This window comes from Arvicanthis niloticus, chromosome 24 (assembly GCF_011762505.2).
Source record: "Arvicanthis niloticus isolate mArvNil1 chromosome 24, mArvNil1.pat.X, whole genome shotgun sequence".
Classification (NCBI taxonomy): Eukaryota; Metazoa; Chordata; class Mammalia; order Rodentia; family Muridae; genus Arvicanthis; species Arvicanthis niloticus.
Window position 1 is genome coordinate 4,438,639 of NC_133432.1, and position 72,089 is coordinate 4,510,727.

The window sequence follows — 72,089 nt, forward strand, 5'->3', positions numbered from 1 at the left end:
GCCCGTCCCCTTCAGAACTGTCCAGGTCAAATGGTACAGTGACACATGCCTGTAATCCTAGGACTTAGATGGAGACGGAGAAGGTCAGCAGGTCATCCTCAGCTACAGTGGGTTCAAGGCCAGCCTGGAACACATGGGACCCTGACTCAAAAGCCAAACAGTGTCTAGTCCAGGTCATGAGGGTCGAAGCGAGTCTGAGGAATGTTCCAGATTGAAAGAGACTCAGGAGACAGTGCAGCTACATATAATGGTGATCCTGAACTTGCTCACTGGGACAAGTGGATTCTCTGGTGGGATCTAGGGTCTTAGTGGCCAGAACGCTTGGGGTTAGTGTCCTGAACCTAAATGTTGGATCGATGGTCTTGCACATGACTTTGGTGTAAGAATCAACTACTGTGCTACAGGTGACAGGGCATCATTAGCAGCTCCTCAGTTTCCTCAGGGGTGGGAGCAGGTGGTCACCGGAATTGAACTCTCAACTTTATTTGCTGTACTGGATACTGAACCTAGGGCCTTCCGAGTGCATGGCTGTGCCCTTCCTGACATGGTTCCCCTAAGGAGACTTCCCCTGGCTGACCCATCTTGCAGGCTTCTAAAGAACCCTTTCTACTGAGCCCAGGCCATGCCATAGGCTGGGAGGAAGGACTCAGTTCTATTTCTTGCCAGTCTGGGAACAGCTGATGCAATCTGTCTCCTACTGAGATGCAGAGCTGGGCCCTGGAGCAGGAGAACAGAGGACCTGCTGTGGGGCCAGCTGAGCGCCATGTGGCCAGGTCTGTCACAGCCAACATCACCAGCAGAAAGCCTTCGCTTCCCTTGTACCCTGAAAAATGAAGAGACCCATGTTGTGAGCATCGAGCAGATTCATTCTCTAATGTCAAACTGTGATCGTCCTTAAGGGGTAACTTCCAGCAACCCTTAGCCTGGGTGGTTCTCCAGTCACCTTTACATGGATCACCAAGCCTTGACCTTGAGCTCCCGGGCACAGCTGAATCTGACTTTTGCCCCTCCCCCACCCTCTTTCGCAGTAACGAACCAGCCTTGTCTGAGATATCCCAGATTCTGTTCGTCCACCAACACCTGCTCTCACACACCCCCATCTTGAACAGGCCAGGTCAGGTTAGGGTGCTCTAACAAACGGTCCTCCAATTCACACAGTGATTGGACCACCAAGGCTCACGATACATACATTCAACCCAGACGTCTGCTCCTAGTCCCCACTGGCAAGATTCCGCCTCCACCACCATGGACAACCGCTGTGGCCTCTGAGGGAAGGAATGTGTTCTACAGCATCCTTCAGCAGGGGTTCTGAGCCCCATCCCAGAACCAGATGCATGACCTGCCTGGGCTTTGGATACAGAGAGAAAAGTTACCCCAGGGATGGACCTGTGTTGCAGCCTGCTCAGCTCTGCCTGGCTTCAAACTGCCATTCCGGTCTTCGGGTCAGGGTCTAGAGGGAGAGAGAGTGAGGATGAGAAGAAAAGACGCAAGGAATGGAGACAAGACAAACGTTCTGATCAAGTCTCTGATCAAGTCTCTAGAGTCTTTTTATTTGAAGGGAAATCTAGGGTATTTATACACTTTTGCCACGCCCCTTGTAGGCGCGTGGATATGATGTAAGCTTTGGAGGCATGGCTAGCATGTGGATAGCTGCTTTCTGCTAAAGGTTGGCTCCCAACAGGTCCCCCTTTTTGATTATTTTTTCAAAAAGGAAGGCTGGGAAAACTTACGGAAACCGTAACTGTCATAGGTTGGAACAAAGGACACCAGCCTCCCTTTCCTGTCCTTGGATACTCAACAGACCTGCAGGGGTCTGGTTGGTAAGGGAACGGGGGTTGGGGGGAAGAAGCAGAGTTGACTTATTCGTGGCAACAAAACTGAGCAAAGCAAGGTGTCAGCATCCTTTCGTTCCCGTGACAGAACACATTAGAAAAACAGCTCAGAGGAGGGACGTTCATTTCTGCCCACAGACTGGGGGCCTATGCACTTGGTTTCATCACCGTAATGCCAAGAGCATCGAGCTGTCAAAAGGCAAAGAGCTGAGGAATGGATTAGGGACAAGATCTACCCATTAAGGCACACAAGTGCCTACTTCTGGATAGGTCAGCATCTCACCAACCAGTTAGCAACAAATCCAACCCGGGAGGGTTCTAACAGTGCGCTTGGTACACTCATGATCCAATTGCCTTTCAGCAGCGCCACCTACTGGTCAAGAAAACTCATCTGCTGAAGCGGCTGCCAGGGAGCCCAAAAGCAGGACCCAGCAGCTGCTCACCTAACCAGAGAGAGAGGCAGCCTCAGCAATGGACAGTTATGGCCTGAGGGCAAGCATCCTAGATCGGCCACCAGAGCACTGCAGAGTTTTCTCAGTGGCTCTCCAGAGCACTCTGTCACAAGATGTCACTGATGCCAACAAGTGCGTCGCATGGCCGAGTAGTGGACACTCCCACCAAAGACACACAGGTCAAAGTCCACGGGCTTACACAGGGCCACTCATTAACAGCCACCAAGAACCTTCTTTTTTTTTTTTTTTTTTTTTTTGGTTTTTTGAGACAGGGTTTCTCTGTGTAGCCCTGGCTGTCTTGGAACTCACTCTGTAGACCAGGCTGGCCTCGAACTCAGAAATCCGCCTGCCTCTGCCTCCCAAGTGCTGGGATTACAGGCGTGCGCCACCACCGCCCGGCTCACCAAGAACCTTTTAAGGACTTTTTTTAAGTTGAGTGTGTAGTGTGTGTGCACACGTGCATGGCACACGTACCACAACATACATGTCTGAGGACAATCTTTAGAGTTGGTTCTCTCCTCTCCCCTTTGTAACATGGGTCCTGGGGACCAAACTTAACCCCCCCCAGGCTTGTGTGGGGTCACTGAGCAATCTTGTGGGCCCAAGAATTTTAAAATAAGCCCATGCCTAGAATACAAGAGCTGACCGTCATTAAGGCATCCCTGAGAGCCACTGGAGGAACGCTGCCTGTACAAGGAGGAGCAGCTCCTTATGACAGAAAGGGGGCTGGGTGAGCGTGGGTTCCCCAGCCAGCCAGGGGAGCACCATGGCCCATTACAGAAGGCCAGGCCCACCTGGAAGAGCTTCAGAGTAAGATGAAGCCTGAGGCTGTGCCATGGCCACCCCAGACAGGATCCCAGAGGCCAATTGTCCTACATAAGAAAGCAGGGGGCTCACTTGCCATCAAGTCCGAAGATGTGGGTTTGATCCCTGGGACCTACAAGATGGCAGAAGAGAACAGACCCCTGCAGGCTGTGCTAAGCTCTACAAGCTTCCTCCCCTGTCACAGATAGATGTTTTCTTTAAAAAAATAAAACGCCAGTTATCACAGTGCCCAGACACTGGGAGAACTCAGGTAACACCGGCCGCCGCCATTTCTACAGTGTTAGGTGAACTGATAAAGACATTAAGGTCTCAGGAGACAGTGGACCCCGCTAGGCTGGTCACAAAAAAAGTTTCACCAAGAAGTCTCATCTTTGCTGAGGCCTGAAGGGTGTGGACAAGCTGGAGGTAAAAGCAGGCTGACCATTGGGAACTGTACAAAGGTCCTGGGGGTGTCACAGAGCTAGGGATCCCCAGCTGGAGGGGGGAAACGCATTTGCTTGCCGGCTCTCCGGTCTCCCTTCAGCTCCAGCCTGGCCGCTCTGGCCAATCAAACTCACTTTTTCAGCTTTGCTTCAATCTACCTTCATCCAACACGGTCTTTTCTGCTCCCTTTTAAGAACGTTTGTTGTTTAAGACAAAGCCAAGAAGGGTCTAGATACGATTCTTTTTTTTTTTTTTTTTTTTTTTTTTTGGTTTTTCGAGACAGGGTTTCTCTGTGTAGTCCTGGCTGTCCTGGAACTCACTCTGTAGACCAGGCTGGCCTTGAACTCAGAAATCTGCCTGCCTCTGCCTCCCAAGTGCTGGTAGATACGATTCTTAATTGCATCTGCAGATCCCCAGTTTCCAGATAAGGATGATGATATGGTTGTTTGGCTTGTTTTTGCTGTTCATTTGAGATGGGGTCTCAAGTAGTCCAGGCTAGTCCCAAACTCTGTAGCCAAAAGTGACCTTGAAGTCTTAAACCTCCTAGCTCTGCCTCCTGAACACTGGGATCACAAACAGGCGCCCCAGATATCTAACTAGGCATGGAAAGGAAGTGAGTGCTGGCAAGCTACCACACCATCTTGGGGTGTCTCCAGCCAGTCCGTCTCCCCTCCCTGGGCAGTGTGTTTTTTGTTTTTTTTTTTTTTTTTTTTTTTTGGTTTTTCGAGATAGGGTTTCTCTGTGTAGCCCTGGCTGTCCTGGAACTCAGGCTGTAGACCAGGCTGGCCTCGAACTCAGAAATCCGCCTGCCTCTGCCTCCCAAGTGCTGGGATTAAAGGTGTGTGCCACCACCGCCTGGCGGGCGGTTTCATATTTTTATTTGGCATGCCTACCCTCTCAGGAAGCAAGGGCAGGAACCAACCCTGTGCCTGTGCTGTGTCTAGAAACAGCCGCTGAAGGTGGCCTGAACAATGGTCTGGACTAGAATCTAAGTTCAGAGGGGCATTAGGCAGTGAAGTCACGGTGGCATCGCTCTCATGCATAAGACAAACGCCCTTAAAAGAGAGGATTGAAGCCAGGCAGTGGTGGCGCACGCCTTTAATCCCAGCACTCAGGAGGCAGAGGCAGGCAGATCTCTGAGTACAAGGCCAGCCTGGTCTACAGAGTGAGTTCTGTGACAGCCAGGACTACATGGGGAAATACTGTCTAGAAGAGAGAGAGAGAGAGAGAGAGAGAGAGAGAGAGAGAGAGAGAGAGAGAGAGAGAAAGGCAGAGACAGAGAATTTGATTCAGCTGAAAAATGAAGTCGTGAATTCTGCAGGTGAATGGATTATACTGTGTGAAGTAACCCAGACTCAGAAAGACAAACATCACATGTTCTCTCTCACAGGAGGCTCCTAGCTCAGATCTTCAGACGTGAGTACCGATCCTGGAGTAACTGTGGAAGCCAGGAAAGGGAGAGGGGGCTGGGGAGCAATAGAGAGAGAAGTTGCAGGATGCAGATGATCTGATCATCGGAGAACCGTGGACCTTGGGGGAGAACTTACAACCTCCACTTTACTAAACCAGCACAATCCCTAACTACCCTCTAAACATTCGCCTCCCGCCCACAGGTAACTGTGGTCCTCACCCCTCATCACAGAAATGTCTCTTTTCGACATATGGCAACTGTTGCAGAAAACTGTAACCAATCAAAATGCAGAGTCCTGGAGCCCAGTCCCAATGGAAACATCTATAATACAAGTCCTGCACCTAAGGCTCAGGGAACATTTCAGAAGAGGGGGCAGAAAGAACCTAAGAGCCGGAGGGTCTGGGAGCTTGCTGTGAGATTTCTCCTCAGAATGTCAGAAGCTATACACATGATGTCCCATCAACATGGCCGCCTAACAGAACCTGAATGAGAAAGACATCAGCAGACATGCTAAGGTAGACAGGAAGACTCACAGGGCTTCGACTCCGACCTTAATTGGAGAACTTGAGGCAACTAGCGAGTGCTGAGGACAGGAGAAACAGTGTAGGTATAAATATTTTGCTACCTACTTGGTTCGCCCTCTCCTCGAGCCCTCCACCCAGCAGAGGTAGTGGAAGAGAAAAGTTATCAGGACATGGGGGACGTGGACATGTTCAGCAATAGTTCTTTGGGGACAAGCTCCATCTTCTTTGACAGCAGTTCAGTCCCACCGCAAACACCAAATACGACTCAGCAGCTGCAGACCAGCCCTCTAGGCAGGCAGACAGCACACACGAACTAACAGCTGTAGTTCAATCCTGAAGGAACCACGAGGCTCAACAATGGGCCTGAGGTGAGGCCCCTTAAGCAACAAGCTGCCGCAGGAACCTCGAGAGCAGTTCTTGTGTGAGTTTCTCTCAGTGGTGGCGTCACCACGGGTTGAACTCAAGAACGCTATGTAAGGCGAACCAATACATGCGTGTAGTTAACAAAGAATAACGAGGTAGAGCAAATTAAACCAAGGCTCAGTGCTCCTCTCCCACTGTCTGTGGGGTCATATTTATACTCCTTCATCACGGGTCCTTTCATATGTTTTTTATATCCAAACATCACTTCACCTGTGTCCGCTTCAGGAAAACATTCTTTTCCCGTGTCTGCTTTAGCGAGACACCCTCTCACCTGTGTGCCCCAGCAAACCATCATCTGACATAACTGACTTTCCAAAAAAAAACTAGAAGTTTCCACTTCAAAACAGTCTTCCCCGAGAGGAGAGCACACCAACTGGCTACCCAAAACCAAACGGTCAGCCCTGAAAACATCCGTACAGGCAACACTGTACGGACTAAGCACATTGTATTTATGCATTTGGGAATATATAATAATTAAAGAAAAAGGCTACGATTTTGAAAGTAAGAGGTGGGCACTCGGGAGGGGTTGGAGGGAGGAAATAGAACGAGGAATGATGTAATGACATTATGATCTCAAACATATTTTTTAATCCTTTAAAGTTTTTTTTTTTAAGGTGAGGACTCTGAAGGTGGCAGGCAAGGTGGCTCAGCAGACATAAGCACTTTGCCAGAGAATAAGCTGACTGGGGGACCTCGGGAAAGCTGCCCACAGTCTTTGAGACAGGGTTGCTCACTTCTCTCTAATGTCTCGTCACAGTAGCATGACGCAAACAGATGTCTTCAGAATGGACACTGAAGGGGAAGAGAGCGTGGGAGAGCATGGGGTTGAATAGCTGAGGGCACAGGTCACCTCAGTCAGGTGTGCAGCCGGGAGCAGAAAGAGACCCACAGGGCACAGACAGATACCTCCATGACTCAGGAGAGAACCCAGGAAACAGCATTCACTCCTTCCCCGCTGTGAGAAAGGAGAGGAAATCGGTATCTTTAAGGTATAATAAGAGAGACGCCAACCCGGCTTTATATTACGAGAGGAACGGCTGGCTGAGAAGCACCAAATTATTTACAGTGTGTTTCCCAGAACTCAAAGAAACAGTGAATTTTTTTTTTTTTTTTTTGGCATAAGCCTGTAACCAAAGCATAATTTATAACGATACATCAAACTTAGCAGAACATAAATTCTCCCACCTTACAAAAACAGTGAGTGAGTCGAGGCCAGCCTGAGTTCACACGTCACCATGAATGGATTCCCATCACGGGGAAGGAAGCTGCTTCTACCGAAGGTGATTCCCACAATGGCAGAGGGACCAATTAACACACGACAAACAGAGATATCCCCGAGAAGTGGTCTGTGGAGGCCTGCCCAGATCTGCCTGTAGTGCACGGACCCGGAAACTAGTCTCCTCTTACTGAACTTCTGTCTCTCAAGATGCCTGATGGTACCAAGAGCAATGTTAGAAAAAAAAATCTAAGGGTAGGAATTATATCTAGGTGTATGCACTGCTGTATCTCAAGTACATAGTAACTGCTCAATAAATACTGTTTGTGAGGAGGAAAGAGACAGGAGGAACAGTAGAGAGGACGGAGGTACCTACAGGATACAAATGTATCAGCTACCCATTGCTACAATACTGCTGTGTAACAAGTGCCTGGAAAGTTCAGTGACTGGAACTATTCTTTTTATGGTTATCTTCCTTTGCCTGAAGTCTGGCTAGACTTCTTTTGGCCTCAGCTGGATTCACCCACACAATTTCCAGTAGTTCTGGTGGAAATTGGTATCTGGTGACCTCAGTTGGTACAGCCAGGCTCTCTCCATCCTCTCTCCCCATGCAAGTGTCTTTCCCATGTTCCCCTGGAAGGTTGCTCTGGGATGGTTTTCCAGCTGCCCTGGGCATGTTGCCATGGCTACCAAAAGGGCATGTTTCCGTGAGGACAGGATGGGTACCAAAAGAGCAAGGGCAAATGCACGGTGCCTCTGCTGACAGGATGCTCGCAAGCGTCATTGGACAAACCATGGCATACGTCATGCCAGACCCAGGAAGGGAGTGAATGGTAAAATACAGGACATGAGTGCAGCCAGCCTACCTCAGAGCAACACCCAACTCCCATGCTCTCAATCTCTAGTCTGTGCCACATCCCTCCCTAGCCACATAACCCAGGGAGGAAAAAAGAAACCAAGAAACCCCAACCTCTCATATGGGAAACGGATGGCCAAATGCTCTTCCGTTGAAGATACGTTTGTTTAAGAGGGCGGACACAAGACTTATTTATTCTTTGATGATTTCACAAATGTATACAATGTATGTTGATCAGACCAACCCCGCCCCCTCCGCCTCCTCCAGGCTTGCCTTTAACTGGAGGCATTCTCCCCACCACTCGGGGGCTGAAGTTATGGGTTATCTGTCTTTAGACCTGGCTAATGCTTAGAATCTTTAAAGTCCGTAAAAATTTGGGGGAAGGGGGAGAGAAAGGCAGTCGCACTGACCCACCATCTCCTGTCTTCCAAGGTTCTTCTGAGCTTCAGGACAGCACTTGCAAGCCTTCTGAGAAGATGGAGTTTCCTCCGACAGCTTCATCAGAGAGGCAGGATGCACGCGATACCCGTGCTCTCTGTTTGCTGGTCCTTATGGCCCAGACGAGAACGGCGGTTTCAGTGTGAGTCTGGGCAACCTGATGCTCCGAGCTGACTGGCTTTGAAGCTCGAACTGGCTGTGCAGCTAATGACTGGCCTTATCTGTCTGCTAGCTTGTCAGTTAAGGAAAGAAACCACCTCCCAGGAACAAGGCCTCATCTGGGAGAAACTGTGGGTCCATCCACGCAGCTCGAAAACACAACGCCTGCCAGCTTCTCCTCCCTCAGCTGCCCACTGTCTGGGTGGCCGGGGGTTCAGTCGGCCATGATGTCGCCTTTTCTTGGCTTGTCTGATACCATCGGGCTTCCATAGGATTTTCTCATTTCCTAAGACGACAGAATAGATACATTGTTTTTCTGTGCCCATAAAACGAGGACCAATAGCTTCCAAGAACTCACGAGCCTTCTCAGTGTTGCCAATTATAGGGGAATGGGAGGATGTTTGAAGGGGTGCTATGGTGGGCACTCCAGTCTCAGTCTTTGAAAGTGCCTTCTTCCATTCTAGGGGCACCTGCTGGAGCTGTCTGTCACAACTCCCATATCTTTGGGCCCAGTGGAAGGGATAAACCCAATCTCCTGAGCCAGGCTTGGTCTGGAGTAGTCATGTGACTTGACCAAGGCCAATCAAGAACTCTTCCTTGGTAATCTGCAGGCGGAGCGTTGCTCTTGGCTAGGCAAGGCTGACATCCAGGTCTGGGGTAATCTCATGCTACTCAGAAGCAACCTGGTTCTTCCTGCCAGGCGGTTTCGAGTCCAGGGTTCTAATGATGTCACCTCCTCAGGTCCATCTGGCCATGGTTACCAAGGTAACCTGCTATGAGTCCTTTGCAGATCCTCTTATTGACCCATTTGGCTTCTTGGCTGTTGCCACACTTGCATTGGTCTCTCTCTCTCTCTCTCTCTCTCTCTCTCTCTCTCTCTCTCGTCCACCCACCCACTCCTCCGACCCGGGCATCCTCTCTTGCACAAGAACAGCAAAACAGCAACCTTCTCAGATGCTCATTAAACCAACTTACCTTACTTTAACCCCAGTGGCTTCCCATCGGACTTAGGATAAGACCTAAGTTCTTCACTGCAGCCTACGGGGCTGCTGAAGCCCTGCCCGATCCGTTCCTCATCAACGCCTTTCTCCACACGGAGCATTCAAACCCCACCCTACGCCCGTCCCTCAATGTGGCAGGCTCTTCCCTCTTCTGAGTCTTTGCACGTGCCTCGCAGGATCTTCTTACTCTCAACCCTGCTTCCTCAACCCCTTTCCCCGCTATAAACACCAGTATAAATGTCCCTTCACCCAAAGCCTTCTACCCAGCTGCCGCCACCAGTCAGACATCCAGTAGAAAGCCCGTTGTCACTTTTGATTGTCTCGGTCCCCTCCTTCAGAATCGTCTCCTTCACGTATGGGATGTCAACCTTCCTAACTCACCGGCACCTCAGCGCAGACCTGTGCCACCCTTGTATGGTATGTCCAGTGCATATTCGTCAGGATTCCCTAAAGAAACGAAACAGAGAGACGGAGCCGGTCTAGAGGGGCTGCTGTGTGTTGGGATGGAGGAGGCGGTGCCGTGGTTCAGTTCTTGCAGAGCTGGGCAAACTGGGCACGGTGGCATCCATGTTCAACCCAGGGCTCCAGAAGTGGGAGTAGAAGAGTCAAAAGTTCAAAGCCACCCTCAGCTACACAGAATGAGTTTGTAAAAACATAAATCTGTTTTTTTTTTTTTTCTTCCCCAGCACCTGCTCCTGGAATGGTGACTCTGAGACTAATTAGTTATTATTAAATGTCTAGGCCATAAGCTTTGGCTCATCCCCTGATTAGCTCATAACTCCACATGGTTAGTTACCTCTTCAGTCCCAGCTGGCTTCTTCTTTAGCGTCTCAACTGAAGTTACTTCTATTCTCTCGCGATTTCCCAGAATCCTCTCTCCCATTTCCCGCCTCTGCTCATTGGCCATAGGCTTTTTTATTGACAGGTGATGGTTGTAAGAGATTCTCTCTACATGCCTTCAAGATTATCTGGGTACCCTTTCCCTATTCAAACTGACACCTAAAATTAACGTGATTCCCTCCATGCTGGAACTATAGATCTGTTATAGATCTGTCAGATGAAAAACTCAGTGGGGCCGGGTGGTGGTGGCGCACGCCTTTAATCCCAGCACTTGGGAGGCAGAGGCAGGCAGATTTCTGAGTTCGAGGCCAGCCTGGTCTACAGAGTGAGTTCCAGGACAGCCAGGGCTACACAGAGAAACCCTGTCTCGAAAAACCAAAAACCAAAAACCAAAAAAAAAAAAAAAAAAAAAAAAAAAACCTCAAAACCTCAGTGGGGTCATACAGTCTGGGGTCATCACTGGGGTCCTGTGATCCTGAGGCTGCCTTGGGTTGGCACACAAACCCAGTCTTCAGTCATCCATCACTGGGGTCCTGAGGCTCTCTTGGGTTCTCTAGAAACAGACCCTAAGCAAAGTTTGGTTGGTGTCTTACTAGGGTTCATTCAGAAATCAAGTAGGGCAGGAACCTGGAGGCAGGAGCTGATGCAGAGGCCATGGAGGGATGCTGCTTACTGGCTTGCTCCCCATGGTTTGCTCAGCCTGCTTTCTTATAGAATACAGGACCACCAGCCTGGGATGCTCCACCCACAATGAGATGGCTCCACCCACAATGGACCGGCCCCACCCACAATGGGCGGGGCCCTCTCCCATGTATCACCAATTAAGAAAATGCCTTACAGACTTGTCTTTACAGCCTGATCTTATAGAGGCATTTTCTGAATCAAAGCTCCCTCCTCTCGGATGACTGTACCTTGTGTCAAGTTGACAGAAAACCAGCCAGGACAGGGAGGAAGGACATGCGCCATGGCGTACATATGGATGACAGAGAACGTGCTTGGTCCTCGGCTTTCATCTTGTTTGAGGCAGAGTCTCTAGTTCTCTGCTGTGCACTTCAGTCGTGCTGGTCCTGAGCCTCCTGTCTCAATGCTGGTGTGCTGCGGTTGCAGATGTGTGGGGTGACATATGCTTGTGCCTCAGGTGCTTTACCCGTGGATCCCAGCCCAGAATTGTTAGTTTGAGGTGAACAGGTTGCCTAGGCACTCAACTTACATCTGGTTCCCCCTAAGAACCCCCAGATGCTGCCAACCTCTCTGATTAGGGCCGAGTTCATTTCCCAGTAATTAAAGAGCGTTTTTCTCAGCTCCTGAAATAAAGCCTTGGATGTCTGGCCAAAGCTGCCCCCCCTCCTCCCCAGGAAAATGCTCTCTAAAAGAGAGTCACACAGTACTGAAAGCTTGGCTTCCCTGGCCAGCAAGAGCCTGTGTTCATTTCCACGGCTCCTGTTACTATGACAACACAGCACTTCCACCCACAGAGCTTTTGGATATCCGGATGAATCAAAGGGTCAGGGAGGTATGAGGGCCCTCTGCCCTGCCGTGCCTTGAGCAGATGAAGCAGAGAGTCTGGAGAAGCTGGAGGTGATGGGGGTAGCTCCTCTGGGGCCCCACCACATCCTGATTTACTGTCCCCAAGCAGGAGGAGGAGAGAGTACTAGTCACGTCTTGGTGAAGCAGAGTGTACACTGAGTGCCTGAGGCAGTGTCCTCATCAACACTGCATACTTAGGCTTCTCTGGACTTGTACCTCGGGGCTGGAGAGATGGCTCAGTGGTTAAGAGCACTGGCTGCTCTTCAGGAGTTTCTGAGTTCAATTCCTTTTTTGGGGGGGGCGGGGGGGAGGGAGTTGTTGTTGTTGTTTTTTTCGAGACAAGGTTTCTCTGTGTACCCCTGGCTGTCCTGGAACTCACTCTATAGACCAGGCTAGCCTCGAACTCAGAAATCCGCCTGCCTCTGCCTCCCAAGTGCTGGGATTAAAGGTGTGCACCACCACGGCCCTGCCTGAGTTCAATTCCTAACAACCACATGGTGGCTCACAACCATCTATAATGGAATCTGATGCCCTCTTCTGGTGTGTGTCTGAACACAGTTACAGTGTACTCATATAAATAAAAATAAATACATCTTAAAAAAAAAAAAAAAAAAAAGAGTCCTTCATCTGGGGAAGGCTCACGCGAAGCTTGGGGAGACCATGACTAGGGAAGTTCCCTGTGCATTCAGATGAATGCCACCCACCCCCGCAGAAGCTCCCGGCCTGGATCAAGGAGACTGGACCACTGGGCAGAATCACTGCTGAAGACGGAAGGGACCAAGGTGGACAGTCAGAGGCTTCAAGATGGAAGATGGCCCTGATAGCTTTCCCCACGACAAGTCTCACAAGGAACACTCCTGCATCATACCAAGAGCATAGGTGACAGACAGCACATGGCTTCCAAAGATAAATCATAAAAGGCACTGACCAGGAAATACTTGGGAGGCAGAGACCAGGCTGCATCTGCCTCACCAGGGGTGGGATCAAAGGTATGTGCCACCACGCCACGCCTGGAGAGACACTGTACAGTGGACCCGATGACCAGAGTGCACGAGACTTTGCAAAGAGGTCTCCAAGCCACAGAGAAGCCTTCAGACACTGCAGGGCACAACAACACAGCCTCGCTAATCTTAAGAGATACCACCATCGCCAACGGTTCAGCTCAAGGTCTTTTTTTTTTTTTTTTTAAAAAAGATTTATTTATTTATTTTAAGTGACTACACTGTAGCTGTCTTTAGACACATGAGAAGAGGGCATCGGATCTCATTACAGATGGTTGTGAGCCACCATGTGGTTGCTGGGAATTGAACTCAGGACCTCTGTCTGGGAGAGCAGTCAGTGCTCTTAACCGCTGAGCCATCTCTCCACCCATCCACACACACACACACACACCCGCTTATTAAAAAGATGCATACAGCCTGCCTCAGCTGGGTCTGTCATTTGGATCCAAGACATCTACCTCAACTAGAAAAGCATGACAGACTTGCAGAGACACAAAGGCTCATGTTCGATTTGGGTTTTCATAATGGACATATTTTTCACATAGACATTTTCTAGATTCTTCGTCATGAGTCAAGGTGAGCGTTTTTGTTTTTGTTTTTAACTAAAAACCTCCTAATCCCGTGTTCCCCAAGGAAGCAATTCTACCTAATACAGAACGCTTAAGATGGAGAAAACCAACCTTTCAGGATCTCTTCAGGGACCATATTTTGCACATCTTCCACAGCTTCCCCTGAGGACTAGAGGAGAGCCATTTCAGAGGAGCTACCGCCCCCTGGTGGCCACACAGCCAGAACGCCCAGCGCTCTGATGCTCCCAGTCTCTTTCCCCTGCACGTTTTGTGGTTTGGGTTTTGTTGTTGTTACATTGTTACATTTTACATTTCCCATAGGATATATTTGGATCATACTCCCTCCCTCCCCTCAACCTCACCCTCCTCCCTGAGGCGTCCAAGATCAGCTTCTCTCAGATTACAACCTGGCCCACAGACATGCCTACTGTTAAAATTTCTGAAAATGTCACCCAACAACCCAGGCCTGATGAGTCTTTTGGGAACTCGGGGTGGGGGTCGGTCGGGGGAGTGGTCACCTGTCAAAGCAGAAGAGCTGGGGACTAGACCTCAGCACCTACAAAGGAAACCCTGTGCTCTCGGGTACCCCACCGTCCCCGCCCCTTCCCAGTGTCTCCCGTTTATCGGCAGGATTCTCAGAACTTCTGGACCTGCCCAAGTCCATTAGAGATTGTTTATGTCGGCCTCCCAGGAAGCCCTGGAGAGAGGAGGGCCCTACACGTGGCAATTTTATGTCTGAGTGCCAAAAACTTCAGAGGGTAAGTGACTTGCCCAGGGTGGTGGCCCTGTGTTTGAATGGCATCAGTCTGGCCTGAGAGCCCCCACGTTGCCCTCTCTGGGAAAAGCGTTTACAATGACATGATGACTTAGGGACAGAATGATATCTCAGAGGTTGCCCAGTGAACAAGGTTGAACAAGGCTTAAACACAAGAACCTCTGTGCAGGCCGGTATTTCGCCAGCCTGACAACATGCCAGAGCACTGGTTCTCAACCTTCCTCATACAGTCACTACAAGTAATGGCTACTCCTGGCTGTCAGCTTGACTAAATCTAGAATGAACTACAATCCAGAATTGGAGGGCTCACCTGTGATCCAGATCTTGAGGCTGGAAGACACAAGTTTCTGACCTGGATCTTGGCATGGAGATCTTGAGGCATAATGGCCATGAAAAGCTTAGGCCCAGGCAAGGTAGTACAGGCCTTTAATCCCAGGAGACTGAGGCAAGGAGATCTCTGAGTTCAAAGTCAGCCTGGAATAAAGCAAGTCCCAGATCCAGCTGTGGTGGTACACACCTTTAATCTGAGCCACACCTTCTGCTGGAGGCCTACATAAGGACACACTGGCAGAAGATTCAGTCTTCTTCGCCTGCTTGCACTCACTAGCCAGCACGTCTGTTGGAGCCTACCTCTACAGAAGACCAGCTGAAACAACCAGCCTGGTGAGACTGAGCAACGACTAGATTCTTGGACTTCCCATCCACAGCTGCCCATTGTTGGGTTAGTCGGACTGCAGACTGTAAGTATCACAATAAACTCCCTCAATATGGAGACATTTCATAAGGTCTATGACTCTAGAGAACCCTAACTAACATACTACATTATAACATTGTATTAACATCGTTTCTCATGCTGTGGTGACCCCCAGCCAAAAAAAATTATTTCATTGCTACTTCATGATTGTAAGCATGCTACTGTGATGAATCGTTATGTAAATTAGCTAATATGTGACCCCTGCGGGGCCCACAGGTTGAGAACTACTGCGCCAGCGTTATCAGGAGGGAAAGGAACTTGAATTGAGAAAAATGTTTCCATAAGCTCCAACTGTAGGGCATTTTCTTCATTAGTGATTGATGGGAGAGGGCCCCGCCCATTGTGGGTGGGGCCATCCCTGGGCTGGTTGTCCTGGGTTCTATAAGAAAGTAGGCTGAAACCCGGATTTAGTGGTGCATACCTCTAATCCCAGCACTCAGGAGACAGAGGCAGAGGCGGAGGCGGAGGCAGGAGGTTCGGGCTAGTCTGGGCTACACAGTGAGTTCCAGACCAATTTGAGCTACAGTGTCAAAATAAAATAAAAATGTAAAAAGGCTCCATCAGTACATTGCCCGCAGGTGACAGATCGGCAGACTAGACTGGCACCAAGTCAGCTCGACTCAGTCTGCAAGCGGCAGAGCTGGGATATGAACCCAGGGCTGTGTGGCTCCATGAAACAGTCCTAAAATCCAGAACCTGAGGGCTAACTAAGGCAGGTGGGAGCCACTAAGCTTGCTGAGCTGACTTCAACCCACAAACCCATATGGTAGGAGGAAGCCAACGTTCGCCAGCTGATCTCTGCGCATGTGCGCACGCACCAAAAACATAAAACTTTTTTTTTTTTTTAATTAAGAAAGGTGGGTTGTTGTCCCATTCTGCCTTTGGGAATACTGCAGAAGGGAGTAATATGCCCAAAGGTCACAAGAGGCTGAGGCAAAATTTAAATGTGGGTCGTCTGACTCCCGAGCGTGCCCACTAGCTCTCAGAGCAGGCCCTAGGAGCTTCAGTTCAGCGTCTGTGGGTTGAGATGGAGGCCTTCCCTCTGCACCAAGGAAAAACGATCTGGTAAACACAAAAAGCCATAGCCAGCCGCTCCAGAGAATGCAAACTAAAAAGGTCAGGGAGGACATGTTGACTTAAAAAGATCCCGGTGAATTCTAAGCCAGCTTGGGCTACATACAGTTAAGTTTCAGCCAACCTGGGCTACACCGTGAGAAGTCGTCTCAAAAAAATAAATACATAAATAAATAAATAATAATAATAGGTTAGAGAGAACAAGAAAATGGAAAGAAAGGCGACAAACGGCGAAACCGGGACTAAGAAGTGGAAAACTTTCGGTGTGTGGCTACTGCTGCCATTGCACACCAGAGAAACTGAGGCACACGGAGCCCCGGCCAAGGACAGAAAAGGTAGCAGTTGCTGGGATGGGGAGACAGGACAGGAGTGCTTTTACTGGCCGGTGGCCTCGACCCCGCCCCCTGACGCTTATTGGCTGCTGCCGGCACGAGACACAAAAGCGACAGCCAATGGGAGCGGCACACGGCGCGCCTTTCCCGGGGATGCCCTGGCGAACTCGAGAACCCGGAAGCGCGGCGGATGGACAAGTAGAGACAGCCAATCCGCCGCGGCAAAGGCGGCTGGCCGTCCAATGGCGAGGCGATTGGGGGCGGGACGACGCGATGGGGGCGGGGCCTGCTGCCGCGGCTGAGAGGAAGGGCCGCGCGGGCTTAGCTGGTGCGGCGGGCACGAGCCTTGGGCCGGTTCGCAGAGGGACCTTGCGGCAGCCTCAGTTTCCCCCTTCGGGAGTAAGCCGAGCAGGCTGGGCTCGAGCAGCTGCACAGGCCGCGCGAAGTGATGACGTGGCGGGTAAGGCCCTGGAGCTCCGGCGCCGCCTGTCAGAACCGCGTCATCCCTCATCTGTAAACCGGAGCTACAGGTAGCTTGCTCTTCGCAGGGGGCTGACAGCTTGCAAGGCTAGCCACCAGCGCAGTGCCCGGCACACCATAGTTGCCCAATAAATGCTTAATTGTTGGCAAGATGGCATTTGCATACCTGACCCCTCGCTTCCCCCAGCCCAAGCTTGTGTTCGCCTTCGCTCCGGTAGAGCATCACCCACTGTTGTTGCCCAGACCCTGGGCTCCCTGTCTATGATGGACAAGCCAGGATAGGAAGGCCAGAAGGGACACAACACTGTGGTCACCGAGGCGGTACTCGTGTGGTAACATCAGGTGACCGGACATTTGTTCTTATCATCCAAGAGTGTGGTGTGCTTCCACGGGCGTGTGCAGGAGTGACGGCCCAAACACTAGGTGTCCTGTGGCAACCGACTCTTGTAGTGGACTGGTGGACTAAGGGGCTGACAAGTCCCTGACTTCACTTTTCTGAGCTCTTACTGCATCTGGAGAGGGCGGTGTGGAAACGTCGCCTCCTGGGTTTGCAATCTGAGATTATGGAAAAGTTAATACATGTAGTAAGTGTTCTCTAAATGCATTAGATTCCTATCTCACTACCCAGGAGCAGCCAGGGGTTTGTTAGGATGAGTCTTTCCAGGCTAGCCCTCCACCATGAGACCCCTCACCTTTCCCCTTTCCGTGGTCCCTGCTTAATTAGAAAGTGTGATGATTCTCCGTGTGGGTCTCTCCATCTGAAATCACTGGGAAGCGGTCCACTCCCCTGCCTTATTCTTTACAATGTTTGGTTCCTCGCAGATTCTGCTTGTCCTCTTGCGCTCTGGGCCCAGCCCTCAGTCCAGATGATACTCATGCCGATGGCATCAGTGGTGGCGGTGGCGGAACCCAAATGGGTCTCGGTCTGGGGCCGTTTCCTGTGGATGACCCTGCTGAGCATGGCTCTGGGGTCACTGCTGGCCCTGCTGCTGCCACTAGGAGCTGTGGAAGAGCAGTGTCTGGCTGTACTCAGAGGCTTCCACCTGCTCAGGAGCAAACTGGACAGGACACAGCATGTGGTCACCAAGTGCACCAGCCCATCCACAGAGCTCAGTGTCACCTCCAGGGACACAGGGCTGCTGACGGCCAGGACTAAGGCGTCTCCAGGTGAGTGCACCGGCTAACTCACCCTTGTCCGGTTAAGGTAGATATTTATAGAATGCGTGCAAAGCCCCGTGTGTAAGCATGACGGTGTCCCAGTGAGCGAGGCAGTCCAGAACTCCAGTTTGACAAGTGACTGAGAATAGTGAGCTGCATCTCAGCTCTAAAGAGTGGTTCAAGGAAAAGCACCTGAGAATAACGCTCCAACCGGAAACCACTGGGGTTGGGACTGAACACTCCAGCGATTCGTGGAAGCTGAATGTGGGTGCTCACCCTCAAAGGAAGCAGCTGGGAAGAGGGCTTAGTCCAAAGTGAGGTCCTAGCATGCGCCTCACGCACAGTGGGTGTTGCAGCAGCCTGCCTCTGCTGACTGGGTGCCAGCAGCACACTGCCCCCAGTGGTGACAACCAGATATCACCACAAATTGGAATCACATCATTAGAAAGAAGCAGGGGCCTAGCTCTGATAGCACTTGTCTGGTATGCACCAGGGCCGGGGTCCTGTCCCCAGCACTGTCAGAAAACAGAAATAGTCCAGGCATGGGAAGGGCCAGGGATACCTGAGAGGAAGGTGTTGCCACCCCCAGGCCTGAAGGAGAGAGGCTCAAGCGATAAGAGCCACCTGTCCACGGGGAAGTTGGGCCACCCAGAGCAGCCACATTGTAGGGAGATCACAGGGATAGCAAATGCCCAGACTGTCTACACCCAGCAGAAGACAGTTGGCAGGGGAGCCCAGCTGGTGCTTCCCATTGTAGAGTGACACAGGACAGCAACCAGCATTCCACCTGACAGCTGTGGGGAACGGCAGTACCTAGGGCCTGTTTCACACACGTGGCATGACTGGTGTCCCTGCGAGGCCTGTACAGGGACAGCCCCTCCTCCTCATCAGGCCTCTCTGCCTCTCTTCCAGCAGGGAAGCTGGAAGCCAAGGCCGCACTAAACCAAGCCCTGGAGATGAAACGCCAAGGCAAGAGGGAGAAAGCCCACAAGCTCTTCCTGCACGCCCTCAAGATGGACCCTGGCTTCGTAGACGCTCTCAATGAGTTTGGCATCTTCTCCGAAGAGGACAAGGACATCGTCCAGGCGGATTACCTATTCACCAGGGCCCTAACCATTTCCCCCTTCCACGAGAAAGCGCTGGTCAACCGGGATCGGACGCTGCCCCTTGTGGAGGAGATCGACCAGAGGTACTTCAGCGTCATCGACAGCAAGGTGAAGAAGGTCATGTCCATCCCTAAGGGCAGCTCAGCGCTTCGCAGGGTCATGGAGGAGACCTACTACCATCACATCTACCACACGGTGGCCATCGAGGGCAACACCCTCACCCTGTCGGAGATCAGGCACATCCTGGAGACCCGCTACGCAGTGCCAGGGAAGAGCCTGGAGGAGCAAAACGAGGTGATCGGCATGCACGCGGCCATGAAGTACATCAACACCACCCTGGTGTCCCGCATCGGGTCTGTCACCATCGATGACATGCTGGAGATCCACAGGAGGGTACTGGGGTATGTGGACCCAGTGGAGGCGGGCAGGTTTCGGAGGACCCAGGTCCTGGTGGGACACCACATCCCACCCCACCCCCGCGATGTGGAGAAGCAGATGCAGGAGTTCACACAGTGGCTCAACTCAGAGGACGCCATGAACCTGCACCCGGTTGAGTTTGCGGCCTTAGCCCATTACAAACTGGTGTACATCCACCCTTTCATCGACGGCAACGGGAGGACCTCCCGCCTGCTGATGAACCTGATCCTGATGCAGGCGGGATACCCGCCCATCACCATCCGCAAGGAGCAGAGGTCCGAGTACTACCACGTGCTGGAAGTCGCCAACGAGGGTGACGTGCGGCCTTTCATCCGCTTCATCGCCAAGTGTACGGAAGTCACACTGGACACATTGCTTCTTGCCACCACGGAGTACTCTGTGGCGCTGCCCGAAGCCCAGCCCAACCATTCTGGGTTCAAGGAGACACTTCCTGTAAGGCCCTGACTGCGGCTGTCGCTTGGCATCCAGAGGCGGCCTTTCTAGAAACAGTTCTCCCCAGTAGCAAAAGGAGACGTTAAACATTCTTTACCTCCAGATGTTTGTCAGTTGAGGAAGAAAACTAAATTATTAAGCCTGTCTTTAGGGTAATTTATAGTTCAGTCAAGTTATTTATTTAATTTTTTTTTTTTACTTTTTTTGGTGAGCTAACAGCACCGAGTGGTGCTGTGACCACTACACCTGTGGTGATCCTGGCACCCAGTAGGGCAGCAGTGCTTTTCTAATGTCCTGGGCCTGGGTGTCTAGACAGAATTTGCACTAAAAGTGGAGACAGAGAGCCAGATGTGTGGGACGGAGCCCAGGGCCACAGGGATCACTCGGATGCCTTTGAGATCCTGTGACCTCAGGTTGACCTCTGCCAACTTGGGCAGAACCTACCCTGCGCTGAGGCAGGCTTTCATTCCTGAGTGGCTGTGGCAGCCACTTCTACTGGCAGCACAGCCCTTTGACACAGGAGGCGGATGTTGCCATCTCCAGTAGGAGACTGCAGATACCCAAAGACCCTCCGAGCTATGAGCTTGCTAACCTGAGTTCCAGGGGATGGCATTTTCCTACCCAGACTGTTCTGGTGAAGGGCGAGCAGCAGGGCTTTTCCTTGTCTTTGACCTGTACTTCACTTGCTATCAACTGAGGCTAAAAGTTCTCCAAGTTTGCCCACCTACCCCATCACTCCACAGAGGGGGTCTGCCTTCACCTCCCACTCAGTCTTCTGAGGACCTGGAGGTGAGGCTTGGCGATAGAATGTACCCAGCATGCACCACACACAAGGTACCTTCCCTAATATTACAAAAGAATGTATCTGAGATACCACATCAACCCCAAAATAAGCAGCTCTGATAAAAGATCTAAAATGAGCAAATACCTATGACCACAACCAGGCCTCTCCCCTTTTGTCTTGTAGTTTGAAACCCTCTTCCCCTCTGATGGCATTACAGAGTAGGGCGTCCCCACGGGTAGGTAGACTGCCTTGGAGTGGACTTGTTCTTCTAGTAACTTGATGGTGTCATGTCTGATAAGACACATGTCCAAGTTGTCGTCTTAGAAAAAATAAACTTTTTTCAATCATACTGATGGCTAAGTGCCAATTTGACTGCTGCTATTTAGAGTCTTAATGTCCACGTCACTGGATTTCGTTCTGAGACAGCCCACGGTGTCCCAGCCAGCCCACTGCACTTTCTTTGTTTGAATGGTAAACACATAATACCAGCCGCCAAGTGATGTATCCAGCGTTTAGAAAGATACTCCGGCAGTTTTCTGACGGACTGAGAAAAATAAGTTAAAACAAAAAAACAAAAAAACAAAAAAAAAAAAAAAACAGATGTGTGGGTGCAGCGTCACCAACAGCTCTGCAAGCACGCAGCTGCAGCTGTCACCTGGCACGGCACTGCATGCAAGTGCAGCCCCAAGTTCCTGGCTCTTCTCTACACACCAAATCTCACGGGAGGCTCGCTTTCTCCTGTAGTGAGAACCCGCACTTTAGCTACATGTGAAAAATATTATTTTAACAAATTCCTGGTTCTAATAAAGTATTTTATTACATATTGTGTTGTCTTATCCAGGTCTTCCACCTCCATATTCCAGAGCAGCTCAGAGACTGCCTTCCTGGCTTCACGGGTTTTCTTTACACGTGCTTATCGTGTGTAGCATATAAACAGACATCAGGCCAGCTTGGAGCAGTTGTCCCCTCCATCCGCCATGTGGGTCAGAGCTTTCCTAGTGGTAGGCTTCCAACAGACACCCGCCCCTGCTTCATCATTGTGCCTGCCCTGAGTTAAATTTACTAAGTTTTTACCCACATTTAAAATGATTCAGTGGGCCCTTGCTGGCGTGTGGAAAGACTCAGCTGTGTCATGATGCCCGTGGAGAGCATGAAGTCTTACCTGCCTGCGCACTGACCACCAGGAAGAGAATCAGGCAGTTTCTGAAACACAAGCAGGGAAGTCACATGAACCCCGTGGGATTAGCTCTGGGCCGGTCTTCCTAGTAAACCCACAGGCACACCCTCGAAGCTACCTCACAGACCAGGAGGAGCCACTGCCACAGGGAGGTCCCATCGATCCACAGCTATCTGTCATCTAATAGAAAAAGTCTTTGTTTTATAATAAAGATGGAGGAGACTCTGCATTGAAAATGATGACTCTGATAGGAAGCGTAAACTAAGCCAAGGTTTACCAGATGGGAGCTCAACTCAGGCTCGGTTCTCACGGCATTAAATGTGTGTGCTGTGTGTGAGACACAGCTGTGGTGGCTGGACTACACCGGTGTCTGGAAAGGAGCGGTGGGCAGACACCAAGAAAGGAGGGGCAGGAGCTGACTGTTGACGGCTCCCAGACACACACTTAAAAATGTTAAGGGGCTGGAAAGGTGGCTCAGCAGCTGGGAGCCCTGACTGCTCATTCAGGGGACCTAGGTTCTGTTCCCAACATTCAAATGGCAGCTCACAACCACCTGTAACTCCAGACCCACGCCATCCTTCTCTAAACTCCACAGAGGCCAGGCATGCAGGCTCTGCTCATAGGCACATGCAAGGAAAACCCATTTTTTTTAAAATGATACATTAAAAAGTGTTAATTAAAAAAAAAACAACAACACTTCAGGCTGGGCAGATGGCTTACCAGGTGACAGCCTTACACGAGGCAGCATGAGCCATCCTGGGGCCCCACAGTGGAGGAGCGTCAACTCCTCAAAGTAGTCTTCTGATGTCCACAAGCACAGCACAGCAGTCATGCACACATGAAGTCTTTAAAAACGTTTCTAGCCAGGCACTGGTGGCGCACGTCTTTCATCCCAGCACTTGGGAGGCAGAGGCAGGCGGATTTCTGAGCTCGAGGCCAGCCTGGTCTACAGAGTGAGTTCCAGGACAGCCAGGGCTAAAAAGAACTTGCTTTAAAAACACTTCTAACGTAGGACGGGCTAGAGACATGCTCAGTGGTTATGAGCACTCACTGCTCCTGCAGAGGACCGGGGTTCAGTCCCCAGCAGCTGCAGGGGATGCAGCAATGCACTCTTCTGGGTTCTACACACGGTACACATACAGACAAGTTTTTAAATGTAGGCTGAGAGCTACAGTGCAGAGAACGGGCCTAGCTTGCACGCAGCCTCGGTTCCATTGCTAACACCTAAATAAACACCAAGGAAAATGTGACTGACTCTTGGGCACACCACACACAGCTGGCATCCAGCACGCGTGCTCGGCTCCCTCACACTTCCCTCCAGAGTGCTTTTATACAGCGAGTCCTTTCCCCACTGTCCTCCCTGCTCTTGCTGAAGGGCTTTCAGGGCAGAAACTGCATGTTGCAAGGTGAGAGGGAAAATCTTCCCAGCAGTACCAGGCTGCCAGAAACTCCAGTCTGCCACTGCAGAATCATATAGCCAGCGACACGACTGACTTTGCACAAGCTGTTAACACAACTGAGGAAGAACAGGTTCAACATGTGACACCCACCCACCCAACTCACACCCACCCAGCCGCAATGCACACACGCGTGCACACCCACACCCACACATAATGAACACACACCCAGTTGCAATGCACAAGGCTTCTGTAAGAACTTCAGTTTAATAAACAAAACTAAGTGGGGAACTCAACTGTGCACTAGACATGGCATTTAGACATGAGTGTCTGACAGGGCTTAGGTCTCCAGTCATCAGGCCGAGGAAAGGGTCCAGAGTGGGCAGCGTCACACAAATGCTATGACACATGTCGCAGATGTTCCACTTTTAGGGAACATCAAACAGTCGAAGTGTCAATTACAAATACATAATAAAAAAAAACTCATAGCCTCTTTGGACAAAAACCCATCAAGCGTGTCTGTCTTCTGCGATATCCCGCACTTCACCGAACAGGCCATCCTGCTGAGTGCCGAGCTCTTCCACCCGGTCTTCCACACTGAAGAGTGATGGGCACACGTGCTGTGCAGGACCGGGAAAGGGGTTCGTAGAAAAAGGGCCCGAGGCGGTGAAAGTATCAGGACAAGTGGGCCTCGAAAGCCAAGTCTCTCCTTGTTAGGACACTAATGCACCTCGGGACAGCCCGTAGAGCGGTCGGTCAGCCTCCGCCCTCAATGTGAGGGAACACTCCTTACCACCATGCTCCACGCGGGCTCTCCCTTGCCATCTACACTGAGGAGTGGGAGTGGGCGGCCAGCCCGGCCAGCACGCAGGAGGTAAGGCATTTCCCATCTCAAAGTCCTGCTCACTTTCTCAGAAGCAACTTCGCAAAATCAGCATTGGACATCTTAGGAGCCTCGGTGGCCACTGAAGTGGTAACTGCCCGCCCTGGAGCTGGGCCATTCGCAGCCTGAGGAGCAGCACCCTGGCGCTGCAGAGCTCGAGGAAGAAGAGAGAGCTGGGTCCTTCCCTTCCCACGCCTAGAAAAGCAAACATAACGATCCCTTGGCAGCACAGACTCATGGCCCCAGCTGGACTGAGATGCTGGAATTATCAGGCCAAGTGAGAAGCCGGCACTGCGAGAACTGCTGCTGTCTCGGCACGCACAGCTGAGTTCTAACTGTGCACCAAGAAAAGAGCGCGGGAAGCACGGGGCACTCCGACCATCTAGGAAGTGAGGAGCACTTGAACAAGCCTCCTTCCCCACAGCTCCGATAATGAGCAGCCCCACGCCAAGTCACGGAAGTGACAAAAATGGCTGCCATTTCTCCAACCTCAGAGCCTGGAACTGTCAGTTCCTTCTACCAATGAGCAGAGCAGCACAGCCTTGTGGGGTGACAGCTGCCCTGCAGACTGCCAACCATGTCTTGGGACCAAGCAAGCTCCAGTTCTGGTTTAGGCATGGAAATCACCAAAACACACACTGCCTCGGGGCTTGCCAGACAGACGCCTGTGATCCCAGCTCTGGAGGAGGCTAAAACCCTGTTTCAAAATGTCAAAATCTAAAAGCGCAGCTGTGCTGGCTAGGTTTTTGTTAACTTGAAACATGCTAGAACCACCTGGGAAGAGGGAACCTCGATCAAGAAAATGCCTCCACCAGATTAAGCCTGTGTGCAAGTCAGTAGAGCACTTTAGGGATTGATGTAGGAGGTCCCAGTCCCTGAGGATGGGGCCTTCCCTGGGCAGGCGTGGTCCTGGGTTCTGTGAGGAAGCAGGCAGGGGCTAGAGCATCTGCCGCTCTTCCCGGACTGGAGTCTGATTCCCAGCACCCGACAGTGGCGGCTCATAACCACCTGTAATTACACAGGCACGCCTGCCCTCCCAGCGTGTGGAAAACACCCATATGCATACAAATAAAGCCAACAGTATTAAAGAAAAAGAAAGAAAGCAAGCAGGCAGGCAGGCAGACTGAGGGCTGGACAGATGGCTCAAGGGTTAAGGGCACTAGCTGCTCTTGCAAATGACCCAGGTTAGAGTCCCAGCATCCATAAGGTACTGACAACCATCTGTAACTCCAGTTCTAGAAAATATGATGCCCTCTTTTGGCCTCTGTGGACCCTGCACACATGTGGTACACAGACAAGATACTTGTAACATAAAATGTAAATAACAAAAGAAGTTTAAGCCAGCAAGCTGTGCTCCTCCACCGCCTGTGGCAGCTCCTGCCTCACCTTCCTGGTGATGGACTGACCATGTAGGCGGCACACCAAATAAACCTTGTCTTCCCCATGGTCTCTATATAGGGCCAGAGACCTAACACTTGCCTAGCACTCGCAAGGCCCTGGTGGACCGGTGGACACCACAGCTGCCAGGGCCGCATCCCTTTGGAGACTTGCTATGTATATCTTGGCCAGTGAAACCAAAGACCACACTCAGAGCAGCAGGTCCTGGCTTTTCTGACTGAACTCACCCACCCCTCCAGACAAGACTCTCTGTCCCTCAGCAATGGCTAGAACAAATGTGCACAGAACAGCAGCAGACACTTACGCTCCATACGTCTGCCGGGGGACCATGGAGGCCCCTGGTGCTGTCCTCCCTTCTGGCTTCTCTGGAACTTTCCGCTGAGGGGGATTGCTGATTGCCACCTTGATGACATTCTCTTTGATGGTCATCCCGTCCATCTTCATCACAGCCTGTGACGCCTGCGACTCATTTTCATACTCCACATACGCCAGACCCTAAGATACACAGCACCGAGCCGAGTCAGGAGAGAGCGGCCATCAGCAGTGAACTCCGTGCCGCTGTCCTGGCTACACACTTACCCCTCGACTACCTGTTTGTTGCTGTCACTGACTACAATCTGAAAAGCCTCTCATGCCTCACACACTGTGCTCGCCCCAAAGAAAGAACCTGTAAGCCCAGCAAACACAGCATGGGGTGGAGGAGGCGGGAGCAGACCCTGTGGGTCACTGTTCTTGGCCGCTTTCCATCGCTCTCCCACTCACCAATGTGACTCAGAGCTTGAAAGGTGGATTCAGCTCCAACGACAGGCCCAAGGTCTGCTTGTCCCCACTCACCTTTGGCTTGCCAGCCCTGTTAGTGACCAGCCTGAGGTCCTTCACGGTGCCATGGGCCTTACAAATGCCCTCGAGCTCCTCTTTGGTGCAGGAAAAGGGCAGGCCTGAGATGAAGAGCTTGTGTTTCTCCAGGGTGGTGCTGTATCTGAACACCTACAAAAAAGGCAAAGGCCACAGGTAGATGGAGCAGGCACACCTGAGCCATACCTGGTCCCAAGAGACTCACGTGACAAAATCACCTGGGCACACCACCTCTGTAAATGACCGTCCACTGGACACAAGTGAGGGTCACTCTCCCCACCCTCTTAAGCACCCAAAGGAAAGCTGCCATCTTTCCAAACACTAACTATGGCCATCACCAATCAAGAGGAGGCAGCCTGAGCTCCTCCCAAGCCTCGCTGTTACCAACAGTCCTTGTGGGCTCCAGGCGCTGAGCACTGACTACCTGGCAGCCCACCCTAAAGACATCCTTCTTCAAAAACATACCTTAAAATCGGGGTTTTTGCTCTTATCCACACAGGGGGACACAAACATCGGCCTTCCTTCCACACTCTTCCTGTCCAGCTCCAGGGCCTGCTGGGCAGACTTCTCCTCTTTAAACTCCACATAGCAGTAGCCCCGGAAGTCCCCACGGTTGCTGAAGATCGGCCTGATCTGGACCACCTCCCCACAGGCCTCAAAGAGTGGCCTGAGCTTCTCGTCTGGCTCTTCGATGCTGTAGGGCAGGTTGCTGACAAAGACGGTGACACTGTCCTTACTGCTGTCGTGAGCCACCTTGGGCATGTCCCGCTTCAGGGAGGCTGCCTTCTCCTTCTGCTTGGAAGGAGAAGCAACGTCTACTGTCAAGCACTTCCCAGCGAGTTCTGTTTCTTCTTCCATAGCTGCAGCCGTTGCAGCCGCCAGACTGTTCTCCATCCTCCTGCGTTTGGAAGGCTGCTCTGCAGGCATTCAGAGAGAAGCCAAGGCAGTCAGCCAGGCGCACCCCTTCAGCCATCGGGCGTGGCCCACCACAAACCAACTGCACCGTGGACACAGAACCACCACCACGCCCCACAGTGTGGGCCCAATTTACACTCCAGCAAAGGTTACGTCAGTGAAACCAAGAACATAAATGCCCACTGTCCCATCATCAGTGTACAGAGTCGGGAGTTCCACAGCTGTCAGCAGAATGCAGAGCCCCTCTCCCTCATTTCCAAGTCAGCCACAAAGAACAGGACCGGGAAGCCTACAGGTGACTGCCCCACACATGCACTTTCAGTACTGGCCAGAGCCCTTCTGTATCCTGCCAGAGGACATGGCTGGGCCTGGATGGCCTCCACCACCGACTCAAGGAGAAACGAGCGACTCAGAGCTCGTACACAGAACATTTAAATTTTCAACTGGGTCTTTAGCAGAGTCGCTGCTGAGAGAAATGGCAGCTGGTGACAGTGCTGAGGACTGGCTATGAATCCTGACCCAGCCGGGGTGGGGCTCAAGGTGAGGTCGGTAGCAAGTGCTCACCCCAAGGAAACCCAGCTACTCTTTGGGAGTTACGGAGGTTCTATGCAGTGCGCTGCAGCCCGCCTGAGTCTGACTTACCGTCCTCCTCGTCACCCCACTCTTTCTCATCGTCCTCGTCCGCCTTGCGCTTGTCTGCACCTCGTGGCTTTTTCTTCTTCTTCAGGGCTTTCTTCTCTGCCCGCACCTTCTTCCGCTGCTCAGCCTTTTCTTCCTCCTGCTGTACAAGAGCCGCTTCCTTCTCTGCGGCCTGGGAACGAGAGGGCAGGACACTCTGGTAGCTGTGTCGTGCTGGCTGGCTCGCTGGTAAGATGGGGTGGGAGCTCTCACACAATATGCGATCATAGGAACACAGCAAGAAAGAGACTCGGCTCATATACTTTCAATACACACCACAATCATTACAGCAAGAAAAAGAGCAGGCACTCCTAAAGCAAGCTGTCTGCCGCTGTGACAGAATGCTGACAAAAGACCCGGGGAGAACGGGCTAACCTGAGCTCACACTGCATATGTTTACAAGTCTATAGTGAGGCTGAGGATGGACCCTGAAGCAGCTAAAGCCATCCACAGACAAGAGAAGGAAGGGATGTCTGCGGTGCTCGGCCCATCCTTTTTATTTCATTTCAGAACCTAGCCGAGAACTGGCGCCGCCCACATTTAGGGTGGGTCATCCCACCTCAGTTAATCCAACTGCGAACCCACCCAGGAGGCAGGAGCAGCTAGAGATGCTGCGCCCCACTCAGGGCTATCTGATGCCTTAAAAACTCGTTTCCTGATCAAATCCCCCCCCCCCCCATCTCACATCTCCCTCAACTACACTGACTCTGTCCGTCTGTCTCTGTCTTTCTTCCCACTGAGTCCTACTGGTACCACGGGTGTGTCCAGAGTCCACCCAGTGGAGGGATAACCTACCCTAGGCTACACCCTGGAAAGAGACTGAAGGCCCCTCCCGGTAGCTGTCAGCTCCCAGGAGAGAGGCTCTGTGTGATCTACTGAGTCCAAAGCTTTCAGTGAATCCTCAAATGGCAAGGAGTGGTTTAAACACTGGCCCAATGCTGTTTAAGCAGTATCTTACGGAGGGCTGGGGATGGTCAGTGGTTACAAGCACCAGGTGCTCTTCAAAGGACCCAGGTTCAATTGCCAGCACCCATATGGCAGCTCACAACTGTCTGACACTCCAGTCCCAGAATCTGATGCTCGCTTCTGACCACTGTCCACACATGGTGTAGACATCCATGCAGACAAAAGACCCAAAGCAAACCACGGGGGCAGAGCAGTGCCGTTCCCAACCCTCAGGAAGCCCTGCTGTCACCTTCATCCTCTGCTCATTCACACGAGCCAAGCGCGTCTCCGTTTTTTGAATGGCCAGATCCCAATCTTCTAAGGTCCCTGGAGAGACAAAGCAGAGCTCTGACACGACCACTCCCAGGCTGCAGCAGTGTTCCCCGAGTCCACGCTCCAGAGCACACAGCTCCCTCTATGAGAACTACAGCGGCTCCTGCTTAAGACAATGCACGCCATCTGCCAAGTCTGCAACTCCAGGGTCTTTCTGGGTTGCTGCTATGTGTGCTTCTCCTTCCAAAGACAGACTTAAAAACAACTATCTGACTTTATAAGCTCTTGATAGTAAAGATTAAAAAACATTCCAATGCAAAGTACACATGAACTCAAGAGATGGGGAGCCACTCCAGTGTGCTGGCGACAGGTCCCAGGAGACAGAAATCCATGCTGCTTTCCAAAGCTCTATTGCTATGGCTTAGGACCAAAGGCCATGCAGAGCCCTGCCTCTCCAGTCTCCGAGTGCGTGTGTGGGGCAGACCCTGGCAGAGTGGCAGCACTCACTCCTGCTGGCCAAGGCGGTCTGTTACAAGTTCCATCTGGCTGTGGTGCTAACCAAGGAGGCTGGGAGTCTGAGTGTGACCTGAGGACATGGGACAAGCCTGTCTGAGAATGGCCTTCCTGTGCCTGCAGAATGAGGGTTGCAAGAGGGCTCCTCCCACAAGGCAAGCCACCCGACTCAGAGCAGGTGTCTACACTAGAGACCACTGGCGAAGGACTCCACTCCAAGCCAACTCGGGGTGAGCCTCCCACCTTCTGTCCTCTCCATGGTGAGCAACACTTCGCAGACGTGCTCAGGGTAGTCACTCGTGCACTGGACCGCTCGGTGCAGAGCCTTCCGACAGTGCTGTGTGTCACCGTGTGCCCTAGAGCAGAAAACAAACAGCTGCCACCATGGCTCACAGCAAAGACCACGGGCGGGCTGCCTGCTGAGGCAGAGGAGACTGCAGCTTTCAGAAGCAGCTGGCGTTTTCCTTCCTGCTTCGGGAGTCTGCAGTAGTCACAGGGGATACCCTTCCGTGCATGCTTTCTCTTGACTGCACACACAGGTCTATCAAGTCAAGGGGCAGGCAGGCAGGCAGGCAGGCAGGCAGGCAGGCAGGCAGGCAGACAGACAGACAGACAGACAGACAGACGCTACTATTGCAACCCATAAAAGCTCGAAGACACGGTTCCTGACACATTCCACCTGGCCCTGTTGAGTTCTGCTGTTGTGGAGGGAAAACAGCAAGCTCATCTGAACAGCTGTGAGGCTCCCCTCCCTACCCAGCTATCTACAGGCCAGCTTCTTTATGCCCTGCAATGAGAACTACAGCACTGCAGAGACAGACGCGAGAAGCCAGGTAGTTAGCGGTCTCTTACTACATGAATACATTTGTCAAAACATGAAACGGGTTTGGAGATGGCTCAGTGGTTAACAGCACCAGCTGCTCATGCAGAGGACACCAGTAAGAGCATATACCCACATGGAGGCTCACAATCTGTGACTCCAGTTCCAGGGCCTCTGTGGACACCAGGCACCCATGTGACACACAAATGAACGTTCACGCAAACACCCGCCCACAGAAAATAAAATTGTAGAAAAGGTATTAAGTTGTGATGGTGCCTTTGATACCAGTAGCTGGGAGAAAAGAGGCAGGCAGATTTCTATGGGTCTGAGGCCAGCCTGGCCTACACAGTAAGACCCTGTCTCTAAACAAATGAACAAACAAACAAACAAATAAATAAATAAATAAATAAATATTTTGTGGTTTTGTCTGTTAAATCCCAGACTGTGTCACAAAATTATCTTGGAAAGTATAAAAAGTTTCTTTTTCTTTTTTCTTAAAAAACTATACTTATGCTAAATGCATAACTTGTCATCTTTACAGTAACTTTTATTTGCATCCCCACACAAACACTAATGAAGTGTGAGAGTCTCTGGAGAAGCCCGACCAGCTTGGCAGGTGACAGGGTTATAAGAACTCTCTCTACCACACACCTTCAGATGTGTGTATTTTAACTATTTTAATTTGGGCACACATTTTTTTAAAATGGGAAAACAAACTTTTTTAAAAAGAAAAAAGTATTAGAAATATTGTAGATTTTCAATGTGTGCTGAATCAAACAGTTGCAGTATGAATCATGTCTGTCATCTTAAGATACATTTGGAAGGCTGAGCAGGTGAGTCCCCCATGAGCTAGCCTGGGCTACACAGAGTCTCAATCATGGGAGGGAGAAAAGGAGGAAGGGAAGGAGGGGAGGGAGGGAAGGAAAGGGAGAGAGGGAGGGAGAAAGAGGGAAGAAGAGAGGGAGCAAGAGGGAGGGAGGAAGGAGGGAGAGGGAGGACTGTAATAGTCTAGAGGGTCCCAGTTTGGACACCCCATGGTGAAGCCCACCCTAGACCCCAGTCTCCAAGCTGATCTGATACCTTTCTTTTCTCTCTTAGTGCTTTATGCTTCCTGTATATAATGTAATAAAAATAAACAGTAACCCAGTCTAATCAGGCATGTTCAATACTCAGAAACAGAAACTAAGAATTTCATGGCTATAAGAGCCCCCACCACCACCACACCCACACTCACACACACACCCACACCCCCACACACACAAAAACCACTGCTCTGGAGACTCGCTAGCCACAGGACCTGCTAAGGAAAGAGGAAGGAAGTGCCCTCCCAAGGAGCAGGCTCACGTCAGCTCAGCCAAGCTGGTAAGGACGCCCACCACTCACCCTGGGTCACTCACCTCTCCAGGTTATAATACTCCAGCCACATGTTGGCATACTTGGCATTTCCCCTGGTCATGATGCTGTCCCAGAGTTCTCGAGCTTTCTGCATGTTATTGCACAGGCGAGCCTAAAGGACATTAACAAGGTCAGCTAGGACGCCCCTGAACCCAGCTCCCAGCAATCCCACACGGGCATGCGTACAAACTCCTTGCCCTATGACTGTCCCATGACTCCCTGAAGGTCCCAGGCCTCCCTCTAGTGCTATCAGGCCTAAAGCCCAGCTGCCCCCTGTACAGCAAGCCTCCAAAGGTCTACACATGGGGTTGTAGCTCAGGGAGCGCCTGTAACACAGTGAGATCCTGGTTCCAAAGTGAGAGGTTTGCCAATAGCTCCCGCAAACATGGCCCAGGGCTCTTCAGCACACGGCAGTTCTGAGTAGCCATTCACTCTGCCTTCATGTCCAACAAACCTGACTGCAAATCCTCACCTGGGGAGTATCCCAGGGGAAAAGACTGACCCAGCAGCAGCTATCAGCTCAGTGCTTCAGAGGCGCGGGAGCTAAGTGCAGAACCTGCTTCCTTACCCTTCCAAACTCAGCATGGATGTAATCTAGGATTCACCAACAAACCTTCATTTCATTGACCCAACTCCCCTCATGGAACAGGAGTGGCACTTTCTAACTATCAGCTGAAGCCGGTGGCTCCATGGCTCCCTCGACAGTGTCCCTAGCTTAGGAATCCCATCGCCTGAGCCCGCTACTGCTCTAACAGTCCATCTTTTGACAAGGTTAGCGCCTGAGTACACAGAGACAGCTCGCTCACAGCAGCTCACAGCAGCCCTCAGGCAGCGGTGAGGGAAGGGTGAGGAGGTGAATGGTCACAAACAGCGTCCAGGCACTGGCTGCTACTCTGCTCTGCCTGGGAAAATCTTCACCAGGAAAACAAGTCAAGCACAGCACACAAAGGAAGCATAAATCCTTTGGGCTCTGGACCACAGCTCAGCTCCTGCCCCAGTCTTCATGGATGCTGACCAAACCCTCAGAGGAGGGTGGGACAGGTCTGTGAAAACGCTCACCTCAACCCGAGCCCAGGTCTGCATGATCAGGCAGCTTGGATCTCCACTCTCGCTGAAACCTTCCAGAACGGAATGGGACAATTAGGATGGCCATAAAGCACGCCCCCTGGCTGGGGAGAGTGGCTGGAAAGCAACCCCAGTCAAGGCAGCTGGGCGGACAGCGGGCTGGGCCACTTACGCTCCTCAACCTCCTGCTGCAGGTACTCCAGGGCACGTGTGAACATGGACCGCAGCTCTTCCAGCTCCTTGCTGGAGTCTGTTGGAAAAGGTGACAGGAACTCTGTAAAGCCACCAAAGCCACCAAGGCCGACATTTGTAAATCTCATACCAGAAGCATGGAGGCCTCCTATGGACACAGGAGACTAACACAACCTCCACAGTAATAAACATCAGGAGGGCACTGAGAAGCAGAGGCACTGGCCAGGAGAGACGGGCAGGTGACCCAGGACATGGGGTGGCATGGGGACTGTATGGGGCAGCGTGTGGCCCAGGGTTTCCCTAGCTGACCTTTGGTATGAAGCAGGGAGCCTGCTGATAAAGATCTAAAAGAACAGGCCAGTCTTGCTGGAAACAAGGTTTGGGATTCATGACAATGTCAACCCCACAGCATCTAGAAGCAGCAAGGAGACAGGCCCTGAGCATGCCTGTGAGGGGTGATCTCCATTATAATAATGGAGGTAGGGAGGCCTGCCCACTGTAGGTGGCGCCGTCCTGACTGGATCCTGGGATGTGTGAGGGACAGGGCACAAGCAGAGGCTCAGGCACCTGCTGTTCCCCACTTCTCACCACAACGCTTTGTAACAGCCGCTCTAAGCTCCATGCCACAATTCCCCAGTGTCTGGGCATGCCTTGAATGTGAGACTTTAAACCTCTGCTGGACCCTTTTGTCAGAGTATTTACCACACAACAGAAAAGACACTGAGACAGGGCTTATGGAAGGTCAGACACAGAAGATGAAGAGTGATGCCCCAGGGGCTGCTGGGAACAAGCCGAAGCACTAGGACCGCCATTGTTTTCACTCCACAATCTGACTTTAGTTGGAAATCACTGAAGTTTCTGAAGAAAAACATTACTAATGGTGGGTCACTCACCAACTCCTTCCCAATCACAGTGTGTGTGAACAACAGGGACATATCTCCACAGTGTTAAGAAAAAGTAGAGCAGTCACAAAGTGCTTGCATGCCAGCAAGGGACTGGATCCCAGCACCGAAGTGAAGAGCTAGTGAGGTGACACAAGCTTGAGTCCCACTGCTAGGGAGTTGGGGACGAGGGCATCCCTGGCTCACTGCCAGGCCAGCCAAGCGTAAGTAAGCTCAGGATCAGCCAATCAAAGACCCTGTCTCAAAATCAGTGACTGGCTCTTGAGGAACACCACCACCCAAGGCTGAACTCTGGCATGCACGTGCGCGCACACACCCAGGTGCAGGGGACGTGACAACAGAGCCCAGTCTGAGGAGGCCACACAACCATACCTTGTCTGAAGTCAACCCTTCTCCTCAGGTAGTCTAGGTACACCTGCCAGATCTCCACATAATCAGTGGCCTGGATGAATCCGGCACTCAGGGCATTCTCGAAGGTCGCTGCAATGCAGAAAGATGCAACATTCACTACTGACAATTCAAAAAGAAAGCCATCAAAACTCAACAAACTTGCGACTTCTGCACTTATAAGTTATGCATTTATAAAGACACAAGTCTACAGATTCCCATCCCCAGCACCACACACCAAGAAAGGAAAAAACCAGACCCAAGTGTTTAAAGGGGTGCTGTGGTCAACAACAGACCCTTCCACAGCAAGTGAGAGGCCCAGTGGAGCAAGGAAGATAGATTGTGACTTCTACAAAACTCATGAGAATCAGAAGCTAAGAGCACTAGGAAACCAGACAGACACAGTTCTAGGCCACAGGAGCCTCTGCTGCTACACGGCAGGCCTGAAGTGCTGGCTCAAGACTGCCACAGCTCTGCTCCTCAATGGAGACAAAAGGCTTAGAGCTGTCAGACATGGTGGCCCATGCCTGTCATCCCAGCAAGCCTGGGCTCCACTGAGCTACACAGGAAGAACATTCTGAAAAAGTAACTTAGAAATCTCCCACACAAATGTTCACACCAGAAATCATTTGATGGTCCAGGCCGTGCCGCTCCATGGCCAGGAGGTACCGACTCCACAGGGCGACTGTCCATGGGCAGTTCCTCACAGCACGGCTGTGTACAGATAAAACCAAATCCTTTACTTTCAGCTGCCGATCCTGTGACAAAGAGTCCAGAGTGAGGACAGACGGTCAGACCTCCTCAGTGTCAGAGCGTGAACAGAAGCTCCCCAATAGGTTCCTGGGTTCTAACACTCAGCACCAGCGACCAGCACTGTTCTGGGAAGTTCTGAAACTTTGGAAAGCAGGCCTCTGCTGAGCAGGTGGGCCAGGGAGAGAGGTGAGAGCCTTCAGAGTTCTAGCTCAACCCTAGCCCGCCCTGTACCTGTCTCTGGTCTCTGACTAAGACCATGCCATAAGCAGATACCTCTGCCAGAACCAATCACCACAACACCCCACCCCCGGGGCCACGCCCTCAGCCTCTTCCAAGTTGCTTCTTTTCAGGTTTTTGGCCATGAGAAAAGTGACTCATGATCATCAGTGAGACATGCCCAGCACAGCAGACTGGAAATGTCTCTCATCACAATGGCATGCACTGGTGTGCACCTGTCACCTCAGCACTCAGAAAGTTGAGGCAGGAGAGTCACACATTTGAGGCCAGCTTGAGCTACATATTAATACCTGTCTCAAAAGAAATGAAGACAAAAACATAAATAAAAGAAGGCTGTGGCCTAGCTTCCTCAACGGGCAGGACAGGGGAGCTAGGCATCGGACACGGCCCAGAGACACATCCCTGATGTGTGGACTTCACCGGGGCTCTTCCACACAGAAGGACCTTCATGTGCACACTGGGCCAGCAGGGAAGAACAGAGATGGAGACCCAGGGAAGGATACAGTGAAGCCAACAGGGAGCCCAGCCCCCACAGGCTGAGCGATGCTAAGGACAGTGCTATGGGGAGCAGAAGGCTCTACTTGAGCCAGCCCTTTCACATTTGCAATGTTTCCATACTGGAAAAGTAGCAGGCAACTGTCATCCACTAGACAAACTCCCTCTAGAGTGCCAATGCCAATCAGTTTAAAGTAGCATCAAATGCAACAAATTCCTAAGCAAATGACAAAGAGGACAGCAGGGACTTCAGGCAGGGAAAAGCAGAAAGGGCACCATGCAACCAGTGCCTGTCACCCCTGGCCATCCCTGGGTAAGACTCTACCTTGAAGGAAACAGAACTGGAGCAGTTATCTTACTAGGTACTGACTGTAGCGGATCCATAAGTCTGGAACCAGGCAGTTCTCCACCAGGGCACGCTCAAAGATCAACTGAATGCGAGCAGGATCCCCAATTTTCATCTCAAAATCGATGTAAGCTTGGTACTCCACCAGCCGTGGGGCCTCTGCTTGCAACTGCAGGACAGGAAAATCACACTGGTTAAATTTAAGGGCTTGACAGTTTTAGACAGCACTAAACATCTCCAAACAAATGAGCCTTGGCGTGAGCAGCTAACCCAGGCTGAGAGCCACCAAGTCTTCCTGCTCAGAACTGCCCACGACAGGATAGCTGTGACTGGGAGCCTCAGCCTGCAGCATCCAAAGCCTTTTCTACAACCTCCCGAGCACCACAGAGATGACTGGACAGCGGCCTGCCGACACCCACTGCTCCCCGTCCTCCGAGTGCCGTGGTGAAGGCCTCGCTCAGGTGTCAGGGTTAGAACACAGGCACAGGCTACGGTGGACAGGCCAGGCTGACATGCCACACAGCCCAGTAACTCTCACAGCCCCACTCTGCTGACGGACAGAGTGGGGCAAAAGCTCTGTACACGTGAGTGCACACACTGTTTACAGATCAGAGAGAGGAGCGACGGCTCCCGCACGCAGCAGGCTACTTTAGAGCCATGCTTCCCTATGGCGATGCGTTAGTTGGTCATCTAGACACTGTGCTACCACTAAAGGACAGGAGCTGTTCCAGTAACAGGCACAGACGGTGGGACCTAAGGAGGGCAACTCGGGGTAAAGCTTCTGCGGACATTTTTTTTATTTTTAGAGGGGGAGTCTGAGACAGGGCTTCTTCTCTGTGTAGCCCTGGCTGTCCTGGAACTCACGCTGCAGACCACACTGGCCTCGAACTCACAGATCTAGCAGCCTCTGCTTTCTGAGCACTGAGATTAAAGGCGCACACCGCCTTGTCGAGCTGATTCACAATCTGATCTTCAAAACGCGTGTTAGAAGCAGGTCTCCGGACTGTCCTCAGCTCACAGCCAGAGAAACCGCGCAGAGAGGCCCACATCTGCCCAGAATCAGCGCTAGTGAGTGAAGGAGCTGGGTGCAAACAGGCACAGCCCGACTCTCACAGTTTGGCCTCTTCCTCGCTGTGCTCAGAAAGATGTGGAAAACGGAGCCAAGATGCCCAAGGGAGCTCAAAGACGAGCACAGGGCTGCCTGCCCACCTGAGGTAAAGAGATTGCAGGACATCACAGCAGACCAACAGAGGTTCAGAGCAGACACGACTGATTCCCTTCCAAGAAGCAAGTCGGTGACAGACAACTGTCCATGACAATACACAAGACACACGTGTTGTTGTCAAGAACATCACATCAGTGCAACGCACAGCCTGAAAACAGCTGTCAACAGGAAAAAGCAAAGTCAGGGCCTGCGGGATACAAAACAGAAAATTTGCTGCCAGAGAATCCCGGGTGCTGAGGCAGCACACACTAACTTCACGCCGGCGGATTCCAGATACAGAGCTGAGATTCAGTGGAAGAGGCAGAACAAAGAAAGCAGCACTGACAGAAAGGCTGCCAACGTGGACCAGCCACAACTGTCTGAGGTGGTGCTGACAGCGATGCCTGGAGGCACAAACCAAAAAGCAAAATAATTCAAGAAAATAAGAGCACAATGAAGTGTGTGACAACCCCTGCCCACAAGCGTCACTGCCATCACCAGATGCCGAAGACTGACTGACACTCCTACGTGAGCAAGCTCATGGATGAGAAACCACCCAGGATGTGAAACGCCAACTGCGTTCTTGTAAATCAGCAGCACACGGAAAGTAAGTCTGTAAAAGACCCAGCTTACAAGTTCACCAAAGGCCACCGTCTGCTTAAAGCTTCCGTGACAGCGGACACTCCCGGGGTTACCACAGCCTCCCAGGTGAGACGGGCGCTCCCTCACAGTGAGCACAGACCCTTGCAGCAGCAATCACACTAACAGAACTGAGAAGCCGAGTGTAGGCCCAACAGAAACAAACTGAAGGACAGGGGCCCTTGGAAAGACTCAGGGAACAGCGGTCAACTGTAAGCACTACCACAGCACAAGCAGGGCAGCGGGCGGAGCCACTACACACACTCGGTCACTGCATGGCCGGTCCTACACTGCAACAAGGGACACACTTGCTATAATCAGGAGAACACTGGCTCTCTACACAGATTCAGATTGTTACTGCCTGCCTGTACCCGCAAGATGGAGGTCCAGACAGGAAATCCAGGCCAAGGTTTCAAGATGAACCATCACCAACAAAGACAGTAGTTCAAAAGCAAAAAGACACCATCAGAAGCCAGGACTCCCAGAAAAAAAAAAAAGGGGGGGGGGTGGGGGGGCAGCAGGGGCTTTACAACTTCTAAAGCTAAAAAAGCTTCATAGAACAAAAAACCCCAGTGGCCGAAGCACATGAGCAGACGACATAATTAGGAATCAAGGAAAATACAAAACTCCAACCCAACTTGGAAAACAAGCTAAACTCACTAACGTCAACGTAGGACTGATAGCTGAGGACCTGTCGCTGCTGGCAAGGGTGCAAGCACCCAGGGCCTTCTGCAGCATGACAGCAAGTTCCCTTTTCTAACACATGCTAGAGAGTCCTCTGTGTACAGACGACACTGTGCCCTGTGCACACACTGCTACACATACAACCCCACAGGGCAACACATGGGCTAACACGCACACAGACGCACACGAGAACACTCGAAGGCTGAGTCAGATGCAAAGGTCTCAGGGAGGGTCTAGCACTGCGCTAAGGGCCACCCCAGGAGCACAGCTAGCAAAGGGCAGGACTGTCACAAAGCCATCAAGTGACCACCTTGAGGGAAAGGAGGGAGAGGCAACAGAGAAGAGCAGAGGAGACTCCCAGGGCACTGCATGCGCTCTCCTAACCTGGGTGCTGGGAACATGCATGTTCCCATTGTTCTATACACTACACGCTACAGTGAGACAAACCTTAGAGAGGCTGCAAGCTGTGGGAGAGCGTTTGTCTGGGACGTCCCAGGGAGCAGGGCACTCACCAGCGCCTCCTCGAAAGGCTTGTACTTCTCCAGCTGGCCCAGCGCTTTCTGATAGCTCTGAAGGACAGACTCTGGTATGGGCTCTTCTGACCATTCTTCATACTCTGCAAAAGTGGCCTCCATCTCTACAGAAAGATGGATTCAGGCAGTGGGCTGTGCCATTGAGTTTATCAACGTAAGAAAGCCAGGGACCACAGCGCTGCCCACCCCTCCCACATCTGTGGTTGCCACAGTCCTCACTGTTCAGTTCCTAGCTCTGTGGAGCCCACACATCTTAGAACAATAGGCGGATAACCCTCCCCACTAATGGGTTGGTGAGGGCGTGAACAGGGCTTCCAGCACTGATCTCAGATACCACAGTCCTACACGTACTTGCACCCTTGACCTCCAGGGGCCACCACCTCTGCACCATGCATTCTGTGATCCTCAGAGTGAGGTGAGGTCAGAAGCTGAGACTAAAAGCAGGTCAGCCTGGCTGCCTCAAGCTACCACGTCAGATGGAATCTACAAACAGGCCAGTTCTGGCCTTTTCTGGACAACACCAACAATTCCACTAGACTGCACTTGCTAACATGAGATCTGTGACCCAAGAAGCCATGAACTAAGATCTCAGGGCTCTGCTAACACCCCACACATGAAAGGCCCTCCCGGCACTGCCCATGCCCAGTGCTGAAGCCATGACAAATGGGCTCCCTCACAGAGAGCCTAGGCAGAGGCCCTAAAATCAAGACCTGACTAACACCAACCTCTGAAGCGAGTCACTACAGGATGGCAGGATGGCCGTGACATGCAGACACACCAGCCTGGGACTCTTGGTCATGTGTCCCAGGAAATGAGACACTGTGATCATGTCCCCGCCCCAAGAGTGTCTTAACGTATAAAGAAAGGTCAACTGGGCTCCAGGAAACATGGCCTCTTGCCCTGCCTCTGAGCCTAGTAACTCTCAGCATTAACAATCAAAACAGACCTCTAACCGTGTCAAGAGCACCAACCCCACCTGCCCCGTGGGATGCTAGGAAGGCCATGAAGCGGGGCACTAGCAGCACCGAGGACTGGCTGCTGACCAGTCTGCTTCTCTTACCATACAGCGGGACCGCCAGCTGTCGCCGGAAGAGGCTGTGCACTTTCTCCAGCTGTGAATCAAAGGTTTGTTCCCGGTCAGAAGGGTTAAGCAAGGCAGCTAGGGGCTAAAGAGGCAAATTGGCAACAGAGGAAAGCATTGGTTCCTTCTACTTCACAAAAATCTCAACAAACTGTCAATTCAAACTAGGAAGAAGAAAAAAAAAAAGCTACGGCACCTCACACACGTCCACACTGTGGCCTCGAGGGCTTACAGCAAGAAGAGAAAAAGGAATACAAGAGACCCAGGGCCAGTGAGATGGCTGTGCAGGCAAAGAGGGCTTGCTTGTCCCTAGGTCCACAAGGTAGAAGGAGAAAATCAACTCCCACAAGGTGTCTCTGACCTCTACTTGCTGCTATGGCTCACACGTAACACTAACACACACACCAATGTAACAGAAAGAACAAACAAACAAAAAACAGTCTTTTTGAAAAGAAATAAATCTGGGATGAGGAGATGGCTCAGAGGTTAAGAATACTGGTTGTACAGCCCTTCTATACTCAGAGAAGGGAGGAGATGTCATGAGCAGCCCTGCTTATACACTGAAGGCCTAAAATCAGCCATAAGCCTAAAATCAGCAATAGGCCTGACATACCTGCCTGCTAACACAAAGTCTTGGGTCTCTGTGGAAAAACACTGAAACAGATGTCTATAAGCTATTGTGAACAGGCAGCTTTTGTGGAAATCTACCAGCTTGAGTAGTTATAGACCTTGTAAATAGGCAGCCTTGGCAGATAGTACCAACTTAGATAAGGACAAGTGAATCATAGGCAGAGTCATAGTGACCTGACCCCTGAACCTTCATCCAGCTGATACCCTGTTCTGAAAGATGCCTGTACTCCCCCTGAACACCTATGCTCCTGTGTCATCCCTTCCCCACATCCTGCATTTTTGTATTTATAACCCCTGTGTTAAAAAGTAAAAATTATGATTTGATAATAAAAAAGAAAAAGAAAAAAGAAATAACACACAGTGTCCCCCTGGCTCTGCTGACTTAGCTCCTGACAATCTATTTTCTTGTTCTCAGAAATACTTTGAATTGTAAAACGTTATTGTGGTTTTTGTTAGTATGCTGGATCAAATAATTTTTATTGATTTCATTTTAAACTTCAAAGTTTGTAATGAGTTAAAATGTCCCTCAACATAATTATAGGACAGGTGGCTATCATCCTTGCAGCCATCACACCCTGACAAGACACTTGTTTACAACAGCCTACAACAGCTGAGCACACTCTGATAACATCTTGTTTTAGATACCCAGGATCTTCCTTTAAGTGTGTGAGACTTAAAGGTGTGTGACTTAAGGGTGTGACTTAAGGGCGTGACTTAGAAGTGAGACATATAAAAGGCGAGAGGCAGACAGAAGGGGACAATTGGACCTGAGACTTGGAAAAAGTACTTGGAACTGGGAAAGAGACTAACAACTAAGAACTAGGAATTAGGACTTGAGACTTGGTACTAGGAACTAGGTACTTGGAACAAGGGACTTGGAGAGAAGAAGAGAAACTTAAGAATAAACTGGACTGAATCACATCCTGTCTGGTCTCCATTCTTCGCTTCCGCCCTCATTCTCTCTCTTGCTGAACCCTGACGCGCAGACTGGAGCAGCAGTACGAGCCCCCAAAGCTTGGGGCAGTGCGGGCTCTAACAATTTTGGCCACCAAAGTTTTTGGCAGTGCGGGTTCCAACATTTGGCAGAGCAGTCCCCAACACACATACACACATAGAGACAGACAGACACACACACACACAGAGAGCTTTATAACTAAATCAACAGTGTTTCAATCTATCAGGAAAACACTCATCAACTTCCAAGTCAGATAAGTCACTCACTCTGACAGAGACTACTGACTTTGCTGTTTACTTAACAGACTAGCAAAAGCAAGTTAGACTCTTGCATGTTTGTTTCAAAACAGCACCTCCTGCCAGCTTGGGTCAGAGACCTGGGCACTCACCCGAGCAGCTTCTACAATGGCACTTTCAAACTCTCGGTAAGCCTCCCAGATGGCCAGGCCTTTTGTCATGTGTAGGCCAACAGATGACAGGGCTCTTTCAAACACAGAGCGAACCTTCTCGAGGCCACCTTTCTGACCAATGCCCCCAACTGAGTACTGGCCATACTCTAGCCAAATGTCGGACCTAAAAAACAAGAAGCAATCTGTAAGTTCAGGTCATTAATATGCCCCATGTCACCTCATGAAGACAAATGCATGCCCACCAAATACATGTTGTTTTCTGAAGAAAGGAACACTGCCGACAAACACTCCAGCTTCCCACAATGCTGAACTCTCAGAGGAGCTGTCTGCATGTTCCTAAGCACAGAAAAGATCTGACAGCAAACAGCATGCCAGGGTGCACTCACTTACAATTCATTAAAACTGAAGGGTAGCCGGGCAGTGGTGGCACACACCTTTAATCCCAGCACTTGGGAGGCAGAGGCAGGAGGATTTCTGAGTTCGAGGCCAGCCTGGTCTACGGAGTGAGTTCCAGGACAGCCAGGACTACACAGAGAAACCCTGTCTCGAAAAATCTAAAAAAAAAAAAAAAAAAAAAAAAAAAAAAAAAAACCTGAAGGGTAGAGCACGGAGCCATGCAAGGCCCTGTGGATTTATCACAACAAAGCGACAGACAGACACAAAGGGGGTGGGGGCTTGATGGAACCCACTAACACACTAAGGACTCTAAGCACAAATCTGAGTCACCTGTCCACAGCATCCCAGTTCCTAGAGTGGTCAGTCTTGCAAGTCTTCTGGTGAGAAGGAAAAGATAACACAAGAGCACCCAGCCTGTGATTATGAATCCACTTGTTTTGATTCTGAGGCAAAGTCTTCCCGACAGCCCTGCCTGTCCTGAAACTCTGAGCCCTCACAAACACATGTGGCATTTCTGATACCAACATCTTCCCCCATTGAGTGGTACACCTGTGACAACCAATCAGCCTACCTTGATGGTATGGTGGTAACACCTGTACCCAGTACAAGAGAAGCAGAGGCAGGAGGATCACCAAAATATGAAGGCACATGCCACAGCCCCCTTGACACACTTACTCTATTTTTGGTCATCTTAGAGCTAGAACCCAAATGCTGCCCTCAGGGGTTGGGTTTTTAATTTGAGACAGGATTTCATGTGTCCCAGGAGAGCCTTCATCTCACTAGATACACTAGGCTGCCCTTGAATTCCTGCTCTACTCCTGAGTGCTGGGATTACAGGTGGGCACCTCCACTCAATTTCTCAGTGTTTTAATGTTCTTCTCAAAAACAGGTTGTCCAAGGGGGGAGATGGCTCAGCAGTTAAGAACACTGACTGCTCTTCCAGAGATCCCTTATTCCATTCCCAGCAACCACACGGTGGCTCACAACCATCTGTCATGGGATCTGATGCCCTCTTCTGGTGTGTCTGAAGACAGCGACAGTGTACTCATACACATAAATTCAAAAAACAAAAAAACAAAACAAAACAAAAACCAAGCCATATTGTCCAAGCTGCAGAAGGCCCTGTGCAAAGCCAATACTTCAAACCTCCTTTGTTTCTGAGATGAGGTCTGTGTACCCTACGCTGTCCTTGAACTCGATGTATAGCCTAGGCTGGATGGAACTCACGGTGACAGGGATAAATAAGTGTGAGGACACACACCTGTGTACATGTTAGGATGAGGCTGAAGCACAGCAGCCTGAGCTACAGGGTGAGACCTTGTCTAATGTGTTAGCAACAAAAAGGACAGGGACAGGCTGTCATGTCTTAGTGCTCAGGAGGCAGAAGGACACTCACAAACTGCAGCCTGGGGGAGTGAGGGGTGTGTGTGTGAGCTGCCGTTTCCATCAATAAATGGACACAAGCTAAACTTTAAGTGCCTGGAAATCCCGAGTAAGCCCTCCCTGTCAGACACAGGCTGAGTGAGGCACTTATTCTCTTCCCACAAGTATTTTCCTACTTTCATCTTAAGCCCAAACAATCTCTACTGAACAGTTAGATGTCACAAAGAACACAAGGCTCTAAGTTCAGGACTCCTGCCTCCTTTCCTGTCACTACCTCAGGACACAGTACAGTCAGGAGAGCCCAGGCACTCACAGATATAGTCCTTCACGGCTCTCTCGAACAGCTCGTAGACGTGCTCGCGGTCCAGGCCATCCGTGGCCATGCGGATCTCATCATGCAGCCACTCCAGCCAGAGCTCTAGAGACAACAGCACAGCTCAGCACAGCCCTCGCCTGCTCCCACGGCTTCTTACAGCGGGGCACGCCGAAGCCCTCCCCTCGTCAGACATTCACTGCCCTGCCTAGTACTTGGCATGTTCCCATGAAAGGGAGGTGGGGAGCTGTGAGGCTCAACAGTCTGTCAGCTGTAACTGAGCACAGGCCCAGCCTCAGAGCTGCTCACCGGCAGCGTGTCCCTCAGGAGCACACGTGTGGACACAGACAAGATGGACAACTACTGCCCCAAACACACATTTGCATGTGAGACTATTACATTTCCAGGCTGGAGGGATAACTCAGAGGTAAGGAGCTAGCTAGGGGAAACTTAAAAAAAAAAAAAAAAAAGAAAAAAGAAAAAGAAACCAGTATTCCACGCGTGAGTCTGTATCTGTATGATCAAACTACATTCTGCAACAGTCTGAGACAGTGAAGAAAGCAGTTACCTTCAGTCAAGGGGAAGATCTCACTCATCTTCTGGCGAGCCATCCTCACTTTGTTGAGCTCGCCCTCCAGTCGCAGCAGCCTGATGAGCTCCACGTGGCAGTTGTAATCATAGCCATTGATGGACAGCTAAGAGCAAAGGTACAGTCCTCAGGGCCAGCCTCCACGTGGCTTAGCACACCACAGAAAACACCAGAGGTGCCCCCGGCTCTCTAATGAAACAAGAGCGCCATCCTTAGCCAAGTGACCTGCGACTTCCTCAGCTTCTCAACTATGTGGGGACCCTGCTAGGCTCCACCCACAGAGCTCATGGGGTTTAAATGGCAGATGTGTCATGAGTTCCCTCATTTTACTGAACAGAGTAAGGACAGAGAGAGTGGTGTAGGCGCCACAACTGCACCGCCAACTCTGGCGCACATCCAAACCTATAAAACAACTCCTATGTGCCAAGACTGGTACCTGGACGTCACTCTAGACAGACACTGCCACGGTCACAGGTCTTTGATTGTTTTTTGTTTTTAATATTTTCTTTATTTATGCACATCTGAGGTAACTGACAGCAGCTGTTCTCAGAGTCTAGCTGAGGCTACAGGTGGTTCCCGGCCTGTGTGCGGAGAACTAAGCCTGGGTCCCCTGCCAGTGCTCCTCACACTGAGCTCTCTCCAGTCTCAGTGACTGGGTTTGAGAAGGTTTTTGTGCATTCTGGTTAGCCCTGGCCACCCTCCTCCTACTCTGAGACGAAGATCTTGTTGTCACTGGAGACCTGCATTAAGCTGCACTTGGTGTGGTGTGGTGTGGTGTGGTGTGGTGTGGTGTGGTGCTGGCTCCTCTGCCTCGGCAGCCAGATCTCACACGACAGTGGAGTTTCCCAAGTTCAGCAGCAACAGCTACAGAAAGGCTCACCTTACATTTGGAACTTTTCAAGGTAAAAACTGAGAATACTTACGTCTTCCACGTCAACACAAGTAGAATATAAGAGGATCAGCAGCAGCCCCACCCTGAGAGAACCAAAGTCCTACAACAGGACGAGTGACGCTGAGAAGGGACTGTGGAGCCCACAGAACAGATGAGCAGAGGGAGCCCTGGCTCCTAGGGGCTTTTCTAAGTCATATAAGGAAGAAACAACCAACTTAAGACCATCTGACCCCAGGACAGAGCGGACTGGGAAGGAAGAGGCACCATGCCCCTCAAGCTGCCACTCAAGCCTAAGTGCCTTCAGTGGAAGATGCCAACACACAGAGCAGCACCGTGCGTCAGGCATGGTGCAATCCTAGCCTGCCCGGACAGAGGTGGGAAGACTGAAGTCATAGCCTTAGCTACTTTGAGAAATCCTGTTTCAAGGAGAAAAACCAGATGGTGTGATAGCACATGTCTGTAATCCCAGCACTCAGGCAAAGGCAGGCAGATCTCTGTGAGTTGGGAGCTAGTCTGATGTACAGAGTGAGTTCCAGGTCATCCATGGCTACACAGAGATCCTGTCTCAAAAAACAGAAAGAAAAATGACAAAATCCTTTCCTGAGGACGTGTGGACAGCAAACAGGCAAACTGCGTGGGGGTCAGCACCCTTAGCCAGTGAGGACATGCACACGGAAGCCAGTGCCAGTCAATCCAGAGGCTGACAGACACCACTCCCACCTGCTACAGATGTTTCTCTTCAACCCAGCACCCAGCCTCCGCCCCGTGCCAGCTAGCACACTGGAGCTCAGGAAGCTCCCTTCCTAGCACCCAAACTGCAGACAGCCTTAGGGTGCAAGGCTAGGCCAGGGTGGAACACTCGAATTCTGCTACGATGCAAAGGGAAGGGATGCTCTTGAAATGGAAAGGTGGTTTGGAGTCAGAAAACAATTAGTGTCATTTTCCACTCAGCAGATAAAGGGGAGACAGTGACCTCAGGGCAGAAAGGGACAAAACCACCCATCCAGGACTTAAAACACAGAAATATTATAAAAATCTGTTTTCATTTTTATCCCAGGTGTGGGATACAGGGCTGCTTCAGATCACCCACAACAGCTGACTATGACTGGTTCCGCGCTCTAGGAGGGTGTGATTTTTGCCAGCTGCAGATCCTGTGACTATGTGACGTTTGGAATTCTGTGGACTTTCCAGAGGGTAAATGCTAGAGCCCAAGAGCTGGAGGCTGATTGGTGGTTGGATGCAGCTGACTGCAGTTTGTCAGGTAGTCACTGTGTGCAGAGACGAGAAGATCAGATATCCTGATGGCGAAGATCAAACTTGCCCCAGAGAACTCGGGAATGCCCCCAGTCAGCAGGGAATGCCCCCTTTTCTCCCTCCTTTTTCCTTTCTACCTAGTACTAATGGGTTGAATGGGTGGAAGAAAAAAGAACCCACAATATGCATGTGTGTGAGCCCAGCATCTGGAGGCTGAAGCAAGGGGTCATCACACTTCTGAAGCCCATCCCACGGTCTGTCTCCTCATGGCCAGAATTGGGGCAAGAGGGGTAATCCCTGCAGGCTCTGCCTGGGCAGGCTCTGCATGTGCTCTGTGCTGAGGAGCTGGGGAAAGGTGCACCTCACCTGGGTCGGTGCTTAAGATCCAGCGTCAACCTGACACAAGGTGAGAGCAACAGAGTGAGGTCAGCAGGGATGGATGCACTTCCTGTCCCCACAGGGAGAACCCATCACAACGCCTCAGTCCCGAGAGCCCGTCTGAATGTGCTCTGTGACCACGCCCTGGAGGTCCTTGCTGGATGACTACACGTCCTTCCCATGAACACAGTCTGACTGAGGAGGGAGTACACACTCTGCTCTACTCTAGGCCAGGCCATCAATAATGACATAAAAGGCTTTAAAGAAGAGGCTCAGCCAAAGGCTGGCCACACAGAGCACAGAGGACACCAGCCACACACGCACCTAGCATGTGCACAGGAAAGGCATGGCTGAAAGGACACCGTTGCCAATACTGAAGAAGTGGAATGGAAAAGGTCTCTACTTGACATCTATTATGCACCAAAACGGGCCAGACTCATGCATGTGTGCCATTACACAGCCTGAGGAGCGAGGAGAGCCAGTCTGCTCCCTGTATCCCAGAGTTTCTGCTGAGTCAATGGGCATGGTAGCTAAATGCCTATAAGTCTGCATGTGAGGGGCTGAGGCTGAGGCTGAGGCTGAGGCAGAAGTTTGAGCCAGCCTAGGCTAGAGAGGGAATTCCAGGTCAGCCTTGGAGCTGAAAGGCTGGCTCAGCACCTGCAAACAAGCCCACCCATGTAACTTGGATCCCTGAGAGAGCAATGCGGAAGGAGAGAAGGAGAGAACTGACCCCTTCAACCTGTCCTCTGGCAGGGCACAGGTGTGCCTGCTGTGAGCACCAAATAAACAAACATACATCTTTTAAAAAGATCTTGTCTCTCACAACAACAAAAAGGATTCAGAACACTTACTACCAGGAAGTAGGAATGATAACCAGCTGCTCCAAAAGACCACTAATAATCAGACACAATGACAAGTGGGGTTAGCTAGGTCATCATTTTGTAACTAGAAAAAAAATCGTGCCAGAAATCCAGGCAAGGTCAGCTGACTGGCCTGTGTTACTGACCTCACACCGCTGAGAGACTGCACATCCAGAGGGGTATTTGGACCAGAGATGACCGTAAGAGATCAAGCCCCACTTGTGTGAGTTCAGACCAGTCATCCTACCATCTGCTCTGAGCCTTGTTTCCTCAGACCAAAAGCCTCAACCTCCGCGCTTCTAGTACAGTCGCGATCGTTTTTCTATCTACACCACATTTGACCATTATTACTCTCCCTAAAGGGAAACAAATTGTCCTCCGGCCGTCAGACAGTTAAGCCATTTGGTTGAGAGTGACAGTCCTGGACTGGAGAGATGGTTTAGCCGGTAAAGTCGCTTGTGCCCACACCTGACGACCAGAGTTCAATCCCCGGAACACACATGCTAAGAGACAACCGTGCCCCCGCATGCACACAAACACAAGTTCAAAACACAAAAAGAGCAAGAGACTGAATCAGCTTGAAAAGATAACGGCTTTCAGTGAAGTGTCATCTTGTGCGGGCGGCCCCTCCAACAAGCCTCAGTTCCCCAGGGAAACCGGGTGAACACTACTTCCCCAGCCATGGCGAGAATTCAACGGGATGCTTTAGGAAAGCCCTGGGCACGCGCTGAGCCCCGGACGCGAGGGGGCGGGCCGGGCCTGCGGACCCGAGGGAAGGCAGCCCGCCTCCCACCCCGGCCCACCTGCTCCTCCAGCCGCTCGATCTCCAGCTGGTTCTTCTCCTCCTCGTCGTCGTACTCCCACTCGTCCTCCCCGGCGGAGCTCTCGGCAGAGGAGGCCATGGCGTCCTCCTCATCCCCGTCGCTCTCGCTCACGCCTTCCTGCTGCAGGTCCCAGCCCGGGTCCTTGGCCTCGGCCGCGGAGGCGGCCACAGCCTCCGACAGCACCTTCCTCCCTACACCGGCCGGCTTCGCCTCGTCCTCTTCTCCCTCGGCCTCAGGCCCGGCCTGGGGCTCGACCTCCGGTTCGGAAGCCGAGGATGCGGCCGCCGTCGCCATCTTGCGCAGCCCGCGACTCTCGGGTCTTCCCTCGCCCGCCGAAGCCGGGCGAACATCGGGCTGTCCATGGCGTTCGCCTGATCAAAACTCCGCTCGGCTCCCAGCGGAAGTGGCACGGAGGGCCTCAGGGCGCAGGAAAACGAAGAGAATCCACCGCCGATATTATCCTTAGGCTCCTCTAGACGCCATTGACAGAAAGAAAGGCTCAATAGCATAACCTGCGTCCCGCAACAACCTTGGACAGCTGTTGGGTCTTGGGACCGGAAGTGGTGGCCATAGCGGAAGTCGTGTGTGCGTGATGTCGGTAGTTAAGGTCGAGACGCCATCTTAGGAAGGTCAAAGTCTTTTTTGACTAAAGACCTTCTGTAAGGCTCAGCCCGCTACCGTGCTTTGTTGTTTCCCAGCAACCGGCCCTCAAGTGCGGGCAAAATTCCAGTCCCTCCGCGATCGAATGCACCATTCTTGAGAAAAATCTGTCGGAATAAAGCTCCCTCCCCTTTGTAACACCTAGCACCTAAAAGGTGCTAAGCACGTCTATTTTGTGATCTTATAGCCAATAATAATACATTACAGTAAGTATTGATTCGGAATGCCGTGCATTGTAAAACAAACATGTGTGTCGAAGCATGGTGTTTGCTTCTTTTATACTTCTCGCTCTTTTTTTTCTTTTTTTCAACACAGAGTTTCTCTGTGTAGCCCTGGCTGTCCTGGAACTCACTCTGTAGATCAGGCTGGCCTCGAACTCAGAAATCCACCTGCCTCTGCCTCCCAAGTGCTGGGATTAAAGGCATGCGCCACCACTGCCCGGCTTATACTTCTCATTCCTGATGTAAGAAAGCATTGCTGTCCTCTGCGCTGCCTTTCTCCTTCATCAGCAAGGTCAACGACACAGAAATTGCGTCCGTTTTGCTTTCTTCAAGACTCTTTTTTTTTTTTTTTTAGTGACACCTAGTGTGCACTTAATATGTTATTGGCTCCATAGATGAAACGGCTGCCATTGAATTAGTAAAAAGAGAAGAGACCCCACAGCCTGAACAAGAGCTAACAGGAACTTATGCAAGTTCGATCCCAAGCATGCCTGATTCTGAGCACCCTTGGGCAAGCCAGGCCCGGTTCCCCGCGCCAGAGCATTTCCTACACCCATCGCACGCAGCACCAGACAAACGTGCCCGCCGCTTCAGACCTTCCCGCTCTGCGCCCCGTCCACGCCCCTTCCGGGGGCGTGGTCAAGGAGACCAGGCCAAAAACGCCAGCACGCGCTTGGAACGGAGAGCGCAAGCGCAAAGCCGCGGTGGCGTCATCTGAGCGCGCCGTTCCTCCGGCGTCGCAGAGGTCGACGCGGGTGCAAGCCGGCGAGATGGCGGCGGCTGGAGCGGGCCGTCTGAGGCGGGCGGCGTCCGCGCTGCTGCTCCGGAGCCCGCGCCTGCCCGCCCGGGAGCTGTCGGCTCCAGCCAGGCTCTACCACAAGAAGGTATGGGCGGGCGAGGGGGTGCGCGAACCATCGAGGGGACCTGCAGCCGTTGCACAGATAACAGCCACCGAGGACCCCGCGGCGACCTCAGCCCCGCCGCGGCCGCCACTCCGAGTGTCCCAAGGCTGACAGCCCAGAAGGGAGGGTCCTGGTATGTCACGCCGGGGGTCAAGGGGCAGCGCGCACACACACATGCGTGAGCACACGCTACAGCACCAGCGTCCTCACCAGCTAGGCCATTGCCCCGGCCATTGGGCCTTGAGCGAGTCACTGGCCCTCGCCCAACCTTTCACATCCGACCGGGGTCCCCTGCGGACCCTGTGTGTGGAGCGATCGGTCCAACAGATGGAAACCGCATACGGCGATTTACTGTTTTAGGACCTGATGGCCTCGAGTTCAGCCAACATAAAACGTCGGCTCTCGGTTATTGATCTGTAGGGAGCAGAAAGCACAGAAGGGTAGTTTGCGCTCCCCCGCCACACACGCCTTCTAGGGACATTAAAGTCCCCTTGACGTGAGACTCACTCGGAAAAACAAGGCCACCGTCGCTGTACAAGACATCGGAAAAAAGTCCCGATTAGGTGATGCGTTGTGGCGCCTCAGGGCTTAGACTCCATCTGCAGATGAGGATGCCTCCTGGTAACTAGGGGTGGGGGGGAAACCCGGTTCTTAAATCTTGGTGTGACCCTGACTTTAATGGTTCCGTCCTAGCTTGGGTGCTTTTGCCCAAGGCCTTCAACCCCAAAGAGAAGGTTGTTTTGTTGCCATTAGCTACAGGACCTTGGTCGGCTTGGCAGCCTTAAGGCACCAGGGGGCGCTCCTGCCCCGGTGTGGCGCTGTGTTTATGTTTACAGCCACCAATGACTCATTCCCCAGCCTCGCCCTCATCTCTAACGGTCACCTTGAAACTTCTGAAGAAATCTTCCATTGGGGGCCGATTTTCTTCTTGGGATTTTTAAGTGCATAGTTTTCTTTGTGTATTGTCCGGTGCTTGAGCCCAGATCTGCTACACTGTGCGAGCCAAGTGATCGCCTCCGGTTGACAGCCCCCTTTGAAACGAAGATGTGCCTAAGGTTTCACCGATTTCTTGGACAGTATCTCCATAACAAAGGTGGTTGGGGAGGAGATAGGAGGGGTTTGGGTCACACATTGGTCTCCCACCTCTGTCACCACGTACAGATTGCTGACCTGAGGGAGATGGTAAAGCTGTAGTGATTTCTGTTGATCTGCCGTTTCAGGTTGTAGATCATTATGAAAACCCTAGGAACGTGGGGTCTCTTGACAAGACATCTAAAAATGTTGGAACCGGACTGGTGGGGGCTCCGGCATGTGGTGACGTCATGAAATTGCAGGTACTGACTGGATGAAAAGAATCACCACCTGCACCCTGACTAGACGCTTGCTCACAGAGCATTTTGTCTTGTCTGCCCATTCCTGTGAGGAGGGATGAGTGGCTGGCGTGGGTGGTGAGAGGTAGAGTGTTCTGAAACAGATGACCTCATTCCCACCACACCGAGGCATCAAGCGAAAGGCTGTGTGACTGTTCTGACCAAATGAAGGCCCCAAGGAGATGTTGCTCCCAGTGAGAAAAGGAATGTGTTACCCAAACCTCTCCAGGAAAAGGAAGCAAGGCGGAGGTGGTGGGTTGTGCCTCAGTCAGCCGTAGGTGTAGTGTAGCTCAGCCTCCTTCATGACAAGCAGGAAAGAGCCGCTAATTATTGTTGGTGTCCAAGAGAAAGGTATTGACGGAGATCTTGGTTGCAAGCTCTCTAAGCACTGAGGTGCCGATAGAGGCAGCAGCTGAAAACAGACCTCTGCATAACAGGAATTCACATACAACAGGCTAGGGTTGAAAACAACCAAGTGGGGTGAGGGCACCATTTCCCTGCCTCTCTGCAGGTCCGGCCTGTGTGGACCCCACGCTTCAGTCTCTGTCGCTGAGCTCTTTGAAACAAATCATAGTGACTGATGTCATAGCATCTGGAGTGGATAGCAAGCCAGGGCTCATGGGGAGCACCCACTGTGGACCTCCAGAAGGTCCAGGCTCTCGCATCGCAGGTGTCGAGCTGTGGCCTCTGAGTTCCTGTTTCTTTTCTAGATCCAGGTGGATGAGAAGGGGAAGATTGTGGATGCGAGATTTAAGACATTTGGCTGCGGCTCTGCCATTGCTTCCAGCTCCTTAGCCACGGAGTGGGTAAAGGGGAAGACGGTAAGGCTACTCACAATCTTTATAGAACTGTTTCATCCCAGAATTATTAAAGCCCAGCAGAGGCAGAAGGATCTCTGTTGAGTTCTAGGCCAGCATGGTATATATAACAAAACCTGTCTCAAAAAAATTATGGAATTAAATCAGAATTCCCTACAGGCTCTAGGAGAGTCTAGTCATGAGTCACAAAACAAGAAGCAGGAAGGTGAAGATGGTGAGCGCGAAGCCAGCCTGGGACACCCAGCAGCAACCTGCTCAAAAAAAGAAAAAGAAGCTAATTTTTAAGGTTTAATTTCTCTTCCTCCCCGAGCGCTGGTTACATTCCTCACGCTGGGAGTTAAGGACATCTTGTTGCTTGAGGTGCCATGTTAGTCGTGCTGTCACTGGTTGCTGGCTCAGTAAGATGAGGGTCACCACCAGGCCTCCCAGCAGCAGAACTGAAAGGCAGTCTTGGGCTTTCCCTGATGTCCCTAAGGTCACCAAGGTCCCCTGAGAGCTGATGTGCAGCATTTACCGTTTCTTTTGTCCCGTCTCCTGCTTCAAACAGGAGTCCAGAAAGGCAAAGACAGCTGTGTCGGAGGGAGGAGTTAGAAACCAAAATCTGTAAGGAATCTGTAAGAGCTGAACCTGCCGAGACCCAGCAGCTGTGGAGCCACCCGCGCTAGCCTGGGGTGGTGGCACAGGGCACACAAGCCGGGAGTCCCGGCTCATACGAGGCAGGGGCAAGAGGATTGGGGTGTGGAGATCTTCCTCAGCTATTTAGCAATTTAAAGATCACCCCAGACTGCTGAGACCCTGTCTTAAAGCAGTGTGGTGACCCTTTGCATCTTCATGGGGCCCAGTTCCGGAAGCTCAGACATGGATTGGCATGCTTACAATGTCGCTCTTTAACAGAGCCACTTTGTCAACAGGACTCAGGCATTCTAGCTGCTGAGCTGAGGTCCGGGAGACCCAGGCCTGCTTGTTCTGAGAGAAAATGGCTCAAAGGAAGTCAGTTAAGAACTAGCCTTGGAAAAGGGGGAAGTGAGACTGGGCACATGCTCCCCGGACCTGGCATTTTAGGGTTCTGAACTCTGATCAGACAGTAGGAAGGCCCGTTCTGTAACCTTGAGGTCTCCTGCCTGAGGGATACGGGCTTTCCTTAACGCATCAGCATGCCTCTCTGCCTCTCATCATCGCCCGAGTGTCAGAGCCAGGCATCCTCAGCAGTCTAGACAGTGCCTGCCCTCAGTGGGCAGTGGGTCTTGTTCTTGCTCACCGAGCCAGGCAGCACGGGTGTGTCCCTGACAGAGATCCCTTGGTGCACAGTGGCAGTCCTGCCCAGGAATTGTGTAGTACTACTTTGCAGGAGTTTCCTCAGACAGCCTATCCTGAGGTGTGTTCTGCCCGCCCACAGCAAGGTCAAGTTGACTAAACTTCTCTTCTCTCCCCTGCACTTGAGGTGGAGGAGGCCCTGACCATCAAAAACACAGATATCGCCAAGGAACTCTGCCTGCCACCTGTGAAACTGCACTGCTCCAGTGAGTGTGCCCGCATGCCGGGCAGCTTCCATCTGTTCAGGCTGCTGTTCCCCAGGGTGGCAGGGCAGCTGAGGCAGGCAGCTCTTCCACCACCCTGTGCTCTACACTCCCCAGTCTGCCTTTGCTGTCTCTGAGTGTGTCTGCAATGCCTGAGGCCGCGGTGCCCTGCCCTGTACTGCCTATGAGAAGCCTTGCGCCTTGGAGCCTGCAGTCAAATCTGATGCCTTCCCATCCTCTTAAGCCTGCCCCAGAAAGCAGGAGTGAGACGTCACCCTAACAGGCTCTGCTTTCTGCCACCTTCCAGCTCTCAGCTTCTGCTTTCCCCGTAGCCTCACCCTCAGTCCCCCTCAGTACAAACCTTCCAGTGGGGCTGCGGGGGGAGGTGGACAGACCGACTGCCAGCAGCAGTTCTTCTTGGCTTAAGACTGAGCTCAGCCAGCCCCTGTGACCACCAGCCTGCACTCTCTGGGACCTGATCCCTGTTGTGTCCCAGCCAGGAAGGCACAACCGTGCTAGTCAGTGTGCCAGTAGGACACTTGTCAAGTGAATCCTGGCTCCAGTACCCTCCAGCTTTAAAAGGTTCTTCCTTAAGACACCTCTCAGGCCAGGGAGATAACCCAAATAAAGGCTTGCCACCAGGCCTAAGTTAGAACCTCTAAACCCACTCCCCAAAGTCGTCCTGTGACCACCACACATGCCATCACATGCCAGACACATTCACCACTCACAAGCACATGCATATGCATTCTAAACAGATCCGTATTTATAACGACATACAAATACACAGTGATGGATAGGTATGAGGTGTGATAAAGACCGACCCTCCATTGTCGAGAAGTTGAAACTGTCTCCCCTTCCATGCCTTCCAGTGCTGGCGGAAGACGCCATCAAGGCCGCCCTGGCTGATTACAAACTGAAACAAGAGTCTAAGAAGGAAGAACCGGAGAAGCAGTGAGCCCTGGAGACTCCAGCCGGTCACAGCAGCTGCTTCCTGCCGCCGCGCACATCACAGAAGCTACGCAAAACGCACACCATTCACCTTTTGCACTGTGGCTCTGATGCAAGCAAAACGTGCCGTTGATTACGCCTAATCCTGAGTTCCTTTCAGCTCACGTGTGTCCTTAGTGCAGTTAATGTCTCGATTTAGTTTGTGGCCTGAGACTGAAATCAGCACCGAAGTCTTAAGCTCTGTAGAGTTCTGGGGAGTTGTACCTGACCTGAGGTGGATTGCCTGCCGGCAGAGTGCCTTGTGCTGGCTGGCTGATAGCATCTATTACTGAGTATTTAGCAGATCTGCATATGTGTTATGATAAAAGAATGTAAGATGATGGTTTTCTCTACTGAACTTGATTCTCAACTCCCCTCACCCACCCTAGTGCGGCCCAGAGCACCTCGGGGTTCCCAAAGGCCAGACTGCGCTGGGTGACAGCACCCCAGATGCAGCAGCCACTTAGCTGCCTTCGAAAGACTGGAAGAGGTGCTGACGCTCTTCCCTCTGGGGAGTGTGCGCAGTCCACAAGGACTTGGAGGGTCCCTGCAGCAATCCACTGGTCAGTGAAAGAGAGTAACCAGTAACAACAGAGACTGGCCGAGGTGCCTAACCCTGTGGGCCAAGCAGGCAAAGCCTCAGCTCAGGAGACTGGACTCCAGGCCAGGGCTCCAGCCTCGTTCTGACAGAGGGTTCTGGCCTCCAGAGGCCTCCCAGGCTTGTGTGGTGGACAGTGAACCGAGGCCAACTAAAGCCCATCCATTCCCTGCCGGTACCAGTGTATTTCTCAGCTGAACTGTTCAGCTGAACTGAACTGTGTTCAGCTGAACTGCAGTCGCCCTCGGTTGGTTCCAAATACAGGCGGCATGGGGAACAGCCACCTCTGCCCTGAGCCGCCCAGCTTGTAGCTCAGGGCAGGGCCCTGATTTCCAGTCTTGGCATTGGAAGATACAGCAAACTTCAAAAGCTGTTTTTCTGATGGTGGCTTTGTGTCCCGGCATACGCAGGCTGCCTCTTAAATCATTCTTTCTTTTAAAATATTCTGGGTTCTGGCGAAGGGCTCAGAACTTCAAAGGCCACTTCCTCTGTACTCGGGAGGAGACCACAGGCCAGAGTCCATCAGAATCTCAAATTAGCCCCTGGGTGGAGCCATGTCAAATTGTCCTGAAGGGCGTGTTGTGGCTGTGTCCCTTCCCCGTGGCAATGCCACAGTTCCCCACCCCTACTTGGGATTTTAAAATGAGACACTTCTGAATTCCACACATCAAGTTGCTGGCACGGCCCAACCCTGAGAATGCGGGGTGCAGCCCACAAACAGGTCCAATTTCTGTAACTTTCTATAAATTTTCTCTGCAGGCAGGTCAATTTGGACCCCATGTATTCCTCACTGAACTAAGTAAAGGGGTCTGTCACAGTCTCCATGTGTCACAGTCTCGGGAGCCTCAGCCCCCTGAGTGTGTACTACTACGGGTAGATCACAATATCAGTTTTAAAAGATGAGTCTCTAAGATCCCTCGAATTTTTCTCCTTTGCTGGCAGTCTCTGAGGGAGCTGCACCTTTAAACACATCAGCTAGCCCAGGCTACCCTTGTGCCCTCTCCTTCCTGGCAGATCACTGTGGCTCTGAGAGCATCAGACATCACCTTGAACCCTACACAAAGATGCATTAGGCCTCACTTGTCATGACTGTCACCCGGGGAATCACCATCGTATGGCTGACACTTCAGTCTGTTACACACCAGGCACTGTAGCTAGATGCTCAGTAGAGAGAGATCTGAGTGCTAGGAATTTAACAAAGATAAAGGTGACCCGTGGGCTCCAAGGTCACGACCCCTCCGGTCAGGAGTCAGCACGGCCAGGACCTTGGCTGTTACTGTAGCTGCCATGGACACTGGCATTGTCCACTCTGCTGCTGCTCACAGCGACCCACGTTACCATGACAACCATTGGTTGTCTTTTATAAGACTATGATCTCAAGGTTTCCAGCCTCTGATGTTGTTAGCCTGGAACTACATAGTACTGCACAGTACTACGGTACTACACAGTACGACACAGTACTGCACGGTACTGCACAGTATGACACAGTACGACACAGTACTGCACGGTACTGCACAGTATGACACAGTACGACACAGTACGACACAGTACCACACAGTACTACGGTACTACACAGTACGACACAGTACTGCACGGTACTGCACAGTATGACACAGTACGACACAGTACTGCACGGTACGACACAGTACTACACGGTACGACACAGTACTACATAGTACCACACAGTATTACACAGTACTGCACAGTATGACACAGTACTGCACAGTACTGCACAGTATGACACAGTACTGCACAGTACGACACAGTACGACACAGTACTACACAGTATGACACAGTACGACACAGTACTACACAGTACGACACAGTACTGCACAGTACGACACAGTACTGCACAGTATGACACAGTACTACACAGTACTGCACAGTATGACACAGTACTACACAGTACTGCACAGTACGACACAGTACTGCACAGTATGACACAGTACTACACAGTACTGCACAGTATGACACAGTACTGCACAGTACGACACAGTACTGCACAGTACGACACAGTACTGCACAGTACGACACAGTACGACACAGTACGACACAGTACGACACAGTACGACACAGTACGACACAGTACGACACAGTACTACACAGTACGACACAGTACTGCACAGTACTACACATTACTACACAGTACGACACAGTACGACACAGTACGACACAGTACGACACAGTACGACACAGTACGACACAGTACGACACAGTACGACACAGTACTACACAGTACGACACAGTACGACACAGTACGACACAGTACTACACAGTACTGCACAGTACGACACAGTACGACACAGTACTACACAGTACTGCACAGTACGACACAGTACGACACAGTACGACACAGTACGACACAGTACTACACAGTACTGCACAGTACGACACAGTACGACACAGTACGACACAGTACGACACAGTACGACACAGTACTGCACAGTACTGCACAGTACGACACAGTACGACACAGTACGACACAGTACGACACAGTACTACACAGTACGACACAGTACTACACAGTACGACACAGTACGACACAGTACGACACAGTACTACACAGTACTGCACAGTACGACACAGTACGACACAGTACTACACAGTACGACACAGTACTACACAGTACTGCACAGTATGACACAGTACTACACAGTACGACACAGTACTACACAGTACTGCACAGTACGACACAGTACGACACAGTACGACACAGTACGACACAGTACTACACAGTATGACACAGTACTACACAGTACGACACAGTACGACACAGTACGACACAGTACGACACAGTACGACACAGTACTGCACAGTACGACACAGTACGACACAGTACTACACAGTACGACACAGTACTACACAGTACGACACAGTACGACACAGTACGACACAGTACGACACAGTACGACACAGTACTGCACAGTACTACACAGTACGACACAGTACGACACAGTACGACACAGTACGACACAGTATGACACAGTACTACACAGTACGACACAGTACTACACAGTACGACACAGTACTACACAGTACGACACAGTACGACACAGTACGACACAGTACGACACAGTACGACACAGTACGACACAGTACTACACAGTACTACACAGTACGACACAGTACGACACAGTACGACACAGTACTACACAGTACGACACAGTACGACACAGTACTACACAGTACGACACAGTACTGCACAGTACTACACAGTACTACACAGTACGACACAGTACGACACAGTACGACACAGTATGACACAGTACTACACAGTACGACACAGTACTACACAGTACTACACAGTATGACACAGTACTACACAGTACGACACAGTACTACACAGTACGACACAGTACGACACAGTACTACACAGTACTACACAGTACTGCACAGTACTACACAGTACGACACAGTACTACACAGTACTACACAGTATGACACAGTACTACACAGTACGACACAGTACGACACAGTACGACACAGTACTACACAGTACGACACAGTACGACACAGTACTACACAGTACGACACAGTACGACACAGTACTACACAGTACGACACAGTACTACACAGTACGACACAGTACGACACAGTACGACACAGTATGACACAGTACTACACAGTACGACACAGTACTACACAGTACTACACAGTACTACACAGTACGACACAGTACGACACAGTACTACACAGTACGACACAGTACTACACAGTACGACACAGTACTACACAGTACGACACAGTACGACACAGTACTACACAGTACGACACAGTACGACACAGTACTGCACAGTACTACACAGTACTGCACAGTACTACACAGTATGACACAGTACGACACAGTACTACACAGTACTACACAGTACTACACAGTACGACACAGTACGACACAGTATGACACAGTACTACACAGTACGACACAGTACTACACAGTACTACACAGTATGACACAGTACTACACAGTACTGACACAGTACTACACAGTACTACACAGTACGACACAGTACTACACAGTACTGACACAGTACGACACAGTACTACACAGTACGACACAGTACTACACAGTACTACACAGTACGACACAGTACTACACAGTACTGACACAGTACGACACAGTACTGCACAGTACGACACAGTACTACACAGTACTGACACAGTACGACACAGTACTACACAGTACGACACAGTACGACACAGTACTACACAGTACGACACAGTACGACACAGTACGACACAGTACTACACAGTACGACACAGTACGACACAGTACGACACAGTACGACACGTACTACACAGTACGACACAGTACGACACAGTACGACACAGTACGACACAGTACGACACAGTACTACACAGTCCTGCGCCAGTACGACACAGTACGACACAGTACGACACAGTACGACACAGTACTGACACAGTACGACACAGTACGACACAGTACGACACAGTACGACCAGTACGACACAGTACTACACAGTATCGACACAGTACGAACAGTACGACACAGTACGACAACAGTACATAAACAGTACGACACAGTACTGCACAGTACGACACAGTACTGACACGTACGAACACAGTACGACACAGTACGACACAGTATGACACAGTACCACAGTACGACACAGTACGACACAGTACTGACACAGTACGACACAGTACTGCACAGTACGACACAGTACTACACAGTACGACACAGTACGACACAGTACGACACAGTACGACACAGTACTGACACAGTACGACACAGTACTACACAGTACTACACAGTACGACACAGTACGACACAGTACGACACAGTACGACACAGTACTACACAGTACGACACAGTACGACACAGTACTACACAGTACGACACAGTACGACACAGTACTACACAGTACGACACAGTACTACACAGTACGACACAGTACTGCACAGTACTACACAGTACGACACAGTACGACACAGTACTACACAGTACGACACAGTACGACACAGTACTACACAGTACGACACAGTACTACACAGTACGACACAGTACGACACAGTACTACACAGTACGACACAGTACGACACAGTACGACACAGTACTACACAGTACTGCACAGTACTGCACAGTACTACACAGTATGACACAGTACTACACAGTACTGCACAGTACTACACAGTATGACACAGTACTACACAGTACTGCACAGTACTACACAGTATGACACAGTACTACACAGTACTGCCACAGTACGACACAGTACTGACACAGTACGACACAGTACGACACAGTACTACACAGTACGACACAGTACGACACAGTACGACACAGTACGACACAGTACGACACAGTTACTAGCACAGTACGACACAGTACGACACAGTACGACACAGTACGACCAGTACAGTACGACACAGTACTACACAGTACGACACAGTACGACACAGTACTACACAGTACGACACAGTACGACACAGTAAGACACAGTACTGCACAGTACTACACAGTACGACCACGTACGACACAGTAAGCACAGTACGACACAGTACGACACAGTACGACACAGTACTGACACAGTACTACACAGTACGACACAGTACTGACACAGTACGACACAGTACTTACACAGTACTACACGTACGACACAGTACGACACAGTACGACACAGTACGCACAGTACTACACAGTACGACACAGTACGACACAGTACTACACAGTACGACACAGTACTGACACAGTACGACACAGTACTGACACAGTACGACACAGTCGACAAAGTACTACACAGTACGACACAGTACTGCACAGTACTACACAGTACGACACAGTACTGACACAGTACGACACAGTACGACACAGTACGACACAGTACGACACAGTACTACACAGTACTGCACAGTACGACACAGTACGACACAGTACGACACAGTACGACACAGTACGACACAGTACGACACAGTACGACACAGTACGACACAGTACGACACAGTACGACACAGTACGACACAGTACGACACAGTACTACACAGTACTACACAGTACGACACAGTACTACACAGTACGACACAGTACGACACAGTACGACACAGTACGACACAGTACTACACAGTACGACACAGTACGACACAGTACGACACAGTACTACACAGTACTGCACAGTACGACACAGTACGACACAGTACGACACAGTACGACACAGTACTGCACAGTACGACACAGTACGACACAGTACGACACAGTACTGCACAGTACTACACAGTACGACACAGTACGCACAGTACTGCACAGTACTACACAGTACGACACAGTACTACACAGTATGACACAGTACTGCACAGTACGACACAGTACGACACAGTACGACACAGTACGACACAGTACGACACAGTACTACACAGTACGACACAGTACGACACAGTACGACACAGTACTGACACAGTACGACACAGTACTGACACAGTACGACACAGTACTACACAGTACGACACAGTACGACACAGTACGACACAGTACGACACAGTACGACACAGTACGACACAGTACTACACAGTACGACACAGTACTACACAGTACGACACAGTACGACACAGTACTACACAGTACTACACAGTACGACACAGTACTACACAGTACGACACAGTACGACACAGTACTGCACAGTACTACACAGTACGACACAGTACGACACAGTACTACACAGTACTACACAGTACTACACAGTACTACACAGTACGACACAGTACGACACAGTACGACACAGTACTGACACAGTACTACACAGTACGACACAGTACGACACAGTACTACACAGTACTACACAGTACGACACAGTACTACACAGTACGACACAGTACGACACAGTACTACACAGTACGACACAGTACTACACAGTACTACACAGTACTGACACAGTACTACACAGTACGACACAGTACGACACAGTACGACACAGTACTGACACAGTACTGACACAGTACGACACAGTACGACACAGTACGACACAGTACGACACAGTACGACACAGTACGACACAGTACTACACAGTACGACACAGTACGACACAGTACGACACAGTACGACACAGTACTGCACAGTACGACACAGTACTACACAGTACGACACAGTACGACACAGTACTGACACAGTACGACACAGTATAACACAGTACGACACAGTACGACACAGTACGACACAGTACACACAGTACTGCACAGTACGACACAGTACGACACAGTACGACACAGTACGACACAGTACTACACAGTACGACACAGTACTACACAGTACGAACACAGTACGACACAGTACTACACAGTACGGACACAGTACTACACCAGTACTGCACAGTACTACACAGTACGACACAGTACTACACAGTACGACACAGTACGACACAGTACTGACACAGTACTGACACAGTACTACACAGTACGACACAGTACTACACAGTACTGACACAGTACTACACAGTACGACACAGTACGACACAGTACGACACAGTACTACACAGTACTACACAGTACGACACAGTACTACACAGTACTGACACAGTACTACACAGTACGACACAGTACGACACAGTACTGACACAGTACGACACAGTACTACACAGTACGACACAGTACTACACAGTACGACCACAGTACGACACAGTACGACACAGTACGACACAGTACTACACAGTACTGACACAGTACGACACAGTACTACACAGTACGACACAGTACGACACAGTACTACACAGTACGACACAGTACTACACAGTACGACACAGTACGACACAGTACTGACACAGTACTACACAGTACGGACACAGTACTACACAGTACGACACAGTACGACACAGTACTACACAGTACGACACAGTACTACACAGTACTGACACAGTACGACACAGTACGACACAGTACGACACAGTACTACACAGTACGCACAGTACTACACAGTACGACACAGTACTGACACAGTACGACACAGTACGACACAGTATGACACAGTACTACACAGTACGGACACAGTACGACACAGTACGACACAGTACTACACAGTACGACACAGTACTGACACAGTACGACACAGTACTACACAGTACTACACAGTACGACACAGTACTACACAGTACTACACAGTACGACACAGTACGACACAGTACGACACAGTACTACACAGTACGACACAGTACTGACACAGTACTACACAGTACGACACAGTACGACACAGTACTACACAGTACGACACAGTACGACACAGTACTACACAGTACGACACAGTACGACACAGTACTACACAGTACGACACAGTACTACACAGTAACGACACAGTACGACACAGTACGACACAGTACTACACAGTACGACACAGTACGACACAGTACGACACAGTACTGCACAGTACTACACAGTACTACACAGTACGACACAGTACGACACAGTACGACACAGTACGACACAGTACGACACAGTACTGCACAGTACTACACAGTACGACACAGTACTGCACAGTACACAGTACGACACAGTACGACCAGTACGACACAGTACTGCACAGTACTACACAGTACGACACAGTACCGACACAGTACTGCACAGTACTACACATACGACACAGTACTACACAGTACGACACAGTAACTACACAGTACGACACAGTACGACACAGTACTACACAGTACTACACAGTACTACACGAGTACTACACAGTACTATCACAGTACGACACAGTACTGCACAGTACGACACAGTACGACACAGTACGACACAGGTACGACACAGTACGACCCAGTACGACACAGTACGACACAGTACTACACAGTACGACAGCAGTACGACACAGTACTACACAGTACTTACACAGTACGACACAGTACGACACAGTACGACACAGTACTACACAGTACGACACAGTACGACACAGTACTACACAGTACGACACAGTACGACACAGTACTACACAGTACGACACAGTACTACACAGTACGACACAGTACGACACAGTACTACACAGTACTACACAGTACGACACAGTACGACACAGTACTACACAGTACGACACAGTACTGCACAGTACTACACAGTACGACACAGTACTACACAGTACTGACACAGTACTACACAGTACGACACAGTACTACACAGTACTGCACAGTACTGACACAGTACTGACACAGTACTACACAGTACTGCACAGTACGACACAGTACGACACAGTACGACACAGTACGACACAGTACTACACAGTACGACACAGTACGACACAGTACTACACAGTACGACACAGTACGACACAGTACGACACAGTACTGACACAGTACGACACAGTACGACACAGTACGACACAGTACGACACAGTACTACACAGTACGACACAGTACGACACAGTACGACACAGTACGACACAGTACTGACACAGTACGACACAGTACTGACACAGTACGACACAGTACGACACAGTACGACACAGTACTACACAGTACGACACAGTACTACACAGTACGACACAGTACGACACAGTACGACACAGTACGACACAGTACGACACAGTACGACACAGTACTACACAGTACGACACAGTACGACACAGTACTACACAGTACGACACAGTACGACACAGTACTACACAGTACGACACAGTACGACACAGTACTACACAGTACGACACAGTACGACACAGTACGACACAGTACTACACAGTACGACACAGTACGACACAGTACGACACAGTACGACACAGTACGACACAGTACGACACAGTACGACACAGTACTACACAGTACGACACAGTACGACACAGTACGACACAGTACTGCACAGTACGACACAGTACTGCACAGTACTACACAGTACGACACAGTACGACACAGTACTACACAGTACGACACAGTACTGCACAGTACTACACAGTACGACACAGTACTACACAGTACTGCACAGTACTACACAGTATGACACAGTACTACACAGTACTGCACAGTACGACACAGTACGACACAGTACGACACAGTACGACACAGTACTGCACAGTACGACACAGTACGACACAGTACGACACAGTACTGCACAGTACTACACAGTACGACACAGTACGACACAGTACGACACAGTACGACACAGTACTACACAGTACGACACAGTACGACACAGTACTGCACAGTACTACACAGTACGACACAGTACGACACAGTACGACACAGTACGACACAGTACTGCACAGTACTACACAGTACGACACAGTACTACACAGTACTGCACAGTACTACACAGTATGACACAGTACTACACAGTACTGCACAGTACGACACAGTACGACACAGTACGACACAGTACTGCACAGTACTACACAGTACTACACAGTACGACACAGTACGACACAGTACTACACAGTATGACACAGTACGACACAGTACGACACAGTACGACACAGTACTACACAGTACGACACAGTACGACACAGTACTACACAGTACGACACAGTACGACACAGTACTGCACAGTACTACACAGTACGACACAGTACGACACAGTACGACACAGTACTGCACAGTACGACACAGTACGACACAGTACGACACAGTACGACACAGTACTGCACAGTACTACACAGTACGACACAGTACGACACAGTACGACACAGTACTGCACAGTATGACACAGTACTACACAGTACGACACAGTACGACACAGTACGACACAGTACGACACAGTACGACACAGTACGACACAGTACGACACAGTACTACACAGTACGACACAGTACGACACAGTACTACACAGTATGACACAGTACTACACAGTACGACACAGTACTGCACAGTACTACACAGTACGACACAGTACGACACAGTACGACACAGTACGACACAGTACTGCACAGTACTACACAGTACGACACAGTACTACACAGTACTGCACAGTACTACACAGTATGACACAGTACTACACAGTACTGCACAGTACGACACAGTACGACACAGTACGACACAGTACGACACAGTACTGCACAGTACGACACAGTACGACACAGTACGACACAGTACTGCACAGTACTACACAGTACGACACAGTACGACACAGTACGACACAGTACGACACAGTACTACACAGTACGACACAGTACGACACAGTACTGCACAGTACTACACAGTACGACACAGTACGACACAGTACGACACAGTACGACACAGTACTGCACAGTACTACACAGTACGACACAGTACTACACAGTACTGCCACAGTACTACACAGTATGACACAGTACTACACAGTACTTCACAGTACGACACAGTACGACACAGTACGACACAGTACTGCACAGTACTACACAGTACTACACAGTACGACACAGTACGACACAGTACTACACAGTATGACACAGTACGACACAGTACGACACAGTACGACACAGTACTACACAGTACGACACAGTACGACACAGTACTACACAGTACGACACAGTACGACACAGTACTGCACAGTACTACACAGTACGACACAGTACGACACAGTACGCACAGTACTGCACAGTACGACACAGTACGACACAGTACGACACAGTACGACACAGTACTGCACAGTACTACACAGTACGACACAGTAGCGACACAGTACTGCACATACGACACAGTACGACACAGTATACGACAACATTACGAAGGGTAGGCACAGTACGACACAGTACTACACAGTACGACACAGTACTGCACAGTACTACACAGTACTGCACAGTACGACACAGTACTACACAGTACTAAACCGAGTACGACACAGTACTGCACAGTCTACACAGTACCACAGTACGACACAGTACTGCACAGTACTGGCACAGTACACCAGGTACTAAACAGTACGACACAGTACTACACAGTACTACACAGTACGACACAGTACTGGCACAGTACAACACAGTACGACACAGTACGACCAGTACGACACAGTACGACACAGTCTACACAGTACTACACAGTATGACACAGTACGACACAGTACTGACACAGTACTACCAGTACTGCACAGTACTACACAGTACGACACAGTACGACACAGTTACTACACAGTACTACACAGTACTGCACAGTACGACACAGTATGACACAGTACTGCACAGCACGACACAGTACGACACAGTACGACACAGTACGACACAGTACGACACAGTACGACACAGTACGACACAGTACGACACAGTACGACACAGTACTACACAGTACTGCACAGTACTGCACAGTACGACACAGTACGACACAGTACGACACAGTACTGCACAGTACTACACAGTACGACACAGTACGACACAGTACGACACAGTACGACACAGTACGACACAGTACTACACAGTACGACACAGTACGACACAGTACTGCACAGTACTGCACAGTACTACACAGTACGACACAGTACTACACAGTACGACACAGTACTACACAGTACGACACAGTACGACACAGTACTGCACAGTACTACACAGTACTACACAGTACGACACAGTACTACACAGTATGACACAGTACTACACAGTACGACACAGTACGACACAGTACTACACAGTACGACACAGTACTGCACAGTATGACACAGTACGACACAGTATGACACAGTACGACATGGTACTACATAGATTCTCCTCCCATCAACAGCCATGCAGCAACACCCCAGTGCCATCTGTCACACTCCGCCACGGTCATTCTCCCTGCCACTGGGGTGAACACCACCCCCACACCAACCAGCTGTCTTTGGACCATCTTCCACCCACCTCCACCCTGGCCTCACTTCATGGAAACCTAACTCCCAGAAGTCCCCAAAGGGAGGAACACCCTCACTCACTACCCTGGAGCTGCTAGTGCAGAGCGGTTTGGACCCTCCCATGCTGCCCCACGGCCTTTTACCAGTGGAGTCACAGGAAGCCCGAGCGGGGAAATGGGCTGGACCTTATTCTGCCCGAGCACAAGGACGCTCAACGGCCCTCCGCCTTCCGCCCAGGAGCAGCCATGGGACTTTAACAACTGGAAGAAAACTCAGAGGCCTGAATTCGGACCCTAACCATACCACATTCTCTCCACAACAGATACGAAGGGGTAACCTCACTGAGCCTCTCGTCCCTCACTTGGAGGCTGGGCCAATACTGGCCCCTAAGATACAATTGTGAGGGTTAATTCCACATAAAGTGGAAATCTCCACAGCACCAGGCATCAAGCAAGCACTGGTATTAGGCACCATCATCGCCAGCACCGTCCCCACCGCTGTGGCCTGGCATCCTTCCTGCTACACTGCAAACTGCGTGTCCCCAAATCCACCACTTCCCTCCAAAGCAACTGTCTCTGCAGACAGCCTTGGTGTGGCAATTAAACAGACGTGCAAAAGTGAGCCTAGTCCAACCCAGACGAAAGGCAACGTGACTATCGACACTCCAGGGAAGATTGTGGATCAGAAGCTGACCCCGCACGGGAACCTGAACTGTGGGCTGTCCCACCTCTATAAGGTTCTGTTGTGGAAGTCACAGAGTCTGCAATACTTTGTTAGGATAGGCCAGACGCTGATACAAGTACCACTGTCATCACGATCACCACTGTCTCCAGGTTTCTATCGCTGTGACAAACACCATGACCAAAAGCCACTTGGGGAGGAAAGGGTTAATTTGGCTTACACTTCCACCTCACTGTTCATCACTGGATGAAGTCAGGACAGGAACTCACACAGGGCAGGAACCTGGAGGCAGGAGCTGATGCAGAGGCCATGGAGGGGTGCTGCTTACTGGCTTGCTCCCATGGCTTGCTCAGCCTGCTTTCTTATAGAACCCAGGACCACCAGCCCAGGGATGGATCCACCACAATGGGCGGGGCCCACTCACAATGGGCGGGGCCTTTTCACATCAATCACTAATGAGGAAATGCCCCACAACCTTGCCTACAGACCAGTGGGGTTTTTTTCTTTTTTTCTTTTCTTTTCTTTCTTTCTTTTTTTTTTATTTCTTGTTTTTTGTTTTTTTGTTTTTTTGTTTTTTTTTGAGGCAACTTACCACCATGTAGCTGTAGCCTTGGCTATCCTGGAACATGCTATGTAGATCAGGCTAACCTCAAACTCACAGAGATCCCTCTGCCTCTGCTTCTGCCTCCTGAGTGCTGGGGTTAACAGTCTGGGTCACCATACCCTACAGGCCAATCTTTAAGAGGCATTTTCTCAGTTGTAGTTCCCCCTTCTCAAATAACTCTAGCTTGTGTCAAGTTTGGCAGTAAATAAATAAATAAATGAATAACAAAAAAAACAAACAAAAAAACCCCACAGCAACAACAAAAAGAAACCTAACCAAGACAGTCACCATCACTGTCCTCACCAACATCATCATCAAAACCCATTGCATCACCATCATCACCACCACCATTATTACAGACCCATTTTCCCCAGAAAGAGACTCTCCAATGGATGCCACAAGCCGGTGGGTGTTCACTTGAGGCTACTCCTGGACTCTGCTCACACCTGGGGCAGTGGCATAAAGATGCAGAACCGGGCAGAAAGGAGAGACAGGCATGCGGTAGCCCACCCAAGGCCGTAGTCCCCCTGGCCGGGTGCTCTAGGCCTGACAGTCCTCATGTTGCCCTGCATCAGGACCTAACTGTCTCCAACAGTCCCTCTGCTCCCTCACACTGTTGCCTTCTCCTCCTCCCCCCCCCCCCCCCAGACTTCTAGTTCACAGGCAGAGGCGATAAGACTGGGATGACTAAGCGGCTGGAATCCTGTGCATCCTCCAAACTTGCTGTCTAGGGGTAAAGGTCCTACTGAGAACATCTTGCCCCGCCCACGGGTCCTTGGCTCTTGGTTCCAGCTCCCTTTCCCACAATAGCAGGGTCCCGCCAAGAGCACTCCCCGTCAGTGGAGGGTGACTTGGGCATCCTCCCGTCTTCAGGGGAGCCGAGTAGAGGGCATTATGTGGCTCTCCGGTTTTGGTCCAGCTACCTAAGGGGACAGCCTGTGCCTGAGCTAAATGAGAGCCCCTGCCAGGGGACTCCATTTGCTCAGCTCGTTTGAGTAACGCTACAGGACTGGCTTCTGATGCTGAGAGGGCACATGGAGAGTGCCCAGCACCACCCCAATGCCAGGAACCATCTTTCCTAGTGCTCCCCAAGACTACTGCCCCCTCAAATGGGTCTCACCAAAAAAACGCCACCTGAGCGCCACCTTGGCACCAGGCTGGCTCCCAGCACCCGCAGTTCACGTGACACAGGCCTGGCCACTGCACCATCACGGTCCCTCTAGATCTCTCTGGCTCAGAGAGAGATCACCCCTGCACATCCCTGACACCAACACAGGCCCTCTCTGTCACCGTCCTCCACACCCTGTCCACAGTCAGGGCCCGGGAAAGCCAGGAGGCAGAGCTTGCCCCTAACTCCTAAGCAACTTTCTCTGCTTGCTTACAGTCGCTCTGTCTGCAAAATGAGGTAGTTGGATCCCGTGAACCATATTCCCTTCCAGCTCAAACAAAAAGATTCCACAGATTCGGAAAACTCCTCATTTTAGCCAATAACCAGTGCGGGCCAGCGCGTGATTCATCCGCGGCTCTGCCTAGAACAACT

At 51.0% G+C, this 72,089-nt stretch overlaps 3 protein-coding genes across 10 annotated transcripts; 2 read left to right on the forward strand and 1 right to left on the reverse strand.

Moving 5' to 3' along the window:
- The first annotated feature begins 16,702 nt into the window (after positions 1–16,702).
- Positions 16,703–21,179, forward strand: Ficd (FIC domain protein adenylyltransferase). Of its 5 annotated transcripts, none has more exons than XM_076922443.1 (3): positions 16,703–16,962; positions 17,735–18,079; positions 18,983–21,179. In XM_076922443.1, the coding sequence occupies exons 2-3, from the start codon at positions 17,779–17,781 to the stop codon at positions 20,056–20,058; spliced, it is 1,377 nt and encodes a 458-aa protein (XP_076778558.1). In that variant the 5' UTR covers positions 16,703–16,962; positions 17,735–17,778; the 3' UTR covers positions 20,059–21,179. The 5 variants fall into 5 exon arrangements, with proteins under 5 accessions (XP_076778558.1, XP_076778556.1, XP_076778559.1 ...); XM_076922441.1 differs by having other exon boundaries at positions 16,716–16,892; XM_076922444.1 differs by having other exon boundaries at positions 16,733–16,962; positions 18,986–21,179.
- A 2,473-nt stretch (positions 21,180–23,652) lies between these two features.
- Sart3 (spliceosome associated factor 3, U4/U6 recycling protein) lies at positions 23,653–49,810 on the reverse strand. Of its 4 annotated transcripts, none has more exons than XM_076922440.1 (19): positions 49,460–49,810; positions 45,252–45,378; positions 44,680–44,788; positions 42,571–42,754; positions 40,577–40,628; positions 39,496–39,620; positions 36,470–36,625; positions 35,245–35,383; positions 34,611–34,718; positions 33,317–33,394; positions 33,139–33,197; positions 32,082–32,191; positions 30,108–30,220; positions 29,329–29,405; positions 28,098–28,266; positions 27,006–27,457; positions 26,520–26,672; positions 25,990–26,180; positions 23,653–24,482 (listed from the first exon to the last, which is right to left on the reverse strand). In XM_076922440.1, exons 1-19 carry the CDS (start codon positions 49,772–49,774, stop codon positions 24,308–24,310), a joined length of 2,892 nt encoding a protein of 963 aa, XP_076778555.1. In that variant the 5' UTR covers positions 49,775–49,810; the 3' UTR covers positions 23,653–24,307. The 4 variants fall into 4 exon arrangements, with proteins under 4 accessions (XP_076778555.1, XP_076778553.1, XP_076778551.1 ...); XM_076922438.1 differs by having other exon boundaries at positions 40,577–40,682; XM_076922436.1 differs by lacking the exons at positions 44,680–44,788; positions 45,252–45,378; positions 49,460–49,810 and having other exon boundaries at positions 42,571–42,743.
- A 1,272-nt stretch (positions 49,811–51,082) lies between these two features.
- On the forward strand, positions 51,083–56,299 carry Iscu (iron-sulfur cluster assembly enzyme). Its single transcript, XM_076922446.1, has 5 exons — positions 51,083–51,245; positions 52,484–52,597; positions 53,344–53,454; positions 54,893–54,971; positions 55,841–56,299. Exons 1-5 carry the CDS (start codon positions 51,132–51,134, stop codon positions 55,924–55,926), a joined length of 504 nt encoding a protein of 167 aa, XP_076778561.1. The 5' UTR covers positions 51,083–51,131; the 3' UTR covers positions 55,927–56,299.
- Positions 56,300–72,089: the final 15,790 nt, after the last annotated feature.

Excerpts from the sequence above, each read along its gene's own strand:
- Ficd (XM_076922443.1), top strand. The coding sequence starts at position 17,779 with ATGATACTCATGCCGATGGCATCAGTGGTGGCGGTGGCGGAACCCAAA. Across the intron at positions 18,080-18,982 it reads CAGGACTAAGGCGTCTCCAG|CAGGGAAGCTGGAAGCCAAG; the intron begins GTGAGTGCACCG and ends CCTCTCTTCCAG.
- Sart3 (XM_076922438.1), bottom strand. The coding sequence starts at position 49,774 with ATGGCGACGGCGGCCGCATCCTCGGCTTCCGAACCGGAGGTCGAGCCC. Across the intron at positions 42,755-44,679 it reads GTGAAGGACTATATCTGTGA|GTCCGACATTTGGCTAGAGT; the intron begins GTGCCTGGGCTC and ends CTTGTTTTTTAG. Across the intron at positions 26,181-26,519 it reads ACAGGGCTGGCAAGCCAAAG|GGTCTGGCGTATGTGGAGTA; the intron begins GTGAGTGGGGAC and ends TGTGTATCTTAG.
- Iscu (XM_076922446.1), top strand. The coding sequence starts at position 51,132 with ATGGCGGCGGCTGGAGCGGGCCGTCTGAGGCGGGCGGCGTCCGCGCTG. Across the intron at positions 52,598-53,343 it reads GTGACGTCATGAAATTGCAG|ATCCAGGTGGATGAGAAGGG; the intron begins GTACTGACTGGA and ends TTTCTTTTCTAG. Across the intron at positions 54,972-55,840 it reads TGTGAAACTGCACTGCTCCA|TGCTGGCGGAAGACGCCATC; the intron begins GTGAGTGTGCCC and ends CATGCCTTCCAG.